Source organism: Amphiura filiformis, chromosome 12 (genome assembly GCF_039555335.1).
Source record: "Amphiura filiformis chromosome 12, Afil_fr2py, whole genome shotgun sequence".
Lineage (NCBI taxonomy): Eukaryota > Metazoa > Echinodermata > Ophiuroidea > Amphilepidida > Amphiuridae > Amphiura > Amphiura filiformis.
This window is the reverse complement of record NC_092639.1, coordinates 39,431,115-39,503,203: the sequence shown is the minus strand read 5'-3', so window position 1 is coordinate 39,503,203 and position 72,089 is coordinate 39,431,115. Positions and strand designations below refer to the sequence as shown.

The following is a 72,089-nucleotide window of genomic DNA, read 5'->3' as shown; positions in this document are numbered from 1 at the left end:
TAGGCCTACACCGTGATCCGGTGAATTTATTTTGGGGGCTATTGAGGGGCAAAGTGAATTTCAAGAGCAAAACTAAAAAAAACTATAAAAAAAAACAAAAAAAACAAAAACACCTTGACATAGCACCATTCGGGTATTCACACCTGAGACGATACCAGTAACGCAGCCAGTTTACGCTCCCTCCACACAAAGTCTGCCAAATGCCAATGACCACGTACATGGTGTAACAATAAAATTTATACAATTATATTTTGACTTCTCAGGAAAAAACTAGAAGTGTTATGGCAGAAATATGATATGCAATACAATCAGTAACATCTTCGCTAAAGGAAGACGTTTAGTTGGTTTCTTTATTAGCCTGGGTTCAATAGTTATGTCCGATTAATTAAATCGTCCAGAAAACGTGTTGGACCCATGTTTGCGTATACCAAGTTTGAACTTCGTAGATATCAAAGAACTGACATAAAAGAATTATAAGTGGTGTTTCTTCATTATAATTAACATGAATTACTTAATAATAATATGATATTTCTTAAAAATCTATTAATTGACACGTGAAATTTCTTTCAAATTATTTTATAAGTAAAGTAATTTCTCATATCCCTGAGATATCATTGGTAAAACTGAGAATAGTTTTGCATCCATAAGTACAAAACAATAAGATTTTGAAATTAAGTTCAGCTGGGCTTCTAGCTGTTCTGGGGCGACCACTATTTTTCTTTTAACAAAGCATTTTCTGTTAACAAAGTCTACATACTTCTCATATTGTATGCCTTGGTGGAAGACGTTACAATCTTATGGTTTCAGCTTGAATCCATCATGTGTTACGCTCTTCCAACGTGGATTGGGGTTGAAGTTGTTGTAATGTCTAGTAAATGAGGTTGTTATGTAAGTGCTTAGTTGTGACTTTCAAAAACTCAAGGAGATATTCTATTATGTACTCATTTCTACCACTTCGAATACCCCATTGTTTAAAACTACCTATCATAAGAGCATCGTCCTACTAGGCCATGGTTCAACTCTATTCTGTCTCTTTTGTAACACTTAGACAAAAGTGGCTAAGCGGTTTTAAGACTAGGTTACATAATTGGCCATATCTTCACTTGTATCAGTGCCGTCAATTTTATTGGAACAAAGCTTAGCTGGTGGCTAAAGAAATGATCTTGATAGATTTATAAATATCAAACCAAAAAATAAGCGGCATACTTGTGTCATTCTATTTTCAAAATTGTACTTTTGGTCATGTTTTTTGAGGTGGGCACCCAAAAAAGGTGGAGCTGTCACATTTTCCAAAATATTTTCTCTTCTTATTCTTATATTTTTGCTAAAATCCATCATGAAGAAATGGTTTTGGTCTTATTTTGAAGATAAATTATTAATTAAATAAAATAATAACAAATACAGTTGAACAAATCAATTAATTAATTTCAACAGCTTAATTAAGTTAATTAGTCAGGGGTGGAGCCGGAAGCGGAGGAGCCGGAAGCGGAGGAGCTCTGTGTAATTCCAATGGGAAGTTGGTGTTCATTTTAAAATTTATGCACTTTGTTGCCTCAGTAGGAGTAAAAATGCATTTGCATGATGTTAATTTTATTATTTAACTTTCTATAACTATAATTAGCTAGTTAATCTTAATAAATTTAGTAATTAAGGATTTAACAAGCTTTTAATTAATGCAGTCGAATGTGTGTCATGCAATATAATGGGCTTTAAATTTTGCATGCATTTCATCTGTCATAAATAGATCTTTTAAATTGTTTTATCTTTGAAATATCTATAAAATAAATCTTCTCAAAGGAGATTATTACAGTCAAGGATTTAATCTGATGATATTGATCTCTGGCTATTGTTAAATAGTTTATTGATGTAGGCTAATTGTGCATGTATATGCCTATTGTACATGTACCATTGTTACAAATTATTCACTGTATATTGATTTTTGGAACACCCTATATGGGAATTGGATATTTATGTGATATTATAGCAATTCTTTAAACTATTTTGAATATATTTTCCACATTAATGGCACTTAGTGAAACTTTTTTCACACCCTGTATTACACAATGGGCTTAACAAATATAGTGCAAACTTTATATTTAATGAAAACACTAATTGTGTTCATTCCAAATATCAAGTTTATTTTCAAATTTAATATACCATGTGGAAATATTGGAGTGGTAAAGAAATGTAATTTTGTATGTATTTTTCAGTGGAATCACCCTGTATATTTTTTGGCACACCCTGTATATCCACTCAAACTTTACAGATTTGCAATCCTGACAATATATGCTTTCTAAAAATGTATAATTTTACATAGTTTGGGTGAAAACTTTTTGAAATATAATCAGAAATACAAAAAAGGAGTTGATTTTTGGCAAATTGCAAGATGTGACGCAATTGGGTCCCACCTCAAAAAACATGACCTTTTATTGTTACACCCACTATAGACGAACCCATCGAGCAAAGTGATGGTCAGAATTCAGTCAGCCATTACTGGGACCCGGCTGCAACAAACTACTGGCTGAATAATCCAGATACGCAAGCAGCGCGTGCTGGATGATGTCATGGGAAAGTGCTAGCCAATCAAAAAGAACTCGCTCGTTATCATTGGCCCCGGCCCCCGCCAGACTCACCCGCACTCCGTGCATCCACTGGTATTCATGCTTGTCGGTGAACTTTCAAAACACCCCCTTTTGCATCTCATTTCGCGAAGTTTCAACTTCGGAAAAACACCCCCTTTTTAAAGCAATTTCACAAATTATTTGCCATTCGACAATACCCCTATTTTCGCGAACGATATTTCTAATATAGGCCTACCCTTTCCTGGCAGAATCGCGAAACACTTGGCCTGGTGCACACCGGATGCGCCGACCGGAAAATTGTGAAACTGCAATATTTTCGTAAAACCACAGAAGATATACTAAACCATTACCTCTTCTCTGGTAAAAAGTGATATTTCGATGAAAATACACTTTTCTTCAATTTCACGAACACGTGGTTTGAAAAAACACCCCTTTTCTGTGTTTCGCGAATCGCGTTTTTCATCTGGAAACACCCCTTATTTCGCAAAATTTTCGACGAGCATGAATACCCTCGGATGCACGGAGCGCGGGGGCCTGGTCATTGGCAGACTTTTTGTGAGGAGGGAGCGGAACCAAACTGGCTGCTTGGAGACTGTCGTTTCATACCCGGCCGGCAGTGGCATAGCCATGACTTTTTGTTTTCAAGAAGGGGTGGAAATGGGCTGAAGAGTAAAAACAAAATGGCATAAAATCTTAATATCAGAGTGGCCATCATCACGGGGGGGGTTGGTTCTCACAGGGTCAGCTAAGTTCCCTCTTGGCTACGCCACTGCATAAATGTACGTCCTATACAGTGCATAGTGGCTTATAATGCCTCTTAACATGGGGAGATGTGATTTGAAAAAGTATAGGGGGTCCATATACTTTTTCGCGACAAGTTTATGACATCGGAGAGGGGGGGGCACTAAACGTTAGAAGTGATGGTATATGTGCTATGCGCCTTTTTTAAAGTCGAATTTACTAAAATGTACCCGATGACCCCCCTTTATCATAATGCGGAAACTTTCAAATTCTCTTATTGCAACATATTTGAGAAATTTCATACAGAAAATTGAATTTTGCTCCATCTTTTGCAAAATTTGCTACCCGATGACGCCTTTTTCAAAATTTGATACCCAATGACCCCTTTTTTTCCAAAATATTATACGCAATGACACCTTTTTTTGGTACTCAATGACCTTTTTTACCTTTTTGTACGGATAGGCTACTTCACGACGCCGGTATAGCACCAGATGACATACCCGTCCTGTCTAAATTTGAGTGCCCCCCTTACAAATGCGGGCGGAGCGAGAGAAAATCGTTGCCAAATTGAAGCTAGTATTTAAGAAATAAAGGGTAATGCATTATCCTTTACACCCAAATAATGTGTCGAGGCAGTAAAACGTAAATAATGGGTGAGGCGCAGCCGAACCCATTATTTAAACGTTTTACTGCCGAGGACACATTATTTGCGTGTAAAGGATAATGCTGCACCCTTTATTTCTATTCTATTACCAGAAAATAGTGCGATTAAAGAGAAAATATAATTTTTTGGCACTAATATTTTAAGTTGTTTACTTCAAGGTGGAGCGAGTACGCGTAAGTGACAGCGCTTATCGCGGAAATATTGCACGCGTAACCAAGCGTAATGCTGTGCGTAGAATGTGTTACGGCGCTTGACCCATTATTGCAGAATAATGGGCTCTCACGTGACGCGTTTTAACGAATCACAGTGCGCGATTTTGAATAATGGGTCGTGGAGGTAATAGAATAGTAAATATGGTGCAAAACGTACAAAACAAAATCGCGCGAAGAGATCACAATTTGCACTTAGGGGCGCACCATTAGATTTCCAGGGGGGGGGCATGGGAGTCTTTTGCAAAAAAAAAAACTTTGCCCACTATAAGTGAGGAAAAAAAACTTTGCCCACTAGTGAGACAAAAAAATTTTTGCCTCACTGATGAGTAAAAAAAAAATGTCCCCCACCCAACTTTGTATAAAAATATACATTAAAATAGAAAAAAAAAAACTTATCCACCAAAGGCGACGAAAAAAAAAAAATTTTGGTGCTCTTGGAGGCGAAAAAAAATTCTGCCTCACCCAAACTCCCATGCCCCCCCCTGAGAATCTAATGGTGCGTCCCTTATAAAAGCCACAGACCAAATATCAGGCCTTGCAGGCTAGATTTTCAAGGCGAAAGTTGCCACTCGCTAGCATGATGCTAGGCGAGTGGTTGAATTTTCACAATACACTCAAGTAGAGCTTCGTTTTAAATTGGTATTCACGTTCAAATGCGCGCGAAGAGCGCTAAAATTTGTACCTTCTTCGCTTTGAGGGGTACAAAATCGATTAAATACTGAATTTGCTGATTCGCTGGGTGATTTTGTGAGATTCGCAGCGAGTGATATTTAGTGTCCATGGCGAGTGGAAAATCGCTCACTAGAAATCGAGTTTGGGCGAGCGGTGGCGAGCGAGAGCGATCGCTCGCCCCAAACGGCAAGGCCTGAAACATAGAGGAAAATTACTAAAAACGCTAAAAAAAACAGCGTTAAATCATTGGAAATGCCAAATATGGACTGTAATAAAAGGAAACGCGTAAATTTTGACAACATAAAAAGAGGAAATCAGCTGAAAAGAGGAACTCTCACACTTTTAAGGCTAAATACATGTTAGGTTATTTGATCAGACTCACATGCGTCACTGTTTTGGGATGATTGTAGGCCTAGGCATGTAGGCCTAGGCCTATTGATCATACCCCTTTAAATCAAAATACTTGGTGGACCCCCCCCCCCGATTTACACCTGATCCTACATGATGAATAACATTTAATTCATTACCTTTTTCTCAATATTTTGAGATCTCCAACAGCTGTCGACCAACATTACCCCAAACACGGCAAAGTAGAGGCTCAGTGAAATCTGGTGTAATATACGTTAAAAAAAACAAACAACAACAACATAATGTACTATTGATTGAATGCCAATCTTCACATTTATATAAAAGATGCGTCCAACACGGTCCAGCGGGCGGTCACTCAGTGCGTATAGCAAAATTGCTAAAATTTGACCAGTTGATGCAACATGCAGGTCTGTCCGTCATGTGATTGTCCGTCCGGCGGTGTGGCATTTCAACGGCAGGGGTGGTATACCGGTAGTAATCCTATCATGCGTAGGGGGAAGTGGGGCAAATTGGTCCACCTAATGTCCCATTTTGCCCCACCAGATTTTACTCGGCTATAATACTAATACCTGACAACTTGCGACAAGTGACCAATACAAAACAAAATGTACATCACCAAGAGTCTAGTAGACTAACGTTTCACAAAAAATGGTGCCCGTCGGCCTCCGGCTTCATTATTTTATTAAGGAGTCTTTAAGGCGTCCCATTTTACCCCACTGTGAAATTGTTGCTGTAAAGAGGCTGGGGTAAAATGGGACAGCTGGGGTAAAATGGGACGCCATTGATTTACTAAGGGATTTCTTTTGTTGGGGCAAAATGGGACAGTGTGAGTTAGCACACAGTAAATCAATGGCGCCCCATTTTACCCCAATTTGGCACATTTCTAAAAGAAATCTTTTCTTATAATTTTCGAAGAAAAGAGTAACAATTTTTGTCTTATTTAATTGAAAAAGGTGGTTTAGAAGTTATTTTTTAATTTGAGAAACACTAATTCGGGCCATCGATTCAGATATTTAGCCTCAAGTCGTGACCTCTGCTTAGACATGACAAAAAAATGGAATACTTATTTTGATGTGTTAAGCTTACGGCCCTCAGAAGTTCCTGTTTAATGAAGAATGGTACTTTTAAATGGTTGGAAATATAAATAGACTGACATTATTGTCAAAGTTCTTTTGTTGCAAAAATGGGCAAAATGTGACCATTTTAAGGTATAAAAGTATTTCTGAAATCACTGTCCCAAATTACCCTGTGTCCCAATATGCCCCAAGTTACCCTACGAATGTTTCATAAAGGCCTAAGGGGCGCACCATTAGATTTCCAGGGGTGGGCATGGGAGTTTTTTGAAGAAAAAAGAACTTCGCCCACTAGTGAGACGAAAAAAAAGAAATTGCCCACTAGTGAGACGAAAATTTTTTTTTTTTGCCTCACTGATGAGTAAAAAACAAATTCTCCCACCCAACTTTGTATAAAGATAGGCCTACATTAAAATTGAAAATAATTACTTTGGCGGCAAAAAAAAAATTCTGCCTGACCCAAACTCCCATGCCCCCCCCACCCCGAGAATCTAATGGTGCGTCAGAAATGGATGCTAAAAAGCATCTCTTATGATATTACTTTAACATTCATCTTTCTTTTACTTTTTATTTGATACAAATCGCACATTGCTTAAACATTCATCTTTTTTATTTGATACAAATCGCACATTGCGTTCAAAAGTTGCGGGTGAAAAACTTTCAACAGATGACGTCGGCAACAAACTGTTTTGTCAGAATGAGCCTTTATCCTATATAACACAATGGATTATATTTCTTATGTATTCTGTTGCGACACCCTCAGGGCCGGATTTACCACAAAAATTTGGGGGCTCCCAATTTGGTCATGTGCATGTTTCAATAGCCCCAAAACACCATATTTTGGACCAAAATATGCTGACATTGCAAAATTTTGCGCCTTTTGCACGCACTGGCCATTTACATAGCAAAATTCACATTCATTTGAGCTAAAATTATCTGAAATTGATTTTTTTCGCGAGCTTCGCGCACACTGGCCATTTACATAGCAACATTCATATTCACTGCCCATTTACATAGCAAAATTCACCTTCATTTTGGGCTAAATGATCTGAAATTGAAATTTTGTAAACCGATCTTTTAGGCCCCCGATTTGTAAACCAAAACTTGGCCGCTTAAGTGCACATGCCTTCCTCACGGTGAGTTTGGGGCCTCCAAATTTTGGCCTAGCCCATGGTCTCCAAAAAGGTAAATCTGGTCCTAAAAAGGGGTCTATCAGTGTAAAATTTCAGACAAAAAGGGGTCATTCGGTGTTGGCAATGTCAAAAATGAGGTGAGTTTGTATTGGAGCGCCCAGTGCCGCCGACAAGGGGGGGGGGGCAACCGGGTACATTACCCCTGGGGCCTAGGGGGCCCGTAAAAAGTGAAGAAAACATACTTTCATGTGGGACAGTAAAAGCAAAGAAAAGGGACATCAGGGGCCGGAAAAGATAAAGAAAAGATACCTTGTAATTAAGGCATATTTTATTTGCTTTACTATACGGGCCAACAAAGGCATCTTTTCTTGTCCATTAGGCCTAAGGTATCTCTTCTTTGCTTTTTACGGGCCCTCCGAGGTCTCTTTTTCTTAAAAGGCGCCCGATGAATGTGTGCCAAAAATCGCTTCCCCCCCTCTCAGCTTGCCAAAAATTGCTTGCCCCCCCCCCCCCCTTTGAAGCACACACTCCAATAAATTTTTGCTTTTACCAAAATGATCTTCCTCGATATAATGAAATCTTCGAGAAATCAGGGGAGTGCAGCTTAATCGTGGGAACATAAATTGCACATTTTCGCGCTTCGCGCGCATTAAACATTTCAGTTTATTATTTGATCATTTACCTTAAAATTTGCAAATTTTCCGCGTTTCGCACGGAGTTTGTTTCAATAAGTCCAATCTGGGAGCAAAAGTCGCTAATTCGAATTGAACTTTTTGCGCGCTTCGCGCGCATTTTTTCCCAATTCAACGGTTCAAACTTCATATAGATGATAAGATCATTTTAAATTCAAATTGGCAAACTTTTTACACTTCGCGTGGAAGTTGTTGAGAGAAACTTAATCTGGGAGCTAAATTCTACTTTAAATTGCAACTTTGTGCGCGCATTTGTCTCCTTCAATATGCATATTTGATTACTAGTTTTGGCAGCTAAACATGCTACTTTCGCTCCGCTGCAACATGTTCACGGATTTTACACCAACCTTCCTCCCCATGTCACAAAGAAATTTACGCCACTGCTGCCCCTCCCCACACCCCCACACACCAACACACTTTTATCCCGGGACACTTATGAAGTCCTACACTGTCATCACTGATCAAAGGGGCCCGTGTGTTCTCATTGCCCTCGGGCCCGTAATGGCTCTCGGCGGCACTGGGAGCGCCCAAAATTTCACACTGTCATTAACAATCGAAATCAATTGACATTATAAAGGTCCACTTTTCAAGGCAACATGTTTTACAGAATGTGACAATATAAAAGTGCCAAGGTAGCCGTCAAAATGACTAGTAGATCAATTAACAAAGGATCACATTTTCATGTTATTACTATTAGCCCACCCAGTCGTTAAATCTTATTTATTATAAAACATAATTTTTTATGAATATAGGCTTGGATTACTTAATTTGTTCAGTATTTATATGTCTAAATAAATTGATGTGTTTATAAAGGTGTGGATGTAAACAGAGATGGCAGACAATCTCCGTCATAAACCGAAAAGTTTGTCAATTCTTTAGGCCAGTTACAATTGATTCTTAGTTTCCTGTTTCCCGCCCGCGTCCAAAGTAGAGAATTGCAAAATATTTAATTATTTTATTTATATTTTGGATTTTCTCTTTAAAAATAACTTTTAATGACTACCATTTGCTATTTTCTGACTTTAATCATGTCATCTATAATGATGAATAAACATAGAACCCAATTGTACCATTACTAACTAATTAAATGCATGCTCCTTGTCAAAATGGCTTGATGTAGGTTGCAACCACTTATTTTAAAATATAAAAAAATAAAAGATAATTAATAATTAAAGTCGCCTCATCCCTGGTTTTCAACCATGATGATGAACAGGAAATTAAGAATTAATTGTGAAGGGCCTTATACTAAGTATTATAAAAGATTAGAAAGCGCATTTTATTTAGACCCTTAGACTCAGTTGAACAGAATTAGCCCAGACCTGAATTAGCCTATAGAAACCCGTGTGCAGTGGCGTAGAGTCATAGGGCACGGGGGGATTGGGGCCGAATCGGTTGCAAAATTGAGAAAATTCCATTAGGAAAATCGCCAAAAAAACTGCTTGTGGAATGGTTTTTCCTGAAACCAGATTGACATGAATGCAAGATGTGTTTGTTAGTCAAATATTTATACAGTTGATTGTGTACAGCTCTTTCAAGGATTTTAAATTGGAAGTACATAGATGGGCCTGTAATTACTTACATCATATTTATCATCATTTTTAAAAATAGGTGTCACTTTAGCTTTCTTCCAATCAGAGGGGAAACAAGATGTTTTAAGAGATAGATTACAAATATAAGCAAGAGAGGTACAGATGATTGGAGCAGCTAGTTTCAAAAGTTTTACACTAAGATTGTCAAGACCAGATGACTTATTATTGTTCATATTACATAATTCATCCAATACAAATTCTGGAGTGATCAAATCAAAATCAAATTCAAAGTCAGAAGAGTCATGAGAAATGGTCTGTTGTCTGTGACAGTCTGTTATATACAATGTGCGGCGGTCGTAGGCCGGGTCGTAGGTCGTACGGGCCCCGGGTACGGGGTTCAAACTCGGTGGGTACTATGGGTGGGTGTAGCCGCAGTTTGTGGCCCTCGTGGACTTAGCGGGCGTGTAGCGCGAGGCTCTGGATAGTATACTAACACTAACAGAGCCCGAAAGTAGGGTATGTGGGTATAGTTCTGTCATGGCAAGAAGTTTATGTTCGTTAAGTCATCCGACTCCGGGACCCCTCCCCGGTTTCCCTCCCATGGGGGGTCGTCTCTCTTACTCTCCATAGGTTGCTGTTGCCAGTCTCTCTTAATCACAGTGTGCATGCTTAATCAGTGTACCACAACTGTTGCTGTTTTCTTTTGTTATTATTATTTCCCGAGTAGTACTACGTGTAGGCCTATGGGTGGGGCGGGTGGGTGGGTGTTAGATGAAAATAGTCATACGGGGGACCTTTTTATAATTTGCTGCATGTAGTCCTACAGGGGGCCCATTTTCCTTATTTAGTCCTACGTGCATGTGATGGATGGGTGGGGTACAGTCAATATGTGGAGTCAAATTTTGGAAGGTCATTTTGGGGTTATCCGAGGTCACCCATGGGTCATCAGAGGTCACATTACTAAAGCTGTTGTATGGACATGAAACTTGCTTGGACCAGTCAACATTTAGAGCCAAATTTTTGGAAGGTCATTTTTGGGTCATTCGGGGTCACCAGGGCCATATGGTGGCAAATTAGTAAAAACTGTCGTATGTGTATGAAACTTGGTGGGTACAGTCAACATTCAGAGTCAATCTTTGGAAGGTCATTTTGGGTCATCCGTGGTCATTCATGAGTCATCTGAGGTCAAATTACTCAAAACTGTCGTATGGGCATGAAACATGGTGGATACAGTCAACATTTAGAGCCAAATATTTGGAAGGTCATTTTGGGGTCATCTGAGGTCAAATTAGTAAAAACTGTCGTATGGGCATGAAACTTGGTTGGTACAGTCAACATTTAGAGCCAAAATTTTTAGAGGTCATTTCGGGGTCACCAGGGGGTTATCTGAGGTCAAATTAGTAAAAACTGTTGTATGGGCATTAAACTTTTATTTTTGTTTTTCCATATTTATTCACCTGTACTTGGACCTTGTGGAAGGGGAAAAAAGCATACAGACATGGTCCACCAGACCCCATCTTAATTACGGTAACCAAGATAGACACAAAGATACAATCAGCTTATGACAATGAGATTTAAATAATACTGCCCCACCACGACAGCATCCAGCAGGACCCAACCGATACCTCTGTTAAAAATGGGCATTAAACTTGATGGGGTGCAGTCACCATCAGCCAGGTAATGGCGACAGCCGAGAACCGCATAGTCAGTGCCGCCGAGAGCCACTGCGGGCCTGGGGGTAAAATGAACGCACGGGCCCCTTTCACGATCACCAGCGATGACCATGATGACGGTGCAGGACTTCATAAGTGTGTGTGGGTGGTGATGATGGTGGTGGTGGTGGTGGTGGTGGGGGGGGTGAGGCAGTGGCGTAAATTTCTTTTTGACATTTTGACATGGGGAGGGAGGTTGATATAAAACCCTTGAACACATGTTGGCATGGTTGGAGCGGAGCGAAATCCCGGGAGTCAAAGTAGTGAGTGTAGCTGCCAATAATCAAATATGAACATTCATGATTGAAGAAGACAAATGCGCGAGAAGCTCGCAAAATTTGCACATTGAATGTGGCATTTTGTTCCCAGATTTAATTTCCCTGAACAACAAATTTGCTAAAATAACCAAGTATAAACCGTTAAATTGGACAAATACGCGCGAAGCGCGCGAAAAATTGCAGTTAAAAAGTAGCGACTTTTACTCCCAGATTGAACTAATATTGGTAGAATTTACGCACGAAGGGCTGAAAATTGCCAATTTTAAGCTAAATTATCAAATTATGACCATTGAAGGGCACAATGCGCGTGAATCGCGCGAAATTTTTCAATTTGTGTTCCCACGATTTAAAGCTCCCCTGATATCTTGAAGTCTTCATCATACCGAGAATTATAATTGTGGCAGAAGCAGACAGTAACATAATTCAATAGAAAAATTGCAAATTTTATCAATCAGGCTGCCTTATATGTCCGCCCTATTTTTTTCAATCTCTCCCGGCCAATTCTCATGTTAGAAGGCTATAGTTTTTACACTTCAAAGCTGTATACGGTAGCTAAATACTACCACATTTGTAAGATCATTGAGCTTTCAGTAACGGCAGCTGGCAGGTGAAGAGAAAATAAAAATCACGATGCAAGGGCGGACTTGCCCCGTGCTGGGGCAAGTCCGCCCCTATGGTGGGGTAAGTCCGCCCTGATAAAAATAACAATGATAAAATAAATGCACACGTTTAGTAAAGGGTATATTGGGCATTCACTCTCTTCCAAAGAGTATACTAAATGTATTGGAATGGTATATTGTGAGCTAATAAATGTAGGGGTCCAAAATGAGCAAAACCTTTATTTACAATTTCGGCATTTATGGTTTTAGGGCATAAACAGTGGTGTGGGTAATACTGATACTACTACCACTCAACTTTAAAAAATATGCATGCATGTAGTTTTACCCTTTTTAAAGGTATATTATAATACGCCGATGAGGCGAATGGTCCGCCTGGGGAAAACACAGGGCGAACTTTCCCCTTCACATACAGGGCGGACTTGCCCCAACGGTACTTTTTTTCTTCACCTCGTGTTATGCCTACACTCATAGAAATGACTTGTTCGCCTTGTTGGCGCAATTCAAAAGGAGTAAGTTTGGACAACTCAAAAATAGTGTAAAAGTTGCCAAAACAAAATTCATTTTAGTTATCCGAACTTAACAAATGCTGAAAAAGCTCAAAAAGTTCCGTCAACTAATCAACTTTGTTGGCATTACTTAAAAAGTTGACGCAACGACTTACATCAACTTTTTAAGTAATGCCAACATCTGAATTCAAGTTCAGGGAACTTAGAAAAATAAACAAGGTTCAAAGAACCAATTAGTTGAGTTATTGTAACTCAACATGTAAGTTGATGTAACTCGTTTATATTAAGTTACTGGTACTTATTGATTTGAGTTATTCCAATTTGGTACTTTGTTACTTAATTCACGTAATTTGATCATTTTCTGCACAATTAGCAGTATTCAAATATTTATTTTTGTAATCAGTGCAAAATTTTGTATACTATAGCACACCTCTAGAAAATTATGCTAACCTAATTTCATTTTCTGAGTTGTAACAACTCAATAAAGTAAGTGCAAATGAGTGCGACCAACATAATGATATCGAGTCAGGGTTACTCAAAATTGTACGCGTTGGCATTACTCGGAAAGTTGACGCAACGACTTACATCAGACTTACTGAGTAATGCCAACGAACAATTTCTATGAGTGTACTAAACACAAAATGTCGATCGTTTAGTTTAAAGGAGGATTTCGTGATCCTAGCATCCTCTTTTATGACATTTTTCAGTAGATATCCACGAAAAAGCTTATTTCCAAAATTTCAGTTGATTCCGATTTTGCGTTTGCGAGTTATGCATGATTATGTGTATTACACAGCTCCATAGAGTGTGTTGTAATTTCGTTCTGGTGCACCAGAACGAAATTCAAATTTGGCGATATTTTTGCTAAACGAATTAATCTGCAAGAAATAGTTGGTACATAAACATTATGTAGCCAGAGGTATCCAGTGGTGTAAAAATCTCAACTTTTTTTGGGAAAAGTGGGGGGGATGAGGCTGTGGATCACGAAATGCCCCTTTAATTGCATAATATGTTGGACAAAACGTTCACCTTCTAAATAAATATAAGAACGAAAACCGTCTCTGCACGGTCTTGAGATTATTACAATATTACTAATTCTAAAAAAGTAAACTTCCTTGACTCGGAAATGTTTTTGACAATAATTTCTGTCGCGAGATGTATCGGACTGTCTTGTTTTCTTGGGTACTTAGCTATGACGTGTGGCAGCTAATTACATCATCATTGTACTTTTCCAGCAGTCACGATATCAGAAACACGGGGTGGGCGGACTTGCCCCGAGGGCGGAATTTCCCCGGAAATCGATCGGAAATGTTAAAAATCCCATAGGAAAATGACCGAAAAACGGCTTGTGTCACCCCCAATCAGACCCGGTGGCCGGTGCCCCCTCCCCCATCACGGTCGGTGCCCCCCATATGATGACCCACGTACCCACGTACGCTACGCCACTTCTCCCCTTTCCTTGTCCAAAATTGTTTTTCCTCGTTTTGGCTTGCCAATCATTCTTGAACACCCTCTCCCCCATCCCACAGGATGCACAGTACCTTTGAATCGTAATTTCATAGCATGCCTTTCATGGAAATTAAATGTTGCGCCCCTTTAGGTTCCCCTTTTGCTTCTTGTCGAGGGTTGAGAGCCAGAAAGCCTCAACTCACAATCACATGCTCCCACAAAATGAGCATAAAGTCGCCACGGCACAGATACAGATACAGTCCATTAACCACGACAAAATTCAATAGAAAACAAAAGACATTCTGGAAGAAAGATTATTTTTTGAAGAGTAATGAAGACCAAAGCAACAAAATGAGCAGTCTCCAGGGCACTATAGAAGAATCCATCCACGACAAAATTCAATAGAAAACAACATAGGCCTACAAGGCTACATTCTAGAGGAAATATTGATTTTTGAAGCCCAAAGCAAGGAGCCATCCTTACATGTTTGGTATGATTTTAGGGTATAAAATAAGGATTTCAAATATGGAATATCTCAGAAAAAAATTTTGTCACCTGTTTATGCTCATTTTGTAAGAACTGGCTATAGTGTAGTGAAAGGCTTTCTGACTCTCAACCCTTGATGTAGTCACAGATCCAAGCTGAAAGGGCTGAAAACCACTTTCCTGATGAAACTATTGCAGTCCACCTTAAAAAAACTTCGATCACGCTGGCATTGATAGGATTTCCAACGCAACGTCTCAATTTGACTATGCACATTCACATCTATTATGTCAACATGGTCGTCTGATTTTCGTGAAAAGCAAAACATTTTATAAACAATTACATGTAAATAATAATAAATCTATCAACAGTTGGATAAAATAAGCAGCTACACCCCATCACTTCATACTAATATTCAGCTATAACATTATCATGTTGGTTGTTTTTATGTTTTTAAGAGCGCATTCTCCAGGGATCAACCACACCCGGGCATCCATGGGTTATTTGTTTAATAAAAAAATATGGGTGGGCATAGATTCCTCTAAATTATAAGAATTTATGATATTACATAAAATATCTGAACATGAAGGTTGTAGAGAACTAAAAGCCCCTGGCGGGATTTTAAGACCGATATTCAACTTCTAATATAATATTAAACAAAAATTAATTTGTGGTAGGATTTATTTGTCCAAAATTTCGCGCCCAATTGTTTCAAGAATGGGAGGGGGGCACCATAATGTATCCTTAGCCCTGTGTGCCACAACCTCTAGTTACCCAACTGCCCGCGTACAAGATATTCTCGGGTGGGTGGGTGGGGTAGGGGCGCCAATTTTTCTTGCCCCGGGCGCTACCAACCCTAGTTACGCCACTGGGTGGTGGTGGGGGGGGTGCGACACCGAAATCTTTACAAATAAAAAAATTGTTGAATAAAAGATTCTTGAGCGCCCTGCTGGGTGAAAACCAAAAATGCGTCGACCTTTTCGGGCTGTTGATGAAGGGGACACAATTTAGCCCCCGGTGCAGCCTCGCCCGCTCAGGGGTAGGAGCGGTACGCCACTGCACATTTCATTCATCTACCCAGACAATGGGTGACCCAGTTCCCTCACTCCCGTATGTATCTCATTTAAAAACTTTTCAGCCATAGACCGCTATGACCAAACCCAACTAAATACCATCATGTATCACATTATTTTGTGCTCATGAGTCTCTCATGTAAAATACAAAATCAAGAGCAAGAGACAAACATGTACCAAATCACCCGTACTTGGGGCTGGCGGGGTAGAGAAAGCATAAGACATTCAGGCAAAAATGCAACTTAATTGAACCAAAGATGAAGACTCAATTCAAAATCTTAATCTTAAAAACCAGACACTATAAAGCAGGTTCAAAGACTCACTGAAGGAAGACATTGCAGAGTCCTGACCCGATCGCGATCCGAATCATATCTTTGCCTTTCCATAGAATAACCACCAGCCCCCTTCTTCATCAGATACAATGTTTCATTTAAAAATTCAAAGCGATGATGTTTTATAAAAGAACATAGCCATAACTTTTGCAATAATTTTGTAGTCCGTGCTGAGCAGAGAAATAGGCATGTGATTTTTACTAAAAGTTAAGTAGGATCTTTATCCTTCTTGAATCTTAGGCAGCACAGTAATAATTCCATTTCTCTGAGAACTAGACATAAAACCTTGCTCAATTGAATAATTAAGATAACAATTAATGAGCATATGAATAATATCATTATATCACACAACATAAAATTCAGCTGGCAGGCAATCATAATCAGGGGTTGTATTAAATTTTAATGATGTGAAAATTTCAGATCTGGAAATTGGTTTATCCAAGTAAATTTTACCATGTTTACTGTTTTGAAATTTATTTTTTTTTTCAAAAACCGACGGGGACAAGACACCCATGTTATATCATAACGTTAAAAAAATTGAAGAAAAAAATCACGAGGCTTCAAGATCAAGGGCCCATTCTTTAAGTGCTGTATTAGCAGTACCTAATTGAACACCAACCCCCCCCCCCACACACACACATACACCCCCACCTACCAGTGGCGGCGCTAGGAATTTTTCCAGAGGGCATGGGGAGGCCCGGGGGGTAGGCAAAGTGAATGCCAGGGGTCAACAAATGTTGCGCAAAAATTGGAAATTTGCGTAATATTTAGGATTTTATTGGGTTGGCAAAAGGGGTATTCTCCCCATGCCCGCCAAAACGGTGCGTCCCTCAGGGGGCATAATTACAAGCTCTTTTTATGCCATTTTCCTATGGGGTTTTCTAATTTTTCAAATCAATTGTGAGGCACGTGCCCCCGTAATGCTACGCCGCGCCACTGGAAGGAGAGGCGCGCGGCGATCCTCCATGGAAGGCGTTCAAGTTTCCCATGTCCATCCACTGACAGTGTCTAGAGATTAAACACTAGGCACCACATTGTCTTTGACTTGTAAACATGTTTAAATGCTTAATATCTAAAAGTTTTGATGTTTTATGTTTAATAGATATTTATACAAATAATGATGTTTTGAAATTTGACTTTGGTAATAAGGGTTTAAGCGTGTATACAAATCGAAAATAAAAAGTGTTCAAATCCTAGACACAATTATTTTACAGTGGTTACGCTATTGTTTACCCCCGGGTGTTTACCATCGAGATAAAATAAAATGAATCAGCGTCTTAAAAATTAATTCTAAATAACTGTATTTATATTTAAGTAAAAACGATTATGCCTACTCTACACATTTAAATCCAGAAATTCATTATTATACCTGAAAGCAAAGCAAAGTATTATCATGTTTGAAATAACATGACATTCGCAACTCGCTTGTTTACCATACAATATTATTAGGCTACATAAACACTTACCACTTTCATGATGCTACTGCAAGCAGGTTAGAGATGTATCAAAAATTAAAAGCAACACAACTAAGTTTTCCACCTTCGGTTTGAAATTATAACTATAGGCACGAAGACAACTCGAGAGACAGACAGACGATCGTTCAGCTTACTCAAATAAACCAACACGCAATTCTACCACAGCGTATTTATATGAAGTTGCCGTTAACATCATACCGGCTGCAAGGTTCGTTAGTATAGTGTCTCCTCAGTAATCTTTAGTGCCATCTACAGACAAACTTGTACTAGTACAATGTAGTTAGTTTGTTCGTCATAATACACTGCACATGCGTGAAGAGTGACGTCGGAAGCATAAGGTTTTTGTCACACTTTAGGGACGCACCGTTAGATTCTCGGGGGGGGGGGGCATGGGAGTTTGGTAAGGCAGATCTTTTTTTCAATTTTAATGTATACGTTTAAACAGAGTCGGTGGGGATTTTTTTTACTCGTCAGTGAGGCAATTTTTTTTGTCTCACTGGTGGGCTAAGTTTCTTTTTTCAAAAAACTCCCATGCGATGAAATTAGGTTGAAATCAGGTTGAAGTCCATTTGCAAATACAACGTGATTTCCACCTGATTTCGACGTCGAAATTTCAACATGATTTCAACGTCAGGTGTGCCCACCGGCGCCGGTAGCTGTTTTGAAAAATAAATGAGGGGTCATTGGTTATTTGAAAAACTGGGGGACAGGAAAATAAAAATGTGGGTCAATGAGTAATTCAATTGTTTTTAAAAAGGGGGTCATTGGGTACAAGCTGATTTAAAAGAGTGTGGTCTATTGACACATGCCATCACTTGTATTTAGAGTGCCCAGGGGCGTAGCCAGCTTTCTTGGTTGGGGGGGCAAAATAAATTTTCGGGGGCACAAACGAAGAAAATTGCAGTTGCATCATACAAATACAAAGAGACTAAATGTCTTCGAGCTTCCAAAAATGGCTTTATGTGGACGTTTTGCGCGCGCAGCGCGCATAAATTTGGTATTTTACACTATTTTCACTAATTTTCAGGATGAAAAGGGCTTTATCGTTACAATTTGCGTGCGCTCCTGATTTTCTCTTTCATTTTTTGTCGGAGGCAGGGATGCAAATTGTGCGGGAGCGGGGAGCACCGCTCCTAGGAAATGACAGTCAAAATTGAGGAAATGATGCCTTGAAGAAGAAAATGAGGAAAGAAGAACAAGAGGAGGTGGGAAAGGAGTTAGGTATAAGATGATGAAGAGGGAAACACATCTCAGCAAAAGATCACAAGTTAGGGGCGCACCATTAGATTTCCAGGGGGGGCATGGGAGTTTTTTGAAAAAAAAAAAACTTTGCCCACTAGTGAGACGAAAAAAAAACTTTGCCCACTAGTGAAACAAAAAAAAAATTTTTTTGCCTCACTGATAAGTAAAAAAAAAATTTTCCCCACCCAACTTTGTATAAAAATTTACATTAAAATTGAAAAAAAATACTTCGCCACCAAAGGCGGCGAAAAAAAAAAAAATTGGTACTCACGGAGGCGAAAAAAATTCCGCTGCCTCCGGCGGCGAAAAAAAAAATTCTGCCTGACCCAAACTCCCATGCCCCCCCCCCTGAGAATCTAATGGTGCGTCCCTTAATAGGTGACGGGCAGAGGGCTGTGAGTGGGGCAGTGAGGCAGTGAAGCTTCTGAATGGAAGAGAAGAAATCTCAAGACTGTGGTTGTGCACAATTTTGAGGAATTCACAATTGTTCAAAATTTAAGAGCCTTAAAAGAGGATGGTGTTGGTGTTAGAGTAGGCCTAATGCATGCAAATTTGAGGAAATTTTCAATTCATCTCCAGATCAGGTATTCAATGTAATTTAACAGGAAAAAAAAGACACATGGAAATAGGGCATATATCTGAGGGAATTTATACAGAGGCGGCAAATGAGGATGTTATGGAAAAAGGCATAAGGAAATTCCGTGTATCAAAACTAAGAAATTGGCAACACCTTAAGGGATCGTATAATGTAAAGAGTGGTGACAAAACACAATACTACCATGATTTATTCTGTCAACAAATCTGTCAAGAGAAGATGGTTCTTATCTTCTCTGATGAAACTAATATCAGATGTACTTTCTGACATAAGATTTGGGAAGAAGTTTAAAGGGATACTTGAGGCAATGAAGCAATGCCCAGGGGGTGGGTAGAGAAAATGGAGGGGGAAAGGAAAAGAAAGGCGAAAGGAGCCCGTGTCCCACCAAAATTTACACCAATCATGGGGCCAAACTAGTTTAAAATACCAAATTTTGAGCGCTACGCGCGCACATTTTCCAATAAATAAGCCCTTTTTTGGATGTTTGAAGACTTTAATACATGTGGAGTCTCCTCTAAACAACATGTTTTGCTATATCAGGAAAGTTGAGAGTCTTTCGAAGTGCAGAATAAAGCTATTTTGTCTGGTATGATTGAGGAAATCTTGAGCATAAAAACCCTGCTCCTGCCTGAGGAAGAAATGACAATTTGCATCCCTGGTCAGAGGGGCACTTTTTATTCATTTTTGTCAGGGGAGGGGGGGGCTCTGTTCTTGGCATTGCGCCTTGCAACCCAATGGTCCTCATTTTTGCTGCACCTATAAGGCCAAATAAAAAAATAAACATGTTTCACGGCCCCTCCCGCTTCCTTTTTTGACGTTTCTTCAATTACATTTTTATTTTTTTGAAATTCAGTCATAACTGATGATAATCAAATAAAAATTCCCTTTAAAAGGGAAAGCCAGCTTCAATGTAGAAGAGGTCTTGTAATTAGTTTGGGTGGAAGGCATTTTTAGGATCACGCTTTTTTAGGATCCATCATGTTTCATGACAGTCCACCAAACCATCAATGATGAGAACATGCACACAGAAACAGCAAACTTTTTGTCTTTCTGCCTTTTACCCGTAGGCCCCTATCTCATATAATATTAAGAAATACACTGCAGTTTTTAGTTAATTGGCTAAAAACTGCCATTCTACTTGCCTTCAAATAGTGAGGAAGTAATTTCCATTTTTTAACCACCTTGTACATTAAATAAAACTAGAAATAAATGAATTCCGTTTCATGTAGCATAGAGGTTTGTTGTTTATTTATTAAGATTATGTATAGGCATACTGTCAATCATGTCATGCATGGGCGTCGATCCGTTCTGAAAATGGAGGAGGGGGCACGGATGTGAAAAGGTATGTCAGCGCCGCACGTATGAGAGGGATGTGCCCCTTCAGAAATGAAAAAAGCAAAATGAAGTCCAAATTCTGAAGTCATTTGATATGGACTACGTTATTTTTGGTTATTTTAGTGCATATCTCAAAACGGCTACTATCCCGGTACTATTTTTGTGCTTGCGTTAATTAGGGGGCCTAATCACAAAAACAACAACAACAACAAACAAAAAAACCCACAAACATTTGAATACATGAATACAAAACCCACCCAAGTCCATGGGAAGTGATTTTGAGAGAAAAACACGTGTATCATTTTAATTCCTTCAGTTATATTTACCTGGTCAATATGGTAAGTTCTACGTGCAAATGAGTGGGTTAAACTGTATTAAGTAGGCCTATGACGATTAGCATTTCAGGGACTTCGTGGGGTTCATTTTAAATTTTGGACTTGGGTGGTTTTTTAAATCATATACAAAGACAACAATGTTTGAATGAGATTACCACTAGTAAGATAATACAAAATAAAGCACACAGGTATGTATAATGTTGATAAGCATTCTGCCATGTAATATAAACCACACACTTTCCTTTATTAAACCCATTTTTTTTTTCAAAAGTCACTCTGAAGCAATAAATGTGTTACAAGCGGACTTTTATACATACTGGATTTCAATCAATGTGTTACAAGACTCCAATCATGGACTTGGGCGGTTCTTTCATACATGCTATTTTTCACATGCTCAATAGACACAGTGGATGAATTTGAGTTGTTTTTTTCATACATATGACAGGCCTATGCATAGCAACAAAGTCCCATGCTTAAATCAATTTGGCCACAGTATGGACTTGGGTGGCTTTTGTATTCATATATTCATTTACTTGTGACTTTTGGATTAAGTTACCAAAATGTGAGGGGGACATAGGCCTACTCGGACATTTGATATTATTAGGATTGATGCCCATGCTTGTTGCATATATTATAGGAAAGTAATGAAGATATAGTAGTAGACCCTTACTTAAAGACATATTTAAAATTATTAATTCCGTTCTAAGACAAATTACTATTATGAGTGTGTGAAACGTGCAACGTACAAAACTTAATTACCTATTTTTGTCTTCATTTCCATTGAACATGTTGAATAGTATACACAAACTAGTATTTCGAGTAATAAATATAAAAAGTCTCATATGTTATCATGTTTGTATTACACATAACAGGCTTAAGGCCTAGATGACATTCAGCAAAGTAAAAAGTTTCCTTTTAAAAACACTTGTGATTGTACTGCTCATGGATCCTGTGGTCCAAACTTTGACGGCCAGTGGATCTCAGCCGGGGATAACGGTTACTTCATCATAGATTGTTGAAGTTCTGTAATGAATAAAAAAAAGACACTTATGTTTAAAATATAAATATATCCAAATCTTGTCTTTAAAGGTGGGTGACCTGATTGACACACCTGCACACTCTCAAATTTGAAATTTCACTATTTGGCCAAATTAAATTTTTAATTAAAAGGTCCAAAAAAGGCACATAAACATGCCTTTTTGGGGATGCTTTTTATGCGTTCTAATTTTTGGAAAACGCATGTTTTATTCTTATAACCAATCATTTTATTAAAGTAACAAAAAAAAAGTGAAAATTAGAGCAAAATTGCGGCATATAGGGCCTTGGCGTACTCATGATTTTGAATGCTAAGACTTGTTTCAGACTTTAATTTCTGTGACTCGATTGTCAATAGGGGGCCTAGACATGTCGAAGATGCATGTTTTTGGCTTTTTGTTTTAAGAAATTAGTAGGCCTACTCTACAGTTAGTAACAAATGAATGATTACGATTGAGCTATGTTTCATTTGTAGAACTTAGTAGGCCTATTGGTTTTTAATCCAAAAAATCAGTGCTTTATTCTTACCAAAATCACCTCAAGTTATGGTGCATGGGAATCATCCGTATGCCTATCACTCGATTAGAAAATTTTTCCTCTTGACATGACATTGACAGTTTGACCTGTAAACGGAAAAAAACCAAAGCATAACATTTTATTTGTCAAAGCTGTTGCTGTTAATCAGTCGCAGTTTCATTCATTTAAAATTTGCAATTCAATAATGTATAAAATTTTATTCAGTAATATTTAGGCCTACATGATCATGATGGTATCTCAAAATCATACTTCAGTAAGCACTGAGAATTCTATAAAATTTATCAGTCACCATGGTCACAGGAATGATGAGCAATCTATTTTATATAGGCCCCTATGGCTGCCTGAAAATATGCCTGTTTGACCAAATATTCTTGTAGTTTGTTGTCATTCAAAACGTTTAAAAACGATATCCTGACCTTTATATAACCCGACATTTTAATGTTATTAAAACGTTTTTACCTAAACCAAAAGCCAAATATATAACTTATTTAAAACGTTTTTAAAACATTTTTGTGTTTGCTGGGTATCTATATTTTTACCTTATACTTTACTCTATAACATATCCAACATTTGGGCCATTCTGCTGACATCTAAGGGGCGGATTTGGCCTCTGAACCCCCGTGAGTCCCTGCAGAGCGCTTCTAGACCAGAAACCATTATTTAACGTGATCTAACGAATTTTAATCCAAGATGGTCCCTTCATTTTGATTTCTTTTGTACTTTCGTTGATTTTCCTTCCTATCTATATTTTTACCTTATACTTTACTCTATAACATATCCAACATTTGGGCCATTCTGCTGACATCTAAGGGGCGGATTTGACCTCTGAACCCTCGTGTGTCCATACAGAGCACGTATAGACCAGAAACCATAATTTAACGAATTTTAATCCAAGATGGTCCCTTCATTTTGAATTCTTTTGTACTTTCGTTGATTTTCCTTCCTATCTATATTTTTACCTTATACTTTACTCTATAACATATCCAACATTTGGGCCATTCTGCTGACATCTAAGGGGCGGATTTGGCCTCTGAACCCTCGTGAGTCCCTGCAGAGCGCTTCTAGACCAGAAACCATTATTTAACGTGATCTAACGAATTTTAATCCAAGATGGTCCCTTCATTTTGATTTCTTTTGTACTTTCGTTGATTTTCCTTCCTATCTATATTTTTACCTTATACTTTACTCTATAACATATCCAACATTTGGGCCATTCTGCTGACATCTAAGGGGCGGATTTGACCTCTGAACCCCCGTGTGTCCATACAGAGCACGTATAGACCAGAAACCATAATTTAACGAATTTTAATCCAAGATGGTCCCTTCATTTTGAATTCTTTTGTACTTTCGTTGATTTTCCTTCCTATCTATATTTTTACCTTATACTTTACTCTATAACATATCCAACATTTGGGCCATTCTGCTGACATCTAAGGGGCGGATTTGGCCTCTGAACCCTCGTGAGTCCCTGCAGAGCGCTTCTAGACCAGAAACCATTATTTAACGTGATCTAACGAATTTTAATCCAAGATGGTCCCTTCATTTTGATTTCTTTTGTACTTTCGTTGATTTTCCTTCCTATCTATATTTTTACCTTATACTTTACTCTATAACATATCCAACATTTGGGCCATTCTGCTGACATCTAAGGGCGGATTTGACCTCTGAACCCCGTGTGTCCATACAGAGCACGTATAGACCAGAAACCATAATTTAACGAATTTTAATCCAAGATGGTCCTTCATTTTGAATTCTTTTGTACTTTCGTTGATTTTCCTTCCTATCTATATTTTTACCTTATACTTTACTCTATAACATATCCAACATTTGGGCCATTCTGCTGACATCTAAGGGGCGGATTTGGCCTCTGAACCCTCGTGAGTCCCTGCAGAGCGCTTCTAGACCAGAAACCATTATTTAACGTGATCTAACGAATTTTAATCCAAGATGGTCCCTTCATTTTGATTTCTTTTGTACTTTCGTTGATTTTCCTTCCTATCTATATTTTTACCTTATACTTTACTCTATAACATATCCAACATTTGGGCCATTCTGCTGACATCTAAGGGGCGGATTTGACCTCTGAACCCCCGTGTGTCCATACAGAGCACGTATAGACCAGAAACCATAATTTAACGAATTTTAATCCAAGATGGTCCCTTCATTTTGAATTCTTTTGTACTTTCGTTGATTTTCCTTCCTATCTATATTTTTACCTTATACTTTACTCTATAACATATCCAACATTTGGGCCATTCTGCTGACATCTAAGGGGCGGATTTGGCCTCTGAACCCTCGTGAGTCCCTGCAGAGCGCTTCTAGACCAGAAACCATTATTTAACGTGATCTAACGAATTTTAATCCAAGATGGTCCCTTCATTTTGATTTCTTTTGTACTTTCGTTGATTTTCCTTCCTATCTATATTTTTACCTTATACTTTACTCTATAACATATCCAACATTTGGGCCATTCTGCTGACATCTAAGGGGCGGATTTGACCTCTGAACCCCCGTGTGTCCATACAGAGCACGTATAGACCAGAAACCATAATTTAACGAATTTTAATCCAAGATGGTCCCTTCATTTTGAATTCTTTTGTACTTTCGTTGATTTTCCTTCCTATCTATATTTTTACCTTATACTTTACTCTATAACATATCCAACATTTGGGCCATTCTGCTGACATCTAAGGGGCGGATTTGGCCTCTGAACCCTCGTGAGTCCCTGCAGAGCGCTTCTAGACCAGAAACCATTATTTAACGTGATCTAACGAATTTTAATCCAAGATGGTCCCTTCATTTTGATTTCTTTTGTACTTTCGTTGATTTTCCTTCCTATCTATATTTTTACCTTATACTTTACTCTATAACATATCCAACATTTGGGCCATTCTGCTGACATCTAAGGGGCGGATTTGACCTCTGAACCCTCGTGTGTCCCTACAGAGCACGTATAGACCAGAAACCATAATTTAACGAATTTTAATCCAAGATGGTCCCTTCATTTTGAATTCTTTTGTACTTTCGTTGATTTTCCTTCCTATCTATATTTTTACCTTATACTTTACTCTATAACATATCCAACATTTGGGCCATTCTGCTGACATCTAAGGGGCGGATTTGGCCTCTGAACCCTCGTGAGTCCCTGCAGAGCGCTTCTAGACCAGAAACCATTATTTAACGTGATCTAACGAATTTTAATCCAAGATGGTCCCTTCATTTTGATTTCTTTTGTACTTTCGTTGATTTTCCTTCCTATCTATATTTTTACCTTATACTTTACTCTATAACATATCCAACATTTGGGCCATTCTGCTGACATCTAAGGGCGGATTTGACCTCTGAACCCCGTGTGTCCATACAGAGCACGTATAGACCAGAAACCATAATTTAACGAATTTTAATCCAAGATGGTCCCTTCATTTTGAATTCTTTTGTACTTTCGTTGATTTTCCTTCCTATCTATATTTTTACCTTATACTTTACTCTATAACATATCCAACATTTGGGCCATTCTGCTGACATCTAAGGGGCGGATTTGGCCTCTGAACCCTCGTGAGTCCCTGCAGAGCGCTTCTAGACCAGAAACCCTTATGCCTCCATACAGAGCACGTATAGGCCTAGACCAGAAACCATAATTCAACGAACCCCCGTTATAAATAAATAAATAAAGATTAAACTTTTATTTAAATTTAATTTTTTGGGACAAGTTTATAAGACAAACTTGAGAGATACGAACTCCTGAACAGCGCCATCTCGAATTTCAGCCGACACGCTCGCCTCCTTACCAGCTCCCGCCATGATATTGTTCCGAGGGCCTATTACCCATGCACATTCGATTCAGAAAATTTTCTGAACAGATATGTAATGTTGAGCTCCTATTCTATCTTTTTTATCAAAACAACCAAGAGTCACCCAAATTTGGTTCCCTCGGGACGCCGATATATTTCGCATAGGTGCTATTTTTTACCGGAACTTTGAAGGGTTACACCAAATGCGGAAGGATTTAGTGTAGTGCACCCCAAGTCTTTTAACGTCTGTGGTGCACCCCTACCTTGCTTTAAGGGCGTATATGAGTTCCGGTTAAACGTATATGGCTACATGAGACAATGTGGTGTCCTTAGGGACCATGTTCTTCGTGAGGTTGGCATGTTCTGATTTAAATGAAAGATGCTAACCTATTAATGACTAAAATAGATATGAAATTATAGGCCTACAAATCGATTTCACAAGAAAAGTAGGCCCTGTCCGAATTAATGCTAACGGAACAAGTTTTAATGCTATAGTTTTGGCGTTGAAATAGCGGCGTCGCTTTTCAACATTTTTTAATCAAAAACTGAACCTGTTTTAATAAAAAACTGAACCTGTAAAGTTCCCCAAAATTGAAGCTTAAATTAAATTTTAGTCCTTAATTATTACATGGATAACGTTAAAAAGTGAAAAATATTGTCACGCCTGGTAGAAAACGCCGTTTAAAAAAGGTGATTTTTACGTGCTTTTCAATGAAGAAGTAATTTGGTGGTTTCACCCTTAAGACGACGTACTGTGAATACCATACTGTTACACCCAATAGAGCGCCCAATTTATTTTCAATATATCGATTTTCTGGCAGAATCACATTGGTTACTATACTATACGCAGGTATACGGCCTTTTCGAATAGCTCTTATGTGACCCGGTACTATGAAATTACCTTGCTCGATTTAATCTATACGCGTGCACCTTCAAAACGTGCATCGTATACCCGAATAGTATACTTCTATGCGATCGTAGCCTTATGTGACCCGGTACTATGAAATTGCCTTGCTCGATTTAACTATATACGCGTGCACCTGTAAAACGTGCACCGTATACCCGAATAGTATACTTCTATGTGAACGCAGCCTTAGGGACGTTGTGCAGTCCCGGGGGGGGCACTCACATTTCCCAGCTATACGGGTATGTGCCGCGGCGACGACCCCCTTTTTCAGAGCCACTGGCCGTTCCTTAGACCCTCTGAATTCATTGTTTGCCCGCTCTGAAGCCCCAAAATTTTTCTAGCCGTTCCATAGACTCTCAGATCATCGATTTCCGCTCTCATCGGCATCTTGAGAGACGTGTTTTCTGTCCTACTATTTCAAGCCCAAAAGCAGACCCAAAAGCTACTTTTGCGAGCCCAAAACTTCAAAGGGAATTTTCCATTAATTTCTTCCCCATTGAAACACATTGTAAGGAATAAGGTGAACTTTGGGTGGGATTTTGGGCTCCTTTAGTAGTGGCAACACTGGTTGACTGATAATAAATAAACATTGCAGCAATGCCGATCGCGAGAGTCCAGCTGGTGAACATTTAGCTAGAAATAAATGATTTTGAGATCTCTTTTTTTTATAAAATTGCCAAATATGAGGAAAAGTACCTTAATAATTATGTACACATCCTTGCAGCTCTCCATAAACAATGAATTAAAAGGTAATTTACGATCTACTGGTCTAGTAAAATCGGGAGTGGAATGGCTGTCAAATTCTGCACACTTCACTCAATCATCTCATGGTACAAGCATGACAGTTCAATGTAGTCTAAATGTTTTTCTATTCGGCACTGAAAAAAATAATTCTTGTGGGTTTGTTTTTATGGTGGGCTTTTGTAATGCTGCTATAATTATCAGTAGGCTAATAGCATAGATTGTAGCTGATTGTAGGTCTACAGGGTCTAGTAATTTTGATTTGAATGCTGTTTTGCTTTGTTGAGGTTTCCATCGTAATGGGCCAAACCAGACCTATTTTGCATTAATGATTTTCCTGATTAATAATTTAATGCACAATTCAAAGTGAAATCGATTCCTTCAAAAATCTGTGGCAAAAACGCAACAAAATTGAACCCTGGTTTGGCCTGCGGGTTTAGTTTCCGAGATTTTTCAGATTTTGGCGGCCGATCAGTTCCCAAGACCCCCTTTTGGCCAGTCAATCAGTTCCCAAGACCCCCTTTTGACCGGCCAATCAGTTCCCTAGACCCTCCTTTTTGGCTGGCCGATCAGTTCCTTAGACCTCAAGTTCGAAACTGGCGGTGGCACACCCCTACCAAAAAAAAATTCGAGTGCCCCCCCCGGGTGTGCAGTATCACAAAGAAGAAGAAGAAGACTACTAGTCCCGCAATTTATAATAGTAAGCTTACAATATATTGAATGGATGAGTACACAATCACAATCATGACAATGGTAAGATTTGAAGTGAAATTTAGTGCCGTACTATTACGCTGACTCTCGTATTCGCCGAGGAGGACAATTCCGACCTCCTCGTTTGTTTACAAACAGAGAGGTAGACAAAAGGCCTGTCAAAACTGTTCCGCTTGTCCAAATACTCAAGTGTCAAAACTTGTTGGTCCACAATAGAGTGATTCATGCATGCAACATGAATAGGAATTAAAAAGCTGTGAAGTAGGACCATGTGCTTCTTTTGTCCAATTTGGCATCAAGATTTTGAATGGAAACAGCTTAGAACAGTTAAGACCCAGAACACGATCATGTCAGAAATTAATATTTTGTTCTGGGTCTGAATATTCGGACTATGTGAAATATGGACTGTTCCATTCCATTCGAACAATTCATATTTCACCGAATAAAAAAATAAAAACATTCAATATTTGTTTTATCTCATATAAAAAGTCTTTTTCTTCCACTTAAAAGTAAAAAGGGCATTCAAATCGTGATCTACAGCCTCATCCCCCCACTTTTTTGAAAAAAAGTTGAGATTTTTACACCACGCACTGGTAGCTGAGACGAATATTTGTCTCAGACTGGTAGGCATGATCACAAAATTTTGAAGTAGGCTATTTCACATGGAAATTATTTTGTTTAAAAAGGTGATCATCGCGTTGCTGAACAGGCTTTTGATGAGAAAATGCATCTTAGAAGTTATTTAACTTGAAAAATGAGGGGTCATCTAGACTGCGGAACTCAGTCCTCAATGATAGTCGGTCATTTATCTTTTGGTCGTTATATGATTATCATTTGAGGACCGAGTTATTATGATACATCTTCCAAGGAGCAATATTGCAGACAATAGCTTTGGATTAGTGGGACAGAGGTATATCTATTTAATCCTTTCATGACCACTGAAGCATAGTCAAGTCTGCCAATTAAGGACACTTGGCACGAATTGAGAGACCATATGTCACTCTCGACAAAAGAACGCCATGCATGTCAAAGGTCATACGACACCAATTTGGTGTTTGTTAAGCGCCCGTCATACTTTCCTGCCAGGGCGTTTCAACCAATGACAAGCCTTTATTGTGTGCGTTTGTCTGCAATGCGTGTGCGCCACACCGCTTAGCGTTAAGTGGCAGAGTAGTATGAAACCAGCATTATGCTCCTCGAAATATGTACCTTAAGGTCTATGTCTGGGGTCAACCATGTCTGTAGTGTAGGTCAAAAATCAGCAAAGTTTTGGGCAAATGTCTGTTTTTAAAATTCTGCATTTTTCTGCAGCCATCATTGACAATGCCTTACTATGACTTACTGTACAAAAAAGCAAATATTAAAAAATGCATCATTTTTCACTACGGCGATCCGTTTTACACAAAGGCGAATTCCATTTTATGAAATCTATAACTATCATAGACTACCCCGTAGTCCACTTGCCCATTGTGCATACTCTGGATATTGTATTTAAGCTTAAAACTCTGATTTAATTAATGTGTGCACATGCACAATTGATAGATTTTCACATCTGATCTTTTCAGTCACCCTACTCCCTCTGTTTGTTAGCTTCCCAAGTGGACTACTGACTTTGGATTGTGGTTTACATGCTTAACACGGCTGTCTATGAGCCTCTATGGATGAGATTGTCTGAAATCTGGCCTACTAAAATTGGCCATGATGTATAATGCATCTTTAAATGGATCTGGCTTGTGATTGGTCGTCCAGATCTCGTTATTGTTTAAATCCTCCCGACACGTACCATTACCATTAACTATATATGGTATACACAATTATCTATGGAATGCAGGGCTTTTGTGCTGGTGCGAAAGTTAGTGGATGAACGTACACATCTAGCGCGTATTGTACCACCATGCTTAGTCTTGTGGTTAGATTTGATTGATAAACAAGTATGATTGACAGTGTGTTTTAGAGAACGAAGTCCCGGGGTAAAAGTGAAAGTCGACTCCATACTCGATTTTTAACTCGGATAATAAACTGGCAGATTCTAAAATTAGAATTGTTCAGTATTGAAGTGCCATTATAGTTATGCCATTATGATATGTTGCATTCAATAATATAAGCCTACATGTACGTATACTTAATACTTTTACTGTCACAAATATAATTATATAAACTTTTTCATAACCATTTTATACTAGTATTTTGATGTAATAAATATCAGTATAATTTTGAGTTCAACTGAATGCGTTCATCATGATTAATAACATATTTTCATTTATAAAAAATCGACTATGGCATAGTCTATAACTATCACTGAATGATGACTTCTGTATCAAGGATTAAGTACCAGCATTTTTTTGGCAACGTTTTCAAGTTTTTGGTGTCCATATTTCAAAAGTTTGTATTTCCCTATGGGGATTACACAAAGCCATTTACTGTGGTCGCAACTTTTTGAGTTGAACGTCGCCCTCTAGCAATGTGGACATGCCTACCATGTGGAAACCTCTGGCTACATAATAATTATATACCAAAAATTTCTTGAGAGTAATTCGTTTAGCAAAAGTAACTTCAAATTAGAATTTCGTTTATGGTATACCAGAATGAAATTACAACAGTGGCCTATGGAGCTGTGAATACACATAAATCATGCATAACTCACAAACACAAAATCAGAATCAACTGAAATTTTGAGAATAAGCTTTTTTCGTGGATATATCTACTGAATAATGTAATAAAATAAAATGCTTTATAAATCACTGCAGGAAAACAAAATGAAATTTTTTTTAAACCACTCTGATGTGCATGCATTCCACGCCACGTGACTTGATGAACCAATCAGCCTAAGTCATATATACCCAGTAACCCAGGGTGATCGTGCGTGTGGCGTGCAAGGGGTCCCGGGTTCGAATCCCGGGGGTACCAATTTACTTCTTTCGTCACCTGCTCTCCTTTTTCGTTTCTTCTTTCCCTTCCGATAGCAAAAAAAAACACGGGTAGGGTTGGGGTTAATGCAAAGGTATACAACTAGTAGATGCTCTCAATTTTTTTGGGGGGGGGGCACAACGACATCCCTGGTTAATAATTATACAGCAGAGACACTGAAATGAATACCCGGGATCGATACATGTGAATGTGCTATGCACGATTAGATATTCAGACGATAAATCTTTGGATACCAGGGTAGAAAATGATGAATATCTCCCGTAATTGATTTAGTCTAAAGAAGCCAGATTTTGTTCCTTGCACTTACATATATGTGTTGAATGGATATGATAGTCGTTAGCTTGCGTCTTGAGAAAGAACTTGAGAAAGAAAATTCTGATTTTATGATATGTGCCGAACTATAGCGTAGCGTAGGCTAGCTGCACTCACTCGTAAAGCAGATTGACCTCATGGTGTATACATGCTCACTCACACACAGAGAGGTCAATTACCAGGCTATTGTCAGTAGCCTTAGTCGGATGTCCCTCGGCTCATAATGCGTCTCAAAGGTCGGAACAAAATGGCCATGCGTGGCTGTGGATTCAACCTACCATGGCGATTTCTGCCATGAAAATATCGGGCGATGACACTGTGGGGGGATATACTGGGGGCATGACAATCCGGCACGTGCCCCTCCCCTGGGTCATACCGGGGTGTGCGCCCCTGGATCCACCGGTGCTGGCCATGTATATAATGAACTTATTTGAGATCCCAAAATAAAATTGTGATGTATGATCTGATTTTGAAAGAATTTGCTGATGTTAGCCAGTTTTACACCACAAAATGTAACCTAAAAGTTAAACTACTGGCACTATAGTCTTAATATTGTCTGATTTTCTACTAACTACACACTGATTGTCAATCAAAAAGACTGGAACCAGACTTTTGTTATGTCGAAATTCCTGCAATTTTATTACGGTATTTTCAGCCCATTTGCAGGTGTTTTGTCATATTTTTCGCACTTTTCCAGCTTGTTAAAAATAATTTCCAGACTCTTCCATGAATTTGTATTCTCATGCCTGTGTTAGACATTTGATCGAGTAGCCAATCAGAACCCCACTTTCATGTTTAATCTGTGTATGCTCTCAAAATGTAAACAAGTTCCATTCTTCACTGCCAGCAAGTGTATGGTAGAGGCTGATCAGTTTTCTATTTTGAGGATTGGGTGAACAAAGATGTAATAGGCCTATGAACATCAAATAAATAAAGTTTTGCAAGATTTCAACATTTCATTTCCAGTCAAAATCCTAGAGAAAAGCAAGCCTGGTTTATATACAAAATGGAAATCAAACTATTTCTTGGTCTAAAGGAGTTATGTACGTCATCCACCAGTGGAGCTCCTGCGCCCCTCCGCAGAACTTCCGGTAGTGGATGTTCTGCGCTCGGGGGCGCAGAACATCCACTATCGGAGTTGATGCGCCCGGGCGCAGTCCCTTATATGTAACGGTGGATCATTGCTGCGCTCGGGCGCAGAGAATCCACTGTCGGAGTTGCTGCGCTCGGAAGTAAAATAATAGATTTTCGTATTATAATAACGGTGGATCATTTCTGCGCTCGGGCGCAGAACATCCACTGTCGGAGTTCATGCGCCCGGGCGCAGTCCCTTATATGTAACGGTGGATCATTGCTGCGCTCGGGCGCAGAGAATCCACTGTCGGAGTTGCTGCGCTCGGAAGTAAAATAATAGATTTTCATATTATAATAACGGTGGATCATTTCTGCGCTCGGGCGCAGAACATCCACTGTCGGAGTTCATGCGCCCGGGCGCAGTCCCTTATATGTACCGGTGGATCATTGCTGCGCTCGGGCGCAGAACATCCACTGTTGGAGTAACTGCGCTCGGAAGCAATATAATACATTTTCTTATTATAATACTGGTGGATCATTTCTGCGCTCGGGGGGGGCGCAGAACATCCACTGTCGGAGTTGATGCGCTCGGAAGCAAAATAATACATTTTCTTATTAGGCCTATACATGCGTATAATAACTAGTATTAGGCCTATTATAACTCCAAATTTAAAGCAAAATAATACATTTTCTTATTGAAATTACGGCGGATCATTGCTGCGCTCGGGCGCAGAAAATCCACTGTCGGAGTTGATGCGCTCGGAAGCAAAATAATTATTTTCTTATTTTATTAATAAAATACAATATGCATGCGTATAATAACTAATATTTTCTTATTATAAAAAATAATCAAAATAATAGATTTTCTTATTATAATAACGGTGGATCATTGCTGCGCTCGGGCGCAGAACATCCACTGTCGGAGTTGATGCGCCCGGGCGCAGTCCCTTATATGTAACGGTGGATCATTGCTGTCCACTGTTGGAGTAACTGCGCTCGGAAGCAAAATAATGGATTTTCTTATTAAAATAACGGTGGATCATTTCTGCGTTCGAGCGCAGAGAATCCACTGTCGGAGTTGATGCGCTCGGAAGCAAAATAAATTATTTTCTTATTATATTAATAATATATTTTTTTATTGTAATAGCTCTACGGAGAAGTTTATTACTATTAGGCCTATGCGTGCGTATAATAATAACTATAACTCCGAGAAGTTTATTGATATTTACTATTATTTTAGGTCTATATAATGCGCTCGCAAGCTCAGATTATAATAAAACTTATTATATTAGCGCTACGGAGAAGTTTATTACTATTAGGTCTATAGGTCTTACAAGTTTCATTTCTTTACTGTTGTCTTTCTTCTTCATTCTTTTTCTTCATCTTTTTTTCGTTCACGTTTCCTTGTCGGTACTTCTCATGTAACCGCAAATAATTCCTATTCAAATATAATTCTGATTGACACATGACCACTTGCAATTCGGCCTTTGTTAGTCACCAGATAAGTAGGTGTCATTTTGTGGTTAATAGATAAAAGGAACCGATAAGGCCGCGACGAAAAAAGAAACCCTGTCGGGCGGACGGACCTTTCAAGTAGGGTCGGCCATTTTTTTTTTTTTTTTGGAAATAACCAAAATAACTGCGCTCGGAAACAAAATTACATATTTTCTTAATATTATAATATCAGTGGATCATTTTTGCGCTCGAGCGCAGAGAATCCACTGCCGGAGTTGCTGCGCCTGGGCGCAGTAACTAAATTCGGTGGATCATTGCTGCGCTCGGGCGCAGAACATCCACTGTCGGAGTTACTGCGTTTGGAAGCTCAGATTATAATAAAACAAAATAATATATATATTAGGCATGCGTATAATAACTATAACTCCGAATGTATTGACATTATCATTACAATAATTATATATTGATTTTCTTGTTCCAAATATATTGGTGTGTATTCGAGTTTTTTTGTCATGTTTATTCCTAATATATTGTCAAGAACATTCCAGGCCGCTTTAAAAAAAAAAAAAGTTTGTTGTCAAAGTGTGATTGAGAAAATATTTATTTTGGGGCAAATAGTGGCGGATTATTTCTGCGCTCGAGCGCAGATAATCCAGTGTTGGAGCTTCTGCGCTCGGAAGTAAAATAACATCATTATTTTTATTTTCTTAATATTAAAATACTACGCTCGAGCGCAGAGAATCCACTAAACGGAGTTATAGTTTCATAGTTTATCTCATCTCATTGCACAAAATATAGGACAACTATAATACCAATAATAATTAGTATAATAATAATTACAAAGAATATAAGCAATTTTTTACAAGTTTCATTTCTTTACTGTTTTCTTTCTTCTTCATTCTTTTTCTTCATCTTTTTTTTCCGTTCATGTTTCCTTGTCGGTACTTTTCATGTAACCGCAAATGCCTCCGAGGCTCCGATAATTCCTATTTATTTATTTATTTATTTTATTATTAATTACAAAGAATATAAGCAATTTTTTACAAGTTTCATTTCTTTACTGTTTTCTTTCTTCTTCATTCTTTTTCTTCATCTTTTTTCCCGTTCACGTTTCCTTGTCGGTACTTTTCATGTAACCGCAAATGCCTCCGATAATTCCTATTCAAATATAATTCTGATTGACACATGACCACTTGCAATTCGGCCTTTTTTAAGTAGGTGTATTAAATCCATCGGATTCCCAAACAAGCGGAGGGGGCCCAAAAATTAGCATAACCGAAGATCAATGTCAATTGTAATCCACGGCACACAAAACATTCAGAACAATGTCAATGGGGATAATTATGCGGCGTTATTTTGTGGTTAATAGATAAAAGGAACCGATAAGGTCGCGACGAAAAAAAGAAACCCTGTTCTACGGGCGGACGGACCTTTCAAGTAGGGTCGGTCGGCCATTTTTTTTTTTTGTTGGAAATAACCCAAAAAATATCAACAAAATCTGTAAATAATTTGCAATTTGAGAAAATACAAAAAAAAAAAAAAAAAAATTTTTCCCAATTTGTTCAAAATCTGGGTCGGTCGGGCCCGTAGAACAGGGTTTTCTTTTTTCGTCGCCTAAACGTGGTTTCATGTCGCCGGTATCTATATTAGCCTATACATTTATTCTATTTTGGAAATATTATGTGCTTGTTTAAGCATATAGTGGTAAGTTCACGTAAAAGCTGGCAACCAAATTATTTGGTTAAAGGAGTATTTCGTGATCCTAGCATCCTCTTTTTATGACATTTTTCAGTATACATATCCACGAAAAAAGCATATTCCCAAAATTTCAGTTGATTCCGAAATTGTGTTTGCGAGTTATGCATGATTATGTGTATTACACTGCTCCATAGACAATACGTTGTAATTTCGTTCTGGTGCACCAGAACGAAATTCAAATTTCACGATATCTTGGCTAAACGAATTAATCTGCAAGAGATATTTTGTACATAAACATTCTGTAGCCAGAGGTTTCCAGTGATATAAAAATCTCAACTTTTTTTGAGAAAAGTGGGGGGATGAGGCTGTGGATCACGAAATGCCCCTTTAATTCGGGTATGCCGAATTCAACAATTTTGTCTGCCAAGCTATATTGGAACCCCTTGACCCTAAAAACAAACAAACTTTTCGCCGGTATCTAGGCTACACCAAAAATTAATATTTTCCATATATTACACTGGTTCTATTTTAAATACGTGCTTATTTTAAGCATCGGAATCAAATACGACGTGGATTCTGCATATTTAAACGGTATCTCTGTATAAATTACGCTGTATATTGGTATTTTATATTCTCACAAAACTACTTTTCTAATTCACATAACAAGCTACGAATCCGAAGGCCTCATATACACTCTGAATTCATCGTGTCATTATTTATATTTACATTTATATCCATGATACATAATATTAATAATAACAGATCGAACCTCTTAAATATCTGATACCACCTAATGTGCGCTACCATGGGGGTGTCTGCAGACTCGGTATGTTACGTACATTGTGTATAATATTTGATGTATAATACTTTTCGTGACGTCAAAAAGTATTGTATTATAACTATTCCTACGTCATGTCCACAAACATATTAAATGTAAGTAGGCCTACAAAATTATTTGATATTAGAAGGACACTCTTCGTATTCAGAATGCAAATCGGTATGTCTGGTGTAGGCTTACTCTCATGTCCCACAAAAATACTGTCCAAAAGTATATCCGATGCCTTAAAAGGGCATTTCATGATCCACAGCCTCATCCCCCCCACTTTTCTCAAAAAAAGTTGAGATTTTTTTTACTGGAAACTTCTGGCTACACAATGTTTATGTACAAAATATATCTTGCAGATTAATTCGTGTAGCAAAGATATCGTGAAATTTGAATTTCGTTCTGGTATACCAGAACGAAATTACAACACATTGTCTTTGGAGCAATTGGAACGACCATATCACTAAAATCTCAACCCAAATTTTGGTTTTTCCTATATGCATAACAAAAGAAGCTGTGACCACCGTTCAAAAAAAAGACAAAAGAAAGACAAAAGAAAAAAAAGAATGAAGATGAAAGAAAACAGAAAATAAATGTAAAATGAGAAAAAAAAACATATTATATTATATTAGACTCTAGACTCTTTTTTTTTTACTTCCGAGCGCAGTTACTCCAACAGTGGATGTTCTGCGCCCGAGCGCAGCAATGATCCACCGTTACATAATAAGGGACTGCGCCCGGGCGCATGGCAACTCCGACAGTGGATGTTCTGCGCCCGAGCGCATCAATGATCCACCGTTATTATAATAAGAAAATCTATTATTTTGCTTCCGAGCGCATCAACTCCGACAGTGGATGTTCTGCGCCCGAGCGCAGCAATGAGCCACCGTTATTATAAAAAGAAAACCTATTATTTTGCTGTCAATTCGGTTATACTAATAGCAATACACTTCTCGGAGTTTAGTTATTATACGCATGCATATTATATTTTATTAAGGGATCTAGAATGAGCGTTTATGGCGTTTCGATAGTATTTTTTGTGGGTACATGAGATCACCTCAGACGTATCGAATTGCATTCTGAATACGAAGCATGTCTTTCTGATATCAAATAATTTTCATTTTTTGAAATTCACGATATAATACAATTTTTATGACAAATTATTAAAATTTGATATTTTTCAAATTTTTGATATATAACAGTCCTCGAACGGTTCTTACATTATGCAGACTGGCAGACTGGGTTAGAATATGAGACTAGTATCAAAATATACCATTTGATATGGTGGACAAAAATGATCAAGGTCATGTCAGGGTCATACAGGCTCAAATTGCCACAGATTGTTGCAGGTTCATAAAAATTATTGGTGTGAAGGAAAGCGAGACAAGAAGCTGCAAGTCCCTGCAACAAATGTCTGACATAAAATCGATATAATACGTATAATATCTGGTAGAAATGCAATTTTACATCATCAAACATTCGTTAGAACTTTTAAGTTTTAAGTTCTAAGTTTTAAGTTCTGCCTTAAAAGGGGCTGTGCAAAATTTTTGGCGAGCCGAAAGGGGAGGGGCAAGCGATTTTTGGCACACATTCATGGGGCGCCTTTTAAATAAAACACCCTAAAAAGGGTTAGGAAAACGGTACTGAAACGCTTTAATATGCTAATTTTCCTGCTCCACATTTATCAAGACCATTTAAGGTTTGTAAATTGGGATCCCAAAAATTTGGCATGTGCAAGGGAGGGGGGGGCAAATAATTTTTGGCAGGCCGAGAGGGGAAAAGCAATTCCCCCACACTGGGGGGCTCATAATTATTGCACAGCCCCTAAACATTTAAATACTGGAAATAGAATGGGAATAGATTAGGCCTAAATACCGTACATATGTTACATCAAATATTTTACATCGAATAAAAAGTCTGTAGGGTCACTAACACTATAAAGATTTGACAATCACTTTCCATCCTATTTATCATAAATCTAGGCCGCCACACACTATGGACCAAAATGATCGCATCCCAATGGCATAGCCCAATAACCTGAATTAAACAATCATAGTGCAAAATTTGACCTGAAGTGGCAGAGTATGAGTTTTTATCCCCATATTTTGATCAATGAATGTACAAATGTATTGGGGTTAAAGAAATGCCCCTGATAGATGAGCATGTTGTGGATGATGTGGATCCTAGTGACACTAGGATGAATTCCTAGCATGAGGGTCAACCCATTATATTGCTCAATACAATTATAGGGGTCTTTTGTTGTTAAATAATTGAATTGAATTGAATACATGTACATACAATTATTAAGTATGACATTGGGATGTACCTGTTTACACAGCAAAAAATGATGGAAAGTATTTCATGAACATGCAACAATCCAGTCTGCCAGTCTGCCACAGTCTGCCAGTCTGCCACAGTCTGCCAGTCTGCATAATGTAAGAACCGGTCCTCGAAATAAATTTTTATAAATCTAATGATATATTCTTAAAGTGTATGTAGCTGGGAGGAAAAGCCGACGATCAATTGAAAATTTTGACCTTTTATATTGAAGATATGGATTTTTTTTTCCCAAAAGACCTATTTTTTTTGGGTGTTTTGGGAAAAAATCCATATCTTCAATACGAAATGTCAAAATGTTCAATTGATCGTCGGCTTTTCATCCCACCTACATACACTTTAAGTATAAATCATCAGATTTATAAAGTTTACTTCAAGTACTGTTAAATATCAAAATATCAATTTTTAATGATTTGCTATAAAATGTGTATTACATTGCGAATTTCAAAAATCAAAATTATTTGATATCAGAAGGACATTCTTCGTATTCAGAATGCAATTCGATATGTCTGATGTGCTCTAATGTCCCACAATAAATACTGTCCAAACGTTCATACCCCACCCTTTAAGGGGTACTACACCTAGCCAATTTTGGGCCTATTTTTGCATTTTTCTCAAAAATTATTGCGCTTTGGTGACAAGTAAGATTTGTATATTATAGGGGCAAGGACTACAACTACTGCACTGAAAATTCAGCAACTCAAGGCAAGTAGTTATTGATTTATTGATCAAATATTGGTTTTCCTCATTTTTGACTGAAACTCCACAACTGTTGTCTGTGCTGAAATAAAATTTCCAGTGCAGTAGTTGTAGTTCTTGCCCCTATAATATACATATCTTACTTGTCAACAATGCGCTATAATTTTTGAGAAAATGCAAAAATAGGCACAAATTGGCCAGGGTGTAGTACCCTTAACATAATAAGAAAATAGCGTTTATGATTTCCTTATTCGTCTATATATCGTAGGCCTTGGTGTAGCCTAGATGCCGGCGACATGAAACCACGTTTATCGGTTCCTTTAATCTCTAACCACAAAATGATGGCGCATAATTATCCTCTGCCGTGGATTTAAAATTGACATTGATCTTCGCTTATGCTAATTTTTGGACCCCCTCCGCTTGTTTGGGAATCCAATGGATTACACCTACTTATCTGTTGACTAACAAAGGCCGAATTGCAAGTGGTCATATGTCAATCAGAATTATATTTGAATAGGAATTATCTGAGAAAGCATTTGCGGTTACATGAAAAGTACCGACAAGGAAACGTGAACGGAAAAAAAGGAAAGAAAAAAAAAGACAAAAGAAGAAAAGAATGAAGATGAAAGAAAACAGAAAATAAATGTAAAATGAGAAAAAAAAAAACCAAAACAAAACAAAAAAACATATTATATTATATTAGACTCTAGACTATTTTTTTTTTACTTCCGAGCGCAGTTACTCCAAAAAAAAACCAGTGGATGTTCTGCGCCCGAGCGCAGCAATGATCCACCGTTATTATAATAAGAAAATCTATTATTTTGCTGTCAGTTATTATACGCATGCATAATTATATTTTATTAATAAAATAAGAAAATAATTTATTTGACTTCCGAGCGCAGAAGCTCCGACAGTGGATTTTCTGCGCCTGAGCGCAGCAATGATCCACCGTTACATGGTTACATATAAGGAACTGCGCCCGGGCGCATCAACTCCGACAGTGGATGTTCTGCGCCCGAGCGCAGAAATGATCCCCCAGTTTCTTCCTGCTAAGGACCCATTTCAAGTCAACTTGGGTTCAGACAGGCAATTTCTTTTCCTTTAAGGTGGTACTACACCCTGTGGTAAATTTTGACTATTTTGCATTTTTCTCAAAAATAATAACACACTGGTAAAAAAAGTTATGTATATTATTGGGGCAAGGAATCCAATTATTACACTGAAATTTCAATGACTCAAGACAAGCGGTGTAGTAATTGGATTCCTTGCCCCTGTAATATACATTAATTTTGTTACCAGTGTGTTATTAGTTTTTGAAAAATGCAAAATAGACACAAATTTATCGAGGGGTGTAGTACCCTTAATTTTTGTACTAAGGCCATAATTTTGTATGTAGGACTATATTCAATTGTGTTATAATTTTGTTTATATATAATGTATATTTGTTGGTTTTTTGCTGGTTAGGCGTGTGCCACTGATACAAAAGTGTATGTTCCAATGAATAAATAAAATAAATATACTAATAGCAATAAACTTCTCGGAGTTAAGTTATTATACGCATGCATATTATATTTTATTAACATAATAAGAAAATAGCGTTTGTGATTTCCTTGATTCGTCTATATATCGTAGGCCTTGGTGTAGCCTAGATGCCGGCGACATGAAACCACGTTTATCGGTTCCTTTAATCTCTAACCACAAAATGACGGCGCATAATTATCCTCTGCCGTGGATTTAAAATTGACATTGATCTTCGCTTATGCTAATTTTTGGACCCCCTCCGCTTGTTTGGGAATCCAATGGATTACACCTACTTATCTGTTGACTAACAAAGGCCGAATTGCAAATGGTCATGTGTCAATCAGAATTATATTTGAACAGGAATTATCTGAAATAGCATTTGCGGTTACATGAAAAGTACCGACAAGGAAACGTGAACGGCAAAAAAAGGAAAGAAAAAAAAAAGACAAAAGAAGAAAAGAATGTATATAGATGAAAGAAAACAGAAAATAAATGTAAAATGAGAAAAAAAAAAACAAAGCAAAACTAAAAAACATATTATATTATATTAGACTCTAGAGTCTTTTTTTTACTTCCGAGCGCAGTTACTCCAACAGTGGATGTTCTGCGCCCGAGCGCAGCAATGATCCACCGTTACATATAAGGGACTGCGCCCGGGCGCATCAACTCCGACAGTGGATGTTTTGCGCCCGAGCGCAATGATCCACTGTTATTATAATAAGAAAATCTATTTTCTGCGCCCGAGTGCAGCAATGATCCGCCGTAATTTCAATAAGAAAATGCATTATTTTGCTGTCAATTTGGAGTTATAGTTATTATAATAGGCCTAATACTAGTTATTATACGCATGGATATTTATTAATATAGGCCTAATAAGAAAATCTATTATTTTACTTCCGAGCGCAGTTACTCCGACAGTGGATGTTCTGCGCCCGAGCGCAGCAATGATCCACCGTTATTATAATAAGAAAATCTATTATATCGGTGGTTTTTATAATATAATAAGAAAATATTAGTTATTATACGCATGCATATTGTATTTTATTAATAAACAATTTATTTGACTTCCGAGCGCAGAAGCTCCGACAGTGGATTTTCTGCGCCCGAGCGCAGCAATGATCCGCCGTAATTTCAATAAGAAAATGCATTATTTTGCTGTCAATTTGGAGTTATAGTTATTATAATAGGCCTAATACTAGTTATTATACGCATGGATATTTATTAATATAGGCCTAATAAGAAAATCTATTATTTTACTTCCGAGCGCAGTTACTCCGACAGTGGATGTTCTGCGCCCCCCGAGCGCAGAAATGATCCACCGTTTACATATAAGGGACTGCGCCCGGGCGCATCAACTCCGATAGTGGATGTTCTGCGCCCGAGCGCAGAAATGATCCACCATTATTATAATAAGAAAATATATTATTTGCTGTCAATTCGGTTATACTAATAGCAATAAACTTCTCGGAGTTTAGTTATTATACGCATGCATATTATTTTTTATTTTATAATAAGAAAATATTAGTTATTATACGCATGCATATTGTATAGGCCTAATAAGAAAATGTATTATTTTGCTTCCGAGCGCATCAACTCCGACAGTGGATGTTCTGCGCCCCCCGAGCGCAGAAATGATCCACCGTTATTATAATACGAAAATCTATTATTTTACTTCCGAGCGCAGTAACTCCGACAGTGGATGTTCTGCGCCCGAGCGCAGCAATGATCCACCGTTACATATAAGGGACTGCGAAAAGAAGAAAAGAATGTATATAGATGAAAGAAAACAGAAAATAAATGTAAAATGAGAAAAAAAAACCAAAGCAAAACTAAAAAACATATTATATTATATTAGACTCTAGAGTCTTTTTTTTTACTTCCGAGCGCAGTTACTCCAACAGTGGATGTTCTGCGCCCGAGCGCAGCAATGATCCACCGTTACATATAAGGGACTGCGCCCGGGCGCATCAACTCCGACAGTGGATGTTTTGCGCCCGAGCGCAATGATCCACTGTTATTATAATAAGAAAATCTATTTTCTGCGCCCGAGTGCAGCAATGATCCGCCGTAATTTCAATAAGAAAATGCATTATTTTGCTGTCAATTTGGAGTTATAGTTATTATAATAGGCCTAATACTAGTTATTATACGCATGGATATTTATTAATATAGGCCTAATAAGAAAATCTATTATTTTACTTCCGAGCGCAGTTACTCCGACAGTGGATGTTCTGCGCCCGAGCGCAGCAATGATCCACCGTTATTATAATAAGAAAATCTATTATTTTGATTATTTTTATTAATATAATAAGAAAATATTAGTTATTATACGCATGCATATTGTATTTTATTAATAAACAATTTATTTGACTTCCGAGCGCAGAAGCTCCGACAGTGGATTTTCTGCGCCCGAGCGCAGCAATGATCCGCCGTAATTTCAATAAGAAAATGCATTATTTTGCTGTCAATTTGGAGTTATAGTTATTATAATAGGCCTAATACTAGTTATTATACGCATGGATATTTATTAATATAGGCCTAATAAGAAAATCTATTATTTTACTTCCGAGCGCAGTTACTCCGACAGTGGATGTTCTGCGCCTCGAGCGCAGAAATGATCCACCGTTTACATATAAGGGACTGCGCCCGGCGCATCAACTCCGATAGTGGATGTTCTGCGCCCGAGCGCAGAAATGATCCACCATTATTATAATAAGAAAATATATTATTTGCTGTCAATTCGGTTATACTAATAGCAATAAACTTCTCGGAGTTTAGTTATTATACGCATGCATATTATTTTTATTTTATAATAAGAAAATATTAGTTATTATACGCATGCATATTGCATTTAGGCCTAATAAGAAAATGTATTATTTTGCTTCCGAGCGCATCAACTCCGACAGTGGATGTTCTGCGCCCCAGCGCAGAAATGATCCACCGTTATTATAATACGAAAATCTATTATTTTACTTCCGAGCGCAGTAACTCCGACAGTGGATGTTCTGCGCCCGAGCGCAGCAATGATCCACCGTTACATATAAGGGACTGCGCCCGGGCGCATGAACTCCGACAGTGGATGTTCTGCGCCCGAGCGCAGAAATGATCCACCGTTATTATAATACTGAAAATCTATTATTTTACTTCCGGCGCAGCAACTCCGACAGTGGATTCTCTGCGCCCGAGCGCAGCAATGATCCACCGTTACATATAAGGGACTGCGCCCGGGCGCATGAACTCCGACAGTGGGTGTTCTGCGCCCGAGCACAGAAATGATCCACCGTTATTATACGAAAATCTATTATTTGCTTCCGAGCGCAGCAACTCCGACAGTGGATTCTCTGCGCCCGAGCGCAGAACATCCACTACCGGAAGTTCTGCGGAGGGGCGCAGGAGCTCCACTGGTGGATGATGTACATACATGTCTAAAGCTGGTAGCACTTCAGACAATAACAAGGAATCATGCACTCATGCACTCAATTTCCTAATTACTATTCCAATTGATGCTTTAAGGTAGTACTACACCCAGTGGCGGCGCTATATGGGGGGGGGGCGGCAAGGGGCATATTATTTTTATTTTCCCCCAGTTTGCTCCTCACTTTTGAGGCAAAAAAACCCCAAATTACGTATATTTCCACTTTTTGCAGCAATTTTCATTTCCCCCCAATCCCCCCAAACAATCCTGGTGTCACCACTGACTACACAAAAGTTTTGTATATTAGGGGCAAGGAATCCAATTACTTCACTGAAATTTCAGTGATTCAAGACAAGTGGTTCATATAAAAATGAGGTACATTCTAGCGGTACCTCTTTTCTTATCATAAATAATGTACCGCTTGTCTTGAGTCACTGAAATTCCAGTGTAGTATTCCTTGCCCCTATAATATACATAACTTTTGTTACCAGTGTGTTATTATTTTTTGATAATAATGCAATAATAGTCACAAATTTATCACGGGGTGTAGTACCACCTTAAATTGATCTTATTTCTTAAGTATCTGTTTCTCTTTCAGTAAGTTTGCCTAACCTGAGGACACCCTAGTATCACCATGCTTGCCTTTGTAATATTTGCCGTCACATTTGTGATACTGCTCATTGGTGCTGTTATTTATCTGTACCCTGTAAGTAGCCCAAAGGATTGTTTTAATACTGTATTGACATCATGTAATGTTTTTCAACAAAGGCAAGGGACTGGTCTATCGATATGCTTGAACAAACCGCTACACTGTTTATTTATTTATTTATTTATTTATTCTTTCTTTATTGAGGGTTATACTGCTTCAGTGACAAGCACTGCTTTTCAAGCAGGCCCTCATTGATACATGTTATATAGCAACAAAATATATTACGATACACAATATTTACAAAGTATCATACAGTATTTACAATGTATTTACAATATATTACAAATAAGTATAATGGTATCATCAACTACAAGATTTTATAAATACCATGATTCAAAATACAGAAATACAATAATTATATTTATATTTATATACAAAAATCAAGCAAGTAAATGAATAAAATATAGATAAAGACAGGGTTAAATTTCTTTAATTTTTGATTGAAATTGGCCTAAAGTCATATTTTCCATCTGAGCTCTTACTGTCGGTGGCAAAGAATTCCATGCATAGGCTGTCCTGACATGAAAAGTACGTTGACCTGAATTTGATTTAAATTTTGGTACAATCAATGTATTAGAAGTATGATTTCTAGTTATATGATTATGGTTATCATGAACAAAATCAAATTGAGAAGATAAGTATGATGGATATTCATTCTTTAAACATTTGAAAACAGTCATTAATAGAGTATTATGCCATCTTTGATCAAGTTTAACCCACTGCAATGTATTCATTAAATCATTAGTTGGTGTCCTTATATCTGCTGAGAGAATTATTCTAGCTAAATTATTATGAAGTAATCGAAGCCTATTATGGTACTCTACACTAAAATTTGACCAGACCATGCTTCCATAATCAAAGTGGGGAATAACAAGAGCATTGGATAACATTACAGTGGTTTTGTATGGAAGGAAATGTTTTATACGTTTTATTATGCCAGTTCTTTTGGAAATAGTTTTACTAACATTATCGACATGAGCTGACCAAGACAGCTTGCTATCAAATTTCACACCTAGATATTTAAACTCATCTACTCTTTCAATATCATTGTTGTTATATTAAATGTACATTGTTGAACTTTTCAAGCATTTTGTTTGTACCAAAGATCATAAACTTAGTCTTTTCAACATTTAAAGTGAGTTTGTTTACTTTGAACCATTCAGCTACCCTACTTAGACATGACTCCATTTGAATTTTAAGATCAGATTCATTTTTAGCTTTACACATTAAAGAGGTATCATCTGCATACATTACAGTTTTACATTCAGACACAGCATTAGGTAAACAGTTAACAAAAATTATAAACAGTAAAGGACGTAAAATTGAGCCCTGAGGAATACCAATATCAATTGGCCTAAAGTCAGAAAAAGTTGAGTTAACATTAACAGTTTGTTCTCTGTTGTTTAAGTATGATTTAAACCATAATATTTCATCCCCACATACCCCATATTGTTTAAGTTTCCTAATCAGAATATCATGATTTACAGTATCAAATATGCTTTGTTCAATGGCTTTCTTGTACTATATATCGAATATGGTGGGCGATTTAAAATGCATGTGCCTTGAGCAAACTATGATGCTTGCGCACACTGCAGGGCAAAGAAGAATGCCATAATTTGTGCGCATACTGCCGGGCAATGACGTCACATGTCAAGGGGTCTATACTGCATCTAATTAAAAAAATCTACAAAAGTAGAAAAAGGTTAGTGTCGTCCTAGAATGAATCAAATAGGAAAATACTTTGCAATCAATATGCAAATCTCAAGAGGACTTGTGATGGAAGGTATTAATTTCGTTTCACATTTGCCTCCCTCCTCACTTTCTGGGATCAGTCCATATTTTTCAATTTCTAATTTTTTTAAAAACTTAATATAAAATAATTTAATATAAAATTTAATTTAAAATACTTTAGTAAAATGTTAATGCCGATAAATAAGTTCATTTTTAGTCAGCGTGCATCACTTGCAGCAGTATTTGCTCCGTCAGAGTCATACTTGTGGAACTCTAATCTTATGTCTTATCATTTTCCTGGCAGATGCTGAAGACTACTAGCAATGTCAATTTTACATGAAACCTGCTGTATTTGGTCAATTTAACTCACTTTTCCAAAAAAGTGGGGATGTGAAACAAATGTTTAATTTTATGTGGCTTAATCTGCATAACAAGAGCCAATCAAGTTTTTAACCAAATCTCATTTCTGCTTTGATTTATTTCCTTTACAGGGCTCCAAAGGAGTGACCACAGTCCCTGGCCTGGATCCATCAGATCCCAAGTATGTACTTGTATATTCTGCTTCTACATGTATTTGCATTGGGCTATTATATTCCAGTTGAAATCCATACACACCCTATGGAAGACATGCCTTAATCTTCCACACAGGGAGTGAATGTCAAATGGGGTTACCTGAATGCGTGATTCCATTTGAAATCTATACCCACTGTGGGGGTGTATGGATTTCAACTGGAATAGCATTCCTTGATATGTGATGCAATCTGATCTAACCAGACCAGACATGGCAATTGTGAAATTTGAAATATATAGGCAATAATGGTTAGCAAAATAAAGTTGTCAACAATGCACATGGATGAAACCCATTTTATCCCCAAGTTGAAATTATTAGTTCTTGGTTGTGTTGTTGCCATGGGGCCAGTGGCGGCGCCAGGAATGTTTTTTTTGGGGGGGGGGGCAAAGTGAATTTCAGGGGGGCAAAATCAACAAAATTTGTGCAAAATTGCCGCAAAAAGTGGTATTTTTCGTAATTTTTGGTTTTTACTGGGGGGGCAACGGGGCAAGAGTTCTGACTGGGGGCATTTGCGCCCATGCCCCCATGGCACCACCACTGCATGGCGCTTGTTGTTCAGAACAAACCAACTGACGAATAGGAGTTGTCATATGAACGAGTTGCCAGTAAGAGTTAAGAGACTAATGTTAGGGTTAAGGTTGGAGTGGCAACCACTATTCTAAAGCTGAGTTAGCCTAATTTTTTTTTTCTGGTGCGACTTTGCACTGCGCAATGAAGCAAAACGGTAGTCAAAGCGGCAAGCGGCAGGAGAGTATGAAACCTAGCATTAATTTGTTTTCATTACTCACTCCAGGGAAGGTAATCTGCCAGACGTAGGAAAGGCTGGTAGTTTCCATGAGTTTTTGACGCATCTACATACAGACTACGGACCTATCGCATCTTTTTGGTGGGGAACAAAGTTAGCTGTTAGTATTGCATCACCAGAGCTGTTCAGAGAACACCAGTCTGTTTTTGATAGACCACGTAAGTATACCATGTAAGGGAGACCACACAAGGAAGAGCGTGGCCTTATTGTTAGAGTACTTGGCTTTGGATCATGTGGTCTTGGGTTCAATCCCCGTGGTGGCGATTTGCTGGGATATGGACTTGAGAAAAAGGTCTGAAATTGATTAACAACATCTGTAGATTAAATTCAGACTTGCTCTCCCCATTGTACATTTAGAATGGGTAAATGAACCATGTAAGTACCCCGTTCTTCAGAGGGGATGTTAAGCCGTCAGTCCCATGTAAAGAGGGCCAGTCATGCATCTCTTGCAGTCAGTTTAGAAAAGAGTAGGGTGTTAACCCTGGCTGTCTCAATCCATTCTGGTAAGTACGGGCATTGATGTGTACTACGGTGGCATGCATGGAGGATGTTAACTGATTATGGTGTTCAACATACAATAACACTTTGAGGTGGTATTCACATTAAGCGCTATACAAATTTGGTATTTGTTTGGACTTATGAACTCAACATTTGTTGGTATTGTTGTTTTTATAATCAAATACCTCTTTGAACTTGCAGGACGCAGTCCTATATGTGAATACCTTTATGACTTCCCACTCCACTTCACATTACAACTGCCTTTAATAGTGACGATTGTCTTTTTTGAAGACTGTTCTTGTTAAATACCTCTTTGATCAGGCAGGACACAGTCCTATATCTTTTTACATATATAGACTGTCATATGTGAATGTGTTTAGTATTTAAAAATTTTGAGTTATGATTATTATAAATATGTGATGCTATCAAGTAAAATCAGTCGGAAATCCGAGTTCCGACTGATTTTGCTTGATCGCATCACATATAGTGAACTGTGCCAGTGGGAATTTGACCATTTTAGTTTAAATTGATTTTTTGCAGCTGAGGCGGTTGGTCATTTTAAACCATTGATTGGAGAGAACAGCATTGAGTTTGCCAATGGTGCTGAGGGACGAAGCAGACGCAATATATACACAAAGCCTTCAGCCATGAGGCCATACGATATTACATACGAACATTTAATGAGGTTAGAGTCTAGAAACTATGCACTAAAATGCAGTCACCATTTCTGAACAAATTTTAATCTGTACCCAGAGCAGCCAGCACACGTTAACATTGAAAAAAAAACACACACAAAAAACCAGTGCATCCTGGCTGGATTCAAACCGGTGATCTTCGTATTCCAAGCACAACCAACTGAACCACAGAGGCACCCTGGAGAATAGCGGAAGGTGTAGAGGTCTATCTATACTTATAGATTTCAATCTTCCGCTCTTCTCCAGCGTGCCTCTATTGCTCAGTTGATTAGAGTGTTGTGCTTGTAATACGAAGGTCGCTGGTTCAAATCTGGCCAGATACACTGGTTCCACATTAATGTGTGCTGGCTGCTCTGGGTACAGATTAGACTATGCCATAGTCTATTTTTGATAAATAAAAGCATGTTAATCATGATGAAAGCATTCAGTTGAACTCGAAATTATACTGATATTTATTACATCATATACTAGTATAAAACTGTTATGAAAAAGTTTATATAATTATATTATTAGTGACAGTAAAAGTAAAGTGTACGTAGGCTTATATTATTGAATGCAACATAAATTATCATAATGTCATAATTGTATTGGCACTTCACTGAACAATTCTGATTTTAAAATCTGCAAGTTCATTAATCGCGAAATTCCAGGTTAAAAATAGACTATGGACTTCCAATTTTGAACGGGATTTTGAGTGGGCAAAGTCCCTGACACTCACACTGTCAATCACACTTGTTTATCAATCACATTTAACCGCAAGCAAATACAATACGCGCTCATGCACTTAGTGACGCGTTCATGCAATTACACAACACAATGGCGGCAGACTTGTGTACCATGTAGTTATTAATGGTAATGAGGTACCCGGAGGATTTAAACCATAACGAGATCTGTGCGACCAATCACAAGCCAGATCCATTTAAAGATGCATTACATCATGGCCAATTTTAGTAGGCCAGATTTCCGACAATCTCATCCATAGAAGCTCATAGACAGCCGTGTTAAGCATCTCTGACCGCAATCCAATGTCAGTAGTCCACTTGGGAAGCTAACAAACAGAGGGTGTAGGGTGACTAAAAAGATCAGATGTGAAAATCTATCAATTGTGCACACATTAATTAAATCAGAGTTTTAAGCTCAAATACAATACCCAGAGTATATGCAGAATGGGCAAGTGGACTACGGGGTAGTCTAGGTACAGATTAAAATTTGTTCATCCTATTAATCCAGAGAACTAAGTATAATAATTTCAGTCACTGTTTCTGTATGTATATGTATGTGCTAATTTGGTTCAAGTTTTGTAATATAAATGCCAAATGTCCCCAAAGTATCACTACTACTGAACTCAAACTTGGTAGTAATGATAATTGGGTAGGGACCTATGAAGACCAGAAGGGTATTGCAGTCAAAGGTCATCTTGGGATCAAATATGCACTTGTTGGCTGCAACATGTGTCTCATTTCACATAATAGCTAGGAATAAATACCAGACTCATCTCAAGTGGAAGTCACTTCAAATCATCTGCAAGTCACTCAAACTTTCAGGAGTCTACGAGTCTGTTATCAGGTCAAAGGTCAAATAGATCACGACCTGATACAGTCACTCACTCTCTGATGAAAGATGGAGTACCATCTGAAAATTCCGAGGTAGGAATTAATTCCTTGTGTTTGGATCAAAAGTTTAAATCAAAATCAAATAAAAGGATAGTTGATTGGGTTGTGCTTGAAAGATTTTACAATTACTTGTACGAGAAGTATAGGGTGTGAACAGTCCACTATCCAGGGCTAGAATACTTTGCTATATCTCAAGGTTTTGAAATTTAACCAGAGTTGAGAATAAAAACAATATCCCAAAATCTAAATTGATTGATTGATATGATTGATTTGATTGATTGATTGATTGATTAGGTCAGTTGATTTATTTTTATATGTTGATTGATTGATTGATTGATTGATTGATTGATTGATTGATTGATTGATCGATCGACCGATCAAATTGACTTATGATTGATTTGATTTATTGATTAATTGATCAATTTTATAGTTGGCCAATGAGCTGGTGAGCAAGCTGAAGGGTCTTCCAAAGGAGGAACACATTCCATTACAGGGATACTGCAGAGCATTGGTACTTAAAGCATTTACAAGAACATCATTTGGAGATTACTTCAAGGATGACAAAGCTTGCTTGGAATTCAGGAACAATTATGACATTGTAAGTATAGTTTGTCTGACAAGGGGCAGTCTGCAGTGAACGACTCTTTTCAGAGCCACCAAACCTTTTACATTAGCAGATAGGCAAGATCTGCTTGTTCTCTGTTGACAAGGGACAGTCTTCAGTGAACGGCTCTTTTCAGGGCCACCAGTAGGCAAGGGGCGGCCTACATGTCTCATTCTTAGGTACTTTATCCAAAAGAAGTCAGAGCTACTCCTGACGAAAGCTTGACTGTTCTAAACTTGTCTGACAGTGACCCTGCTAAAAACTTACTAAGTGTTATGAACTGTCTTTATGTCTGTTTGATGTTCTCTGCACAGTTTTAACACATTATTCATTATTATGGATCTATGATGTCTGTTGATAATGGTATAAATTAAAACAAATCTTAAGCCATATTGTAACATTTCCATTAGAAATAGAATTGTATTTCTTTTCTGCAAAATGTTAGTTTTCACTGTCAAATATGTCCCCATTTAATTTTGGTCTGAACAGATGAGGCAATACAAAGAAAACCACTAATTTTATACTAGCGCATTATGACGTTAATGCGAGCCACTCCGTCGAACGTTACTAACCTCATGCAGTTCTGTTGATGTGCCTGTGACCTTCCCGCACCCCATTTTGCAGTGCTCCTCTTCAAAAAGGAATACAACTAATGTGGAAAATTGGGATAGAAGAACACAGAGGCATAAAATAAAGCACTTTTCAGAGTTGGCAAAAGTTGTTTTGTCATGTTGTGATTTATGTGACTGCAAGATTCAATATAAAAAATAGTACAGGAAGTGGAAAAGGGGGGAAATTGCTCGCCCTATCCTATTTGCAATGGCCCGTTACTCCGATATAACAATTTTTTGGCCTAACTGACACTAAATTCACAGACTTGGTTAAAGTCTAAGCAATCAAAATCCTGCATGTTGGCAAAAAATTCAGTAGTCTTAATTTCACTCCTGTGTCTTTATGTTAATAATGGCATGGTCATAATGGAGAATATTATGAAACACCTTTGCCAAAAATATCAGAATGCATAGACTCAAATTAGTTTATGATTTTGTGGTTGATTGTTCTAGCATACAAAAATGCATATTGTTGGTCATTGTTTAACAAAATTAAATGTTAAAAACTGTTTAATATGTACAACAACATCAAAAATTTAGGTTTAAAAAGACAAAACAACCAATGTTTTGGGAGCATAAAACATCCCTATTACTAGGTAAAAACAAGTAGCACTAGCAACTGGCACTGTAAATGATTTAATGAGGAAGACAGCAAAAGAAAGTGACAAGCATAGAATGAAAAGAAATTAGAATAATAATATAAAAACATACAAGGGAAAAATCAATTGGGTGAGAAAAACAGACATGTGCAAGTATAAAAGGCCAACCAGGTCAATAAGGGAAAAACAAAGCTATGGTCAGCCAGTCTAGTCAAAAGATCAACAAACAACAAAATATGAAGCAAGGGAAATTTTTGAAAAGCCTATAACAAAGCCAAAGGCTTTAACAAAAAAATGGACCACTGTTAGTACCATCCGTCACCCGAAACTGTACAGCCCACCTAGGTGGGACATCCAGGACATATTGATTTAATGGAATTGAACTAGATTTCATCTGGCAAGTTCTTGATTAAACTCATTTACTTCTGTATTTTTCTGACATCAGAAGTAACTTCAGAGCTAACATTTTGGTAAGAAGTATTGTCATGGACCGCCCAGCCGTCATCCGTAGATTAATCAAAGTATCCTGGACTATGTTCCAGTCACTCAGTCCTCCCAAGATCATTGACGACATTGTGGTAAAATGGCAAGCGCGCTAGTTCATAGGCAAAAATAGGACTTGCTTGACACTCAACACACTTATACCTCGGTGATAGTATTCTCGTTCTGGGGATATTTTTGTTGAAAGAGTGAAACTTGTTTATGACGTGTGGCAAAAGTGGTCATGCTGGCTGGCTTTCTGATAAATTACACAGTTATGCAAAGGCTGAATACATGGTTTCAGTAAGGATTTACAAACAGTTTGTGTCTTTTTTATTTTCCTAATGTTATTTAGTGTGTTCATGAACTGGAGCATAGTATTGCACATGGACTTCCTGAGGAAGGCACAGAGCGGGACAAGGCTTTCAAACAAGGTAGACATTCCTTATTTTAAGCTCCCATATACATGTAGTTTTTGTCAGACTATTTAGAGCAGTGATTCCAACCTTTTTTTTTTTTTTAACCCTAGGGCCACATTGCAAAGTTCAGATAGATTGACATGCTGCATGTAGTGTTATTCATAATGCTATTTTTTGTATGAAAAGGATTTTATGGACTGCATGTATTGGACATTGTTGAGGTCCGCATGTGGCATATGACCACAGATTAGCAGACTGGTTTAGAGCACGGTAGTGTGGAATTCCCTTTCAACATCACTACCAGATTCCTGTTACGGCCACCTGCAGAGGTCCACCGTCGCCAAGGTACTTGGCTGGTTCTGTGCAGTACCAGGGGAGTAATAGTACCAGTGCAGCTAGTACCACTGCAGAAGGGTCCTGTGCAGTAGCAACATTGGTACTGTGTAGGTACTCAGTGTGTACCCATCAGATACCTTGGCGACGGTGTACCTACGCATGAGGCCCAAATAGGAATCTTGGGGTATGCATGTAAGTATGTAAGTTTAGAGTTAAGATTAACAGATCAGGTTATAGTAGTTTGAAACAACAGAATGATCACCTTTTGAATATTGGGAAGATGTTATTACACAAGTTGATGGTAAACAACCTGTATCCAGAGACTTTTGAAAAATCTAATTCAAAGCAAAGGTCATTTCTTCATCAGCAGCTATTTACAGAATCTGAGCAGGTATAACATCAGGGCCAGTGCCCTCAGATAATGGTTTGATATGTTTTTGCATGTTTTTCTATTCTCTTGTGCAATTTTTGGCTCAAATGATTAGCTTTATTCAAACCTTCGCAATTTTTCTCAACATTTGGACACAGCAGCAGTACATTCATCTCTGTAAGAAAATACATCCCAGTCAACATGCATTTGTGCCATAGGACAAAGAAATGTTATCAGTGGATACACTTGTTGTTGCATTGGAAATTAGTCACAGTTTTCACACCATCTTTCAGCCCGAGGCCAGTTGTGGTCAACCATCGATGCCATCATCGAGGAGAGACGTAACAACCCTCCACCGCCTGAGCGTCAACTATTCATTGATGTTCTACTGGAGAATAATTTCCCAGAAGCTCAAATCAAGGGTGATGCTATAACCTATGTCATTGGTGGATTCCATACAACTGGCAATGGTGAGTAACTGGTTATTTGTGGAATGTCTAGGGTGTGCGCTCTTGTAGCAGCAAAGTCCCTGATTTTTTGTTAAATGGTTTATGGAATGATGTGGGGCCGTAGTGGTCAGCACCAACCTGTAAAGTGTGCTGAGGCTTGTGGATGAACATCTAGGCGTTGTGCCTGTGCGTGGCACACTATTAAGTCACTGCATTTTTTTAAAAACTTGATGATGAAAAATAAATAAATTAATAATTGTTGGCATTTATTCATCAGCTTTCACTGTACCAAAGCGCTTTACATTTATTCCACTGTCGTTAGAATATGTCAGCAGTCATACAATGCCCAAGGCATGCTCATGTCTTTGGGCAGCGCTGACAATATTCATAACAGCTCCCCATTTCACCCCTAGGTAGAGAGAGGCAAGTGAGGTAAAGCACCTTGCCCAAGTGCACAACATGATGACACCGCAGGGCTCAAACTCGCAATCCTCCAATTGCGAGACAGAGCCTGTACCGCTGCGACACCTTGCACCAATCAGAGATGCAGCTTATTGTTTATGCACACCCACATATACTTCCCCGCACACCACTATGTGTAAACGCACCAACTGCGGACGTTGACCCACCATATTAAGTGCATACTTATTAAAAATTTTCGGTTTACATAGACTAATTTTTCACTTCAGAATAATCTAATTGAACAGACAGTAGTTGAGAGTATAACACCATGTTGGATTTTGCAGTGGCAGATTCAAATCAGTGCTTTAATGCGATTGCATCGCCAGCGTATGGATAAATTGCCCTTCTACAATGCGTGTATATACTGTATATGCCATGTTGGATTTGGTTAATTTGTGTGATTTTAATCTGTCACTGCGAAATCTTTACTACTCTCAACTCGAGACACACTATTAACTCAATTGTTTCATGTTAATTCTATACCTGCCACAGTACTGGTGTGGGCTCTGTATTACATGGCTACTCATCAGGATATGCAGGAAGAGCTACACCAGGAGATAGACAGTGTGTTGGGTGATGATGAAGATGTAGACTTTGATCATATTGCGCAACTTGTGTGAGTAGCACATTGTGTTAGCTATCCACCCGTCCACCTGTTATTTTTGACAGGCATGCTCCTGGGAGGCCAAATTAATGCCTGTGACATATACTTAATTCTAAAACAAGAGCAGACTAATAAATCAAGGCTATATAGCAATAGCTATATGAACTGACTGAATCTCCAGAAGGTGCAGAGGTATCTGGTTTATGTTTTCAGCTGTGTCTTAGCTAGCCACCCGTCTGCCCACGGTCATTTTAGATGGGGAGTTTGCTCCTGGGATGGGCAAAATTAATGACTTTGATAGATGCTAAATTATAATTGTATGTGTTGAGAAAGGCTATTGACCTTTTTAAAACACCAGACTTGCAAAACAAGGCCATATCAACACATATTTGAACTCTTTGAACCCCCAATGGGCTTTAGAAGTCCGGTCAAATTAGGATGGGCAATTTTATTCAAATGACGGGCAAACCTAAATTTCTAGCTAAGACCCTGGTTTTCAGGTCAAATTTGGACAGGGAGTTGTTGGTGAAAATGACAGGCATTTGTCAAATCCTAGCAGAGACCCTGGTGCACACCGATTACACCGATTACATTGTACAGCAGAGACACTAAAATCAATAGCCGGGATCGATACACGTGAATGTGGTATGCACAATTTGATATTCAGACGATAAATCTTTGGATACCGGGGTAGAAAATGATGAATATCTCCCGTAATTTTTTTATTCTAAAGAAGCCATATTTTTATGCTTGCACTTGAATGTTGAAAGGATATGATAGTCGTTGGCTTGCGTATTGAGAAAGAACCGTGCATATTGAGCTCAAAAATTCTGATTTTATATGTGCCGAACTATAGCGCAGCATAGGCCACTCGTGGAGGCAGTCTAAAAGCAGATGACCTCATGGCGCATACCATGCATGCTCACTGACATCTACAGAGGTCAGTTACCAGGCTATTGTCAATAGCCTTAGTCAGATGTCCTTCGCGGCCCATTATGCATCTCAAAACTATTAAACAGGTCGGAACAAAATGCCATGCGTGGCTGTGGATCAACCTACAATGGCGATTTCTGCCATGAAGATATCGGGGTGATGACACTGTGTGGTGTAGCATACTATAGGTATTTTAAATCATACTTGGCCAAGGTGGAATACTTGGCACACTTGTAGCCAGGGTCTTAGCTAGCCACCCGTCTGGCCGTCATTTAAGACGGCTAGTTTGCTCCTGGGACGGGCAAAATTAATGCCTTTGACAGATGCTATATCATAAATTGTATGTTTTGAAAAGCTAATTGCCCTTTTTAGTAGACCCAAATTGTAGAACAAGGCCATATCAGCACATATTTGAACTCTTTGAACCCCCAATGGGCTATAGATGTCTGGTAAATATTTTAAAGGTCAAATTAGGACAGGCAAATTTATTCAAATGACGGGCAACCCTCAATTTCTAGCTAAGACCCTGCTTGTAGCTCCGCGAAAAACACACACACATATAGGCCTAACACGGTCCAGAAAGATCGCATACACTTGCCTTTATTACACTGTGTACACTCTTAGACACCATATATCAAATGTGGGTCTACAGCGCTATCGGTGCCCTGTTAGGTACCGGTGACTCTTTCTATCAAACCTGGTGATGTAACAAGCATAATCATTCATATAGTGTTATGTTTTTTCATTTAAGGGTGGTCTTAACTCTGGAATTACGGAAAGTTTTGGGCCTCATAACTGCTCAAATTGTTGGTCTAAAGTATATAAAAGTATGTACATATGTACACGTTTTTGGCCCAAATGTTAGGGACCACATAACAAAATAATTCTTGAGTAAAATTGGTTTTTTAAACTAGATAAAAATATCCCATTTTTTTTAATGGTAGCTGGTCATATATGTAGCCAGGACAGTATGGTTGATAAATTTGATGCTTTTTTTAATAGGTACCTAAAGCAAGTTATAGATGAAAGCATCAGGACTCCTGTATTGGGTCTTTGGGCCGCAAGATTTCAACAAGATACTGACATTATGCTGGGAGGACATGTTATACCAAAAAGTGTAAGTATCCAGGGTGATTGCACTTTCGAAAGAAAAGAAATATATTATTGGTCCAGAAAAGAAGGGGATATTAGGTGTACCCTGGCCTCATGGAAGAACAGAAGATACCTTAAAACATCCACTGAATGAGTAACCCAGGCAAAAGAAGAAATAAAACAAAACAAACAAAACCAAACACCATGATGGTGATTTCTAGGGCATCCGAAGGAGAGAGCTTGCAGCATGATCTGTGTGTCAGTCAGTGTGTGTGGCTGTCAATATGTAAGACATTATGAAGCTTGTTCCAAAGAACTTAAAAGAACTGTTGCACAACAAGAAGGTACATCTTTCAACAGTAATGTCCCATACAGGAACAACCACATGTGATATGAGTCTGAATCTTTACCTTTATTGTGTAATATGTTTGTGTGAAAGAAAAACCATATGAAATAGAGGCTGGAGCAATTTGTTTCTGACATTTCATTCCATAGTGGCTAATTTTGGTGATTTTTGGTGATTTTTTAAAATTATTATAATTAGAGAGGGCGGCCTATCTGCTGTGCCCTAGCAGGACATCAGTCAATATGAGACATTGAATATTAAATGCGAGGATCCAGTGGATTCATGCCTGAGAAAATATATAATAATTAAAGAAATGAAGCTCAGACAAACTGGCATTATAATAAAGGAGAGAAAAAATCAGAACCGCTCGGATTTGAACCAGCGCGCACTCACGATTACATGTCGTTGAGTTCACCACCACACGCCATAACAGCTCATGGCGGATCTGCCGGCGAATTGAACATGTAGTGATTTTATTCTCTCGAAAATATCTCACGGCCAACGTCATTTTTTATTATAGTTAGAGAGGGCGGCCTATCTGCTGTGCCCTAGCAGGACATCAGTCAATATGAGACATTAAATATTAAATGCGAGGATCCAGTGGATTCATGCCTGAGAAAATATATAATAATTAAAGAAATGAAGCTCAGACAAACTGGCATTATAATAAAGGAGAGAAAAAAATCAGAAATTCGAACCAGCGTGCACATGTTCAATTCGCCGGCAGATCCGCCATGAGCTGTTATGGCGTGTGGTGGTGAACTCAACGACATGTAATTTTTCTCCTTTATTATAATGCCAGTTTGTCTGAGCTTCATTTCTTTAATTATTTTTTTTAATTGGCACATATATTTTAATGAAGATTACATGACCAGCCCAACGGGTCAGTTGCCTGATGAAGTCTGATGGTTTCAGACGCAACGTAGCAAGTTGCAAAAAATGTAAGTTCCAGTATTTGATTTAATTCAAAACTTTGTGATATTTTAATGATATTCTCTTTCATTTTGGTAAGTCTCAGTAGACAAAATTAGCTAATTAATTAATAATTAATTAGATTTGGCATATGGATATAAAGTTAAATTTTGCATTTTCCTATGATACCCCACTCACACACCAGTTTCCCTCTCCCCAGTGGCGTTGTCAGGGTTTTTCATTTAGTATATAATGGGGGAAGCTGGAGGCGACTTTCAAGGCAAAAAAATAATATAGCTAGGCCTATAACTATCATAAGAATATTAATGGAAACATATAGCTTGTTTCAAAACAATATGATAAGGAGATTAGCACTGGGTCCCGACATAATCTTTGTTGAGAAGTATAGCAAGTTCATTCATTGTTTATTCAAACGAATCGCCTATGGTAGAATCTTTTGTCTTGAAGTGTGACTAATAACCTATTTGACAAAACAAGAGGGATACAATTTAATGGAGTCGCTAATAACAAGCGCTTACACATACCTTTCTTTTGATTGCCCATTGATACATATGTCCCAAGTATAAGCGACATTTGTGTGGAAGTAAATTTGAGCAAGAAATCCAATCAATATTTCTGAACTTGAAGTTGCTGTTGCGGTTGAAGTGAATTTTGCAGTGTTGTCGGTCTTCAGGAAATTTCCTGATTTCAGGAAATTTTACTCGGATGATCCTGTACAAAAAATGTAAAGGCAAAGTACATGTTTCAGGATTTTTTTTCATTTCAGGACTATTTGACAACACTGACTGGCATCTCTAATTTTGGAAACTCTCTATTATTTTCAATTTGTCAGTAATAATATGTTTTATGGTTTAATAAAGTTATAAAATGATAAAATCTATTTCTTTTACTGCAGAAATTTAACATCAAAGTACAAAATATAATGAATGTCTGATTTAAACAACTTGATTTTATATTGGCATTCCTTCAAACCTGATTTTCTCAAAAAGTTGTTTGTTTGTGGTGCCCCACCTTACGCCACTATGGAATGAAACCGATGATTATAAGTAATAATAAGTATTTGATAATCCATCGACAATTAATTTTACCCGATATCTTAATTATCTTTACTGTCTTAAGTTGCTAGCCTCGATATATGGCATCTTAATTATCTTACCTTCACAGACAATAGTCCTGCAAGCATTGGGTGTGTTACTACATGATGAGAAACACTGAATAACCCAGAAAAGTAAGTTGCTAGCCTCGATATATGGCATCTTAATTATCTTACCTTCACAGACAATAGTCTTCCAAGCATTGGGTGTGTTACTACATGATGAGAAACACTGGAATAACCCAGAAAAGTAAGTTGCTAGCCTCGATATATGGCATCTTAATTATCTTACCTTCACAGACAATAGTCCTGCAAGCATTGGGTGTGTTACTACATGATGAGAAACACTGGAATAACCCAGAAAAGTAAGTTGCTAGCCTCGATATATGGCATCTTAATTATCTTACCTTCACAGACAATAGTCTTCCAAGCATTGGGTGTGTTACTACATGATGAGAAACACTGGAATAACCCAGAAAAGTAAGTTGCTAGCCTCGATATATGGCATCTTAATTATCTTACCTTCACAGACAATAGTCCTCCAAGCACTGGGTGTGTTACTACATGATGAGAAACACTGGAATAACCCAGAAAAGTAAGTTGCTAGCCTCGATATATGGCATCTTAATTATCTTACCTTCACAGACAATAGTCCTCCAAGCATTGGGTGTGTTACTACATGATGAGAAACACTGAATAACCCAGAAAAGTAAGTTGCTAGCCTCGATATATGGCATCTTAATTATCTTACCTTCACAAACAATAGGCCTCCAAGCAAGATCTGCGCTACTACACGACGCGAAGCACTGGAGAACCTCAGATACGTGTAGTTGCTAGCCTCGATATATGGCATCTTAATTATCTTACCTTCACAGACAATAGTCCTCCAAGCATTGGGTGTGTTACTACATGATGAGAAACACTGGAATAACCCAGAAAAGTAAGTTGCTAGCCTCGATATATGGCATCTTAATTATCTTACCTTCACAGACAATAGTCTTCCAAGCATTAGGTGTGTTACTACATGATGAGAAACACTAGAATAACCCAGAAAAGTAAGTTGCTAGCCTCGATATATGGCATCTTAATTATCTTACCTTCACAGACAATAGTCTTCCAAGCATTGGGTGTGTTACTACATGATGAGAAACACTGGAATAACTCATAAAAGTAAGTTGCTAGCCTCGATATATGGCATCTTAATTATCTTACCTTCACAGACAATAGTCCTCCAAGCATTGGGTGTGTTACTACATGATGAGAAACACTGAATAACCCATAAAAGTAAGTTGCTAGCCTCGATATATGGCATCTTAATTATCTTACCTTCACAGACAATAGTCCTCCAAGCATTGGGTGTGTTACTACATGATGAGAAGAATAAGTAAGTTGCTAGCCTCGATATATGGCATCTTAATTATCTTACCTTCACAGACAATAGTCTTCCAAGCATTGGGTGTGTTACTACATGATGAGAAACACTGGAATAACTCATAAAAGTAAGTTGCTAGCCTCGATATATGGCATCTTAATTATCTTACCTTCACAGACAATAGTCCTCCAAGCATTGGGTGTGTTACTACATGATGAGAAACACTGGAATAACCCATAAAAGTAAGTTGCTAGCCTCGATATATGGCATCTTAATTATCTTATCTCCACAGACAATAGTCCTGCAAGCATTGGGTGTGTTACTACATCATGAGAAACACTGGAATCACCCAGAAAAGTAAGTTGCTAGCCTCGATATATGGCATCTTAATTATCTTACCTTCACAGACAATAGTCCTGCAAGCATTGGGTGTGTTACTACATGATGAGAAACACTGAATAACTCATAAAAGTAAGTTGCTAGCCTCGATATATGGCATCTTAATTATCTTACCTTCACAGACAATAGTCCTCCAAGCATTGGGTGTGTTACTACATGATGAGAAACACTGGAATAACCCAGAAAAGTAAGTTGCTAGCCTCGATATATGGCATCTTAATTATCTTACCTTCACAGACAATAGTCCTCCAAGCATTGGGTGTGTTACTACATGATGAGAAACACTGGAATAGCCCAGAAAAGTAAGTTGCTAGCCTCGATATATGGCATCTTAATTATCTTACCTTCACAGACAATAGTCCTCCAAGCATTGGGTGTGTTACTACATGATGAGAAACACTGAATAACCCAGAAAAGTAAGTTGCTAGCCTCGATATATGGCATCTTAATTATCTTACCTTCACAGACAATAGTCCTCCAAGCATTGGGTGTGTTACTACATGATGAGAAACACTGGAATAACCCATAAAAGTAAGTTGCTAGCCTCGATATATGGCATCTTAATTATCTTACCTTCACAGACAATAGTCCTCCAAGCATTGGGTGTGTTACTACATGATGAGAAACACTGGAATAACCCAGAAAAGTAAGTTGCTAGCCTCGATATATGGCATCTTAATTATCTTACCTTCACAGACAATAGTCCTGCAAGCATTGGGTGTGTTACTACATGATGAGAAACACTGGAATAACCCAGAAAAGTAAGTTGCTAGCCTCGATATATGGCATCTTAATTATCTTACCTTCACAGACAATAGTCCTCCAAGCATTGGGTGTGTTACTACATGATGAGAAACACTGGAATAACCCAGAAAAGTAAGTTGCTAGCCTCGATATATGGCATCTTAATTATCTTACCTTCACAGACAATAGTCTTCCAAGCATTAGGTGTGTTACTACATGATGAGAAACACTGGAATAACCCAGAAAAGTAAGTTGCTAGCCTCGATATATGGCATCTTAATTATCTTACCTTCACAGACAATAGTCTTCCAAGCATTGGGTGTGTTACTACATGATGAGATACACACCAATAACTCATAAAAGTAAGTTGCTAGCCTCGATATATGGCATCTTAATTATCTTACCTTCACAGACAATAGTCCTCCAAGCATTGGGTGTGTTACTACATGATGAGAATCACTGGAATAACCCATAAAAGTAAGTTGCTAGCCTCGATATATGGCATCTTAATTATCTTACCTTCACAGACAATAGTCCTCCAAGCATTGGGTGTGTTACTACATGATGAGAAACACTGGAATAACCCATAAAAGTAAGTTGCTAGCCTCGATATATGGCATCTTAATTATCTTACCTTCACAGACAATAGTCTTCCAAGCATTGGGTGTGTTACTACATGATGAGAAACACTGGAATAACCCAGAAAAGTAAGTTGCTAGCCTCGATATATGGCATCTTAATTATCTTACCTTCACAGACAATAGTCCTCCAAGCATTGGGTGTGTTACTACATGATGAGAAACACTGGAATAACCCATAAAAGTAAGTTGCTAGCCTCGATATATGGCATCTTAATTATCTTACCTCCACAGACAATAGTCCTCCAAGCATTGGGTGTGTTACTACATGATGAGAAACACTGGAATAACCCAGAGAAGTAAGTTGCTAGCCTCGATATATGGCATCTTAATTATCTTACCTTCACAGACAATAGTCCTGCAAGCATTGGGTGTGTTACTACATGATGAGAAACACTGGAATAACTCATAAAAGTAAGTTGCTAGCCTCGATATATGGCATCTTAATTATCTTACCTTCACAGACAATAGTCCTCCAAGCATTGGGTGTGTTACTACATGATGAGAAACACTGGAATAACCCAGAAAAGTAAGTTGCTAGCCTCGATATATGGCATCTTAATTATCTTACCTTCACAGACAATAGTCCTCCAAGCATTGGGTGTGTTACTACATGATGAGAAACACTGGAATAACCCAGAAAAGTAAGTTGCTAGCCTCGATATATGGCATCTTAATTATCTTACCTTCACAGACAATAGTCCTCCAAGCATTGGGTGTGTTACTACATGATGAGAAACACTGGAATAACCCAGAAAAGTAAGTTGCTAGCCTCGATATATGGCATCTTAATTATCTTACCTTCACAGACAATAGTCCTCCAAGCATTGGGTGTGTTACTACATGATGAGAAACACTGGAATAACCCATAAAAGTAAGTTGCTAGCCTCGATATATGGCATCTTAATTATCTTACCTTCACAGACAATAGTCCTCCAAGCATTGGGTGTGTTACTGATGAGAAACACTGGAATAACCCAGAAAAGTAAATTGCTATTTCGACTGCTCAGTGCCAGAAGTGGGTAAGGCACCACATCAAATTTTGTCCTCTAGAACTATTGGTGTCCGGTTAGGTACCGATGACTCTTAACATCGCTCCCTGGAGATGTAATACATTGTATCAAGCATAATAATTAACATTTGCATAGTGTTATTGTTTTTTGTATTTAAATTAAAAAAACGAATGTACCTCTTTGGGCACCGATAGCGCTATAGGACCAAAAAAGATGTTGTGTCTAAGTGCAATAGCTATTGCATTTACCCACTTCTGGCACTGAGCAGTCGATTTGATTCATTTTCCAAACCTTAATATACGGCAACATACAGCATCATTAAAAAAACTTATAATGTGCAATTTGGGTTGTGCCCAGGCAGTGTGGCCTTTGTAAAATCCTTTTACATGTTCAGTCAGCATGTCAGGGTAAGTTTCTGATCTGGCAATGGTTAAATAATTCTGGTGGACATCATTTTAGCTCTGTGTTACTGTGATAATTGCACACAAAAAATAAACTGTTTGAATTTTTGATTTTACACTATTTTTGCCTTAAAGAAAGGTGACATTTTGTGTTTACTGGACCAATTTTACACTATGTGGGGAAAGGGTCAGAGGGTGAAATATTCTTTTAGAGGGGGTTAGTTTTTATTTGGGGGGGGGGTGAAATGTTGAATTTTCTTGGGGTGAGTTAGCAAACCAGCTCATTTTGGGGATCAATCCCCCTACACCCCTCCTTGCTGTCAGCCACTGATCATTCCTCATGAATATTCATGGTCTCAAGAATATTTAATTGACCTCATGAATATTCAATTGAATATTCGATTATGATATAGCCAATTGAATTATTTTCTTTTTCTCATCAGGTTTGATCCAGATCGTTTTAGTCCAGGGAACAGCAAGCAGAGAGACACAATGGCCTTCCAACCTTTTGGTTTTGCCGGCAAGAGAAAATGTCCAGGCTACCGGTATGCATATGCAGAGGCCACTGTACATTTAGCACTTTTATGTCGGGCTTTTAAATTCAATATTGTTAAAGGACAGGTAGTAGAGCCAGTATATACGTTTGAGATCAGCCCAAAACAAGAAATCTGGGTGACAATAGAAAAACGCTAGGATTTATAGGTACTGCTGTATGTGCTTACCATTGGCGGCACCAGGAATGTTTTCTGGGGGGCATGAGGGGGCCAAAATCAACCAATTTTGATATAAAATTGGATCAATTGAGCCCATATTTATTGGTCGAGCTATGAATTTTAAAATATTGGACGAGACGCAGTCGAGTCCAATATTTTAAAACTCATAGCGAGACCAATAAATATTGGTTGGGCTTAAAGCATCCAATTTTATCATTATTACATGTTGGATCCAATATTTTCACACACTTGGATTCATCAAAACATAATAATGGACAAAATTGCCACAAAAAGTGGACATTTTTTTAAACGAAATTTTGGATTTTTACTGGGGGTATCTGGGGGAAAGAGTTCTGACTGGAGGGCATCCCCCCTGTGGTGCTGCCACTGGTGCTTACAGAATTAGCAGAATGTGTGTTCACCAGGCATACAGCCAGATCAATGTAAAGATGTCACAAAAGGTAACTCGGCCATTATAAATATGCCTATAGCTTTAAAATTATTATCGTTTTTGGTATTTGAAAAGACCAAGAGAAAGAAAATCCAATTACGGTAATTTTGACACCTCATTTTTTACAATTGACCGAGTATAATTGTAGTCTTAGTGTAAGTTTGAAGGTGAAAAGTGCATCTTTGTATTGATATGAATTCAGTGCGAAAATAATGGTGTGTTTTATATGCCACAATGCTTGAACCATTGACCACTGTATTAAATGCGACTTTTAGATTCTGTGTTTTTTTTCTTTAAAAACACTGCTGTGTTGTTATATTAATATAAACTTGGATGGATTGAGCATGATACATGAATTTATTGACCGAGTTAGAGTTTTCAAATATTGTGTGAGACGAAGGATAAATGTGATATTTGAAAACTCGAGCGACACTGATAAATTCATGTATCATTTAAAGAATTCATCCAATTTTATCAATATTATGTTTTCAGAATAAATAGAAATATGTAAATACTTCTACTATCTGAGTGGTGAATTAATCGGACAGATATATTAATATGTACAAAGGTATTAAGATTCTCAGTTTATACATCACCGATTCAATGATTCACATGCACGCAATTTGTATAGCCATCACTCGATCGGTGAACTCTGAATAAAACCAGAGATCTCCGGTTTTATTATAAAAACTTAAATTTTACTGTAATTAAAGCACTTCAGGATTAGTCTTTCCGGTGGTATTTTAGTACACCAATGGGCATTACAATCATGCAAAAGGTAGAAATTCAAGAAAAATTGAGGGCGTCGCTGTGGAGCAAATTACACATTATGGCTTTCATTTTGTGTTCATTATATTTTTAAATATCACAAAACTAAATACTCAAACTGACAATGGGCTATTGTACTTAAGGTTGGTCTGAACCCTGGAATTATGGAAATTTTTCGGGCCATATAACTGCTAAATTGTTGGTGTAAAGTTTATGATTTTAAGTATACATATTTAGAATGGCAAAGACTTGATAAGTTCATATGTGAGGTCAAATTTGGGCCAAAATGCTCATTTTTGGCCCAAAATCCCAAAAAACGGTTTTTTGGCCCACTTTAAAAAAAAAAATTTTGGGCCAAAAATGTTTTTTTATTAATTTTTAAAAACTAGATAAAAATATCTGGGAGCTGTTTTTTTAATTTTTTTAAATTGTTATAAGAAAGATGATATGAAATATTATATTTACATAGCAAGAAAAATGGTTTCAAGTTGTATACTGTGTTTGCTAATTATATTCTTGATACTTAATGGTGCTATATATAGCTTTGAAAGCAAACAGCTCTTTTCTAGTGATGTTGCTAGGTTTTTTTAATGGTACATTATAGCTTTAAGCACTGTATCGAGCAGAATTTAAATGGAACATCAATTAATCTTAGGTTCCTTGTTATAAGAAAGATGATATGAAATATTATATAAAAATTTACATAGTAGCAAGAAAAATGGTTTCAAGTTGTATACTGTGTTTGCTAATTATATTCTTGATACTTAATGGTGCTATATATAGCTTTGAAAGCAAACAGCTCTTTTCTAGTGACGTTGCTAGGTTTTTTTTAATGGTACATTATAGCTTTAAGCACTGTATCTAGCAGAATTTAAATGGAACATCAATTAATCTTAGGTTCCTTGTTATAAGAAAGATGATATGAAATATTATATTTACATAGTAGCAAGAAAAATGGTTTCAAGTTGTATACTGTGTTTGCTAATTATATTCTTGATACTTAATGGTGCTATATATAGCTTTGAATGCAAACAGCTCTTTTCTAGTGACGTTGCTAGGTTTTTTTAATGGTACATTATAGCTTTAAGCACTGTATCTAGCAGAATTTAAATGGAACATCAATTAATCTTAGGTTCCTTGTTATAAGAAAGATGATATGAAATATTATATTTACATAGCAAGAAAAATGTTTTCAAGTTGTATACTGTGTTTGCTAATTATCAGTCAACAGTGTCTCAAACTGACAATGGGCTATTGTACTTAAAACCCCCTATGCCCTCCTATATAAGACATGACCTTAATCTTCCACACAGGGAGTATGAATTGCAAATGGGGTTACCTGTTAGTATGGGTCCATTTGGAAATTTTACTCACTGTGGGAGATTAAGGTCAAGTCTTTCATAGGAGCTCATAGGGGGTGTATGCATGGTTATAGCCCATTGTCAGTTTGAGGCACTGTTGACTGAAATTGATTCAGGAAAACTTGAGGAATTAATCAAACGCATCTCAGATATTGAAAGGTGCACTGTTCTATGAAATTTGTCCCCTAGGGACACTTTTTGAATTTTTTTAACATAGCTTATCATATTCTACACATTTTTTGTGATCAACAGACGTCAATTAGAAGTTGATTTCCATAGCCCCTTCTTCCAACTAAACTACTACATAGCAGCAAGAGAAATGTTTAAAGTTGTATATTATTGCTATTTTTGCTAATTATATTCTTGATATTTAAAGGTGCTATATAGCTTTGCTAAAATTTTGTATCATACCGGTAAATAAATAAATAAATAAATAAATTTTTGGATTTATAAAGCGCCTTTCTCCAGATCTTAAAGGACTCAAAGCGCTGTAAATTTGCTGCAACGGTGAATCATCACAATCAGGTCACATCAACTACGGTGCAGCCGACCGGCGCACACCTATCCGCATTTAGATTGTAACATCCACCAATTATCTGTGCAGCTCCCCAAATTCCATTGGGTGAAGGAAGTTTTGATAACCAAACAACTAATCACCGATTTTTTGCGATACAGGAGATCCCGGAGAAAACCTGCGAGAGCGAGCATGGAATCGGGATAAACCAAGTGCACATGAGTCCTTGGGCGCACCGGGCTTGAACCCGGGACCTCAGTGGTGCAAAGCGAGGGAACTACCGCTGCGCTAACTCGCCCTCCCGGTATTTGTGTAAACAGTACAAATATGGGTACCTTCATCTATTGGTGATGTTCAAGGTTATTACTGAGGTCAAAGGTCATTTGGAACTATTTTTTGGGACGCGGAAGTGTGCAGTACCGCATGCGGTACTGCACACTTCCGCCAGTCCAGCATGCGGAACTTCACCTTCCGTCACGCACTTCCGCATGCGGTACTGCACATCCCGACGTGCATTTCCGCATGCGGTAATGCAGGTCGGGATATGCAGTACCGCATGCGGTACTGCAACATTTTGGTGCATTTCTGCATGGGGATGTGCAATATTTTTGGTGTATTTTCGCGTGGGGAACTGCAATATTTTTGCTGCATTTCCGCTAGGGGATGTGCAATATTTTTGGTGTATTTCTGCGTGGGGAATTGCAATATTTTTGGTGCATTTCCGCCAGGGGATGTGCAATATTTTGGTGTTTTTCCGCATGGGGATGTGCAATATTTTTGGTGTATTTCCGCTAGGGGAACTACAATATTTTTGGTGTATTTCTGCGTGGGGAACTGCAATATTGTTGGTGCATTTCCGCTAGGGGATGTGCAATATTTTTGGTGTTTTTCCGCATGGGGATGTGCAATATTTTTGGTGTATTTCCGCCAGGGGATGTGCAATATTTTTCGTGTTTTTCCGCATGGGGATGTGCAATATTTTTGGTGTATTTCTGTGTGGGGAACTGCAATATTTTTGTTGCATTTCCGCTAGGGGATGTGCAATATTTTGGTGTATTTCATGGGGATGTGCAATATTTTGGTTTATTTCCTCGTGGGAACTGCAATATTTTGGTGCATTTCGCTAGGATGTGCAATATTTTGGTGTTTTTCCGTATGGGGATGTGCAATATTTTTGGTGTATTTCCGTGTGGGGAACTGCAATATTTTTGGTGCATTTCCGCTAGGGGATGTGCAATATTTTTTATAATAAAAGTTAGAAAGGTAATTATTTAGGCCTACTTAGATGCGGAAATACACCAAAAATGTTGCAGTACCCCATGCGGAAAAACACCAAAAATATTGCACATCCCCTAGCGGAAATGCACGAAAAAGGTTGCAGTTCCCCACACGGAAATACACCAAAAATATTGCACATCCCCATGCGGAAAAACACTAAAAATATTGCACCCCTGGCGGAAATACACCAAAAATATTGCACATCCCCATGCGGAAAAACACCAAAAATATTGCACATCCCCTAGCGGAAATACACCAAAAATATTGCAGTTCCCCCCGCGGGAAATACACCAAAAATATTGCACATCCCCATGCGGAAAAAAACACCAAAAATATTGCACATCCCCGCCGGAAATGCACCAAAATATTGCAGTTCCCACGCGAAATACACCAAAAATATTGCAAATCTCCTAGCGAAATACACCAAAAATATTGCACATCCCCTAGCGGAAATACACCAAAAATCTTGCAGGTCCCCACGCCGAAATACACCAAAAATATTGCACATCCCCAGCGGAAATGCACTGTAATTTCAGAGTACCGCATGCGGTACTACACATCCCGACCTGCATCACCGCATGCGGGAATGCACGTCCGGATGTGCAGTACCGCATGCGGGAGTGCGTGACGGACTGTCAGCGGAAGTGTGCAGTACCGCATGCGGTACTGCACATATAACAGTCGCTTTTAATACCTGAAGCCAGTATTGGAGCTACCTGAAGAATTTTTAAGATTAAAAAGAACCCTTTAATTTTTTGTGTGTGTGCATAAAATTTACACAATATACGAGCGGTCATATTATTATAATCAAGACAATAATTATGGAGGCACACGGAATATTTGGTGCAGTTACGCATTGGTTATAGGGCCTACTAGTGAAAATATTTTTTGCGCAGTTTCGCATGCGGTAGTGAACACGCTTTGTTGCACATCCGCATGAGGAAGTGAGGGAAACATTTGGTGCAGTTTCGTATGCGATAGTGAACGTATTTTTTCTTATGTCTGCATGTCTGTGTTGTAGGGTGGGATTCCCTATCAACGTGCATGGGTTCATCAGGCAATGATCAAAGTCAAAGACACAAGATATATAATTTGTTATCGTCTTTTAATGAAGTAACCATTCTTGTTAGTAGAGAGGCTCTTTGGTAGTGTGTGTTCAGTGCTGAGATCAGAGATCGACTGCCCACTAGATCATCTAGGCAGCCCCAACTCTCTGGGTGTTTCCAAACTAAGTTTCTATTATTATTCTCTCATTAATATGATAAGAGGCCACTTAAGATGAATGTCGGTAAACACGCTATCATGATGCTTTGGGAGGTCTGACTACCTCTTTGCTCATATCATGAGGATCACGACTAGTTGTTTAGACTGATCTTAAGTGATCATTCATATGATAAT

At 38.0% G+C, this 72,089-nt stretch overlaps 1 pseudogene; it reads left to right on the top strand.

The window, feature by feature from the left end:
* The first annotated feature begins 28,759 nt into the window (after positions 1 to 28,759).
* On the top strand, positions 28,760 to 67,284 carry LOC140166175 (cytochrome P450 20A1-like; annotated as a pseudogene).
* Positions 67,285 to 72,089: the final 4,805 nt, after the last annotated feature.